Raw genomic sequence first — 72,089 nt, forward strand, 5'->3', positions numbered from 1 at the left:
AGAGTAAGTCTCGAGCTACTCAGAAACTGCACAGAGAAGTCTTTTCGCAATATTGCAAATCTTTAATTCGCAAATTTGATAAGTTAAGATTCACTCCCAGTAGGCGACGGCTTAGCGTGTGCAAAGCTGCTAAAAGCAGCTTGCGAGCGAACAACTCGGAATGACCACCCATGTACGTAGCGAAACTGCTCTGCGAGTGGCTACTGCTGAAGCTGATGCCTGAGAGGCAATAGTACCCATATTCAAGGCAGCTTCTTCCAAGAACATTGCAGCCTGTTTGATATGTGCTACATCAGCCCAGGCAACCACTGCTTTTGCCAGCCAGGCTGAAGCCATGACTGGTCTTATGCAGGGCCATTTCTAGACAATTTGGCTGCCAGTGCGAGATTTCAAAATGCGCCCCCCCCCTCCCCATTGCTATAAAAAAAAAATTGCGTGCCCCCCCACATATAGCCAGGAAAAAAGGTTGTGTGGCCTGATTGAAATGGGCGTGGTCTCATTACAGTGGGCGTGGCCTCGTCTGATATCACACCCCCCACAGGGGGAAAAAATAAAAATAAAAAAGTCCCCTTTTTACACATTACACCAGGCAAGTGTCCCCATATTACACAGCGCGGCAGGCAGGTGTCCCCATTTTACAAAGCGCGGCAGGCAGGTGTCCCCATTTTACAAAGCGCGGCAGGCAGGTGTCCCCATTTTACAAAGCGCGGCAGGCAGGTGTCCCCATTTTACAAAGTGCGGCAGGCAGGTGTCCCCATTTTACAAAGTGCGGCAGGCAGGTGTCCCCATTTTACACAGTACGCAGGCAGATATCCCCATTTTTTACACAGTACGCAGGCAGGTGTCCCCATTTTACACAGTACGCTGGCAGGTGTCCCCATTTTACACAGTACGCAGGCACGTGCCCCCATTTTACACAGTACGCAGGCAAGTGTCCCCATTTTACACAGTGCGGCAGGTATCCCCATTTTACACAGTGAGGCAGGTGCCATTTTACACAGTGCGGCAGGTGCCCCCATTTTACACAGTGCTGCAGGTGCCCCCATTTTACACAGTGCGGCAGGTGCCCCCATTTTACACAGTGCGGCAGGTGCCCCCATTTTACACAGTGCGACAGGTGCCCCCATTATACACAGTGCGGCAGGTGCCCCCATTTTACACAGTGCGGCAGGTGCCCCCATTTTACACAGTGCGGCAGGTGTCCCCATTTTACACAGTTCGGCAGGTGTCCCCATTTTACACAGTGCGGCAGGTGCCCTCATTTTACACAGTGCGGAAGGTGCCCTCATTTTACACAGTGCGGCAGGTGTCCCCATTTTACACAGTGCGGCAGGTGTCCCCATTTTACACAGTGCGGCAGGTATCCCCATTTTACACAGTGCGGCAGGTGCCCCCATTTTACACAGTGCAGCAGGTGTCCCCATTTTACACAGTGCGGAAGGCAGGTGTCCCCATTTTACACAGTGCGGCAGGTGCCCCCATTTTACACAGTGCGGCAGGTGCCCCCATTTTACACAGTGCGGCAGGTTTCCCCATTTTACACAGTGCGGCAGGTGTCCCCATTTTACACAGTTCGGCAGGTGTCCCCATTTTACACAGTGCGGCAGGTGCCCTCATTTTACACAGTGCGGAAGGTGCCCTCATTTTACACAGTGCGGCAGGTGTCCCCATTTTACACAGTGCGGCAGGTGTCCCCATTTTACACAGTGCGGCAGGTATCCCCATTTTACACAGTGCGGCAGGTGCCCCCATTTTACACAGTGCAGCAGGTGTCCCCATTTTACACAGTGCGGCAGGCAGGTGTCCCCATTTTACACAGTGCGGCAGGTGCCCCCATTTTACACAGTGCGGCAGGTGCCCCCATTTTACACAGTGCGGCAGGTGCCCCCATTTTACACAGTGCGGCAGGTGTCCCCATTTTACACAGTGCGGCAGGTGCCCCCATTTTACACAGTGCGGCAGGTATCCCCATTTTACACAGTGCGGCTGGTGCCTCCATTTTACACAGTGCCGCACTGTGTAAAATGTCCCCATTTTACACAGTGCGGCAGGTGCCCCCATTTTACACAGTGCGGCAGGTATCCCCATTTTACACAGTGCGGCAGGTGCCCCCATTTTACACAGTGCGGCAGGTGTCAAGTGGGGGGGGAGAGAGAGAGAGAGAGAGAGAGAAAGAAAATACTTACAACTTGCCGCTCTTCGGGTCCCGCGCGCCGGCCGCCTCCTCTGTAAATGGTTATCTCCAGTCCTCCTCTCCTCCCTCTCTCACCCCCCGAGCGCTCCTGCTCGGGGGGCGGGGCTTCACAAAATGACGCGTTTGTGAAGCCCCGCCCCCCGAGCAGGAGCGCTCGGGGGGAGAGAGAAAGAGGAGAGCAGTGGTCACAAAGTGCCGCGGCGGGCGCCCTGTGCGGTTGCACGGCTTGCCCGCCGCTAGAAACGGCACTGGTCTTATGATTGCCCCAGACAGGGAAAAAATGTTTTTTTTTAGAAAACCATCAACTCTCCTATCCATGACATTTAATGATGTTGAAGGCAGAGGTAATGTAGATATTCCCAGTAACCGAATGACATGCAGATCTACTGTGGGGGCCACCTCCCTGTTTAAACAGTCCTCAGCCAGAAGAGGATAATTGAAATTCCATTTCCTTGGAATTCTACATTTCTTACTGAGAGTAGCCCAAGCCTCTTCCATAATTTCCTTCAGCTGTTCTGACCCAGGAAACTCAATCCTGACTGTTTTGGGACATTTAAACACAGGTGACTTGGATTTTAACACATGCTCTGCTGATTCCTCTAATGATAGCATGGCTTTCATCACATTAATTAACTCTGGTATGTCCACTGAGCTGAGACCTCCTTCCTCATCTTCGTATGCAGAACCAGAGTGTAATGAGTCATCTTTCTCCAACGAATCCTCATCTGAAATATGTGTAGACTGTGAAGATGTTGTTTCATGTCTATGTGATTTACTTACCACTGTCCTTTCGGCCTGTTTTTGTGGAGAGGCTTCTGCTTCCACTGCTGGATGTGATAAACCCCAGGTAGATGCTGCATGTAAGGGTTAATAGTGTAACCTATCCCTGGTACAGAAGTTGGAATTATCCACTCAGTTATACTGGATAATGTCTGTACAAAGGTAGTCCATGGTGGTTCAACTTGCACCTGTGTTCTCCTTGGATTTTTCAAGAGACTTTGGTGAAAGCTAAAACTATTTTTCTGAACCGGAGCCTGATAGGTTAACCCAGCTTTGACAGACATGATATGAGTATTGGTGCTGCTGTGAGTGTATTTTCCTCACCCTTGCTGCTCTTAGACATGATAAATAATCACACACTTGCACAGTGTACTACACAAATTGTGCTGTAATCACTTTAAATGTTGTCAAAGTGACATAAAATCCTACCCTACCCTGCTTTGTACAAGCATTAAAGATCGGAATAGACGGAAAAAACGGACAGAATTATTGTAAATTCAGCAGTCACAGGTTATACACTAGTATAATAATAAATATGAGCATGTAATCAACTACAAATACATTCCAAGTAAGTAGGAGAAACCTATAACTGAGATAGAGCATCGAGCGACTGGAACCGGAAGTGACATTGGGCGCGCACACACGACGGTGCACACAAGGACGGAGCGGCAAGGTGCTAGAGCCGCAAGCTGGGGGAGACAGAAGCCGGCAGCAAGGGGGAAGCCAGCAGCCAGGAAGAGCCAGCAGCCAGGAGGAAGCAGTGGCCGGAGGGAGCCAGCAGCCGGTGGGGAAGGGAGCCTGCAGCCGGGGAGAACAACTTCTGTGCACAGATCAGTGGAGCAGATAAGTAGTAACTTTCCCTATTAGCTTTTCCCACTGTGTTGTATAACCGATTGTCATCCTTTGTCCATTACTGCATTTTATTGTTGAGTCCCTGTCTTTGTACTAAATGTGTCCTTATCCTTTCCATTTATTTTATATATATATATATATATATATATATAATTTATTGTCCCTTATTCCTTTATTTTATTTATTTATTGTTCTGTATATACTCCTTATATTGATTGTCCCACTTGTTTTGATTTTCTGAAGGTAACAGGGAGTTAGCACTAATTAAAAAATGTGTGTGGCCGAGATTGGTAATCTCACGCAATGCATGTCGTGCATGATGTATGAGCACCTGACAACAGTCCGAGTGCGGGTACATCTGTGCGAGATGTGAGCGTACGGCCGCCCTGGAAGCCCAGGTAACTGATCTAGAGCGGACCGTTACGCGACTTAGGAGCATTTACAATCTCGAGCAAAGTTTAGATAGAATGGTGGAGGAGTTGCAGGGGGGGGGGATCACTGGTAGATGAGGAAGATCAGGTAGACAGCTGGGTCATGGTTAGAAGGAAGAAGAGGGGGAGGGGAAGACAGGACATCTACGATCTGCCAAACCCCAATAAATTCACCTGATTGGACGAAGATTCTGAGGATGGCAGTGAGGAAATGACGGAACCGGAGGAGAGTTTCCTCTAGCAACCAGAGGAGCGGTCCCTCTGGTGCAGATAGGAAAAAATATAGTGAGGTACCTAGTCAGATTGTGGTGGTAGGGGATTCTATTATCAGGAAGACAAGGCAATCTACTACCATGACTGTGATCGCCATAGTCTGTTGTCTTCCGGGTGCTCGGGTACGGCACATCGTGGACAGGGTAGATAGATTGTTGGGAAGGGCCGGTAAAGACCCGGCGGACTTGGTGCATGTTGGCACCAATGACAAAGTTAGTGGTAGGTGGGATGTCCTTAAGAAAGACTATAGGGACTTAGGCAAGAAACTTAAGGCAAGGATATCTAGGGTAATATTCTCTGAAATATTACCAGTGCCACGCGCTAGTCTATAGGGAGGCAGAGGGAGATTAGGGAGGTAATTGTGTGGCTTAGAGACTGGTGTAGGAAGGAGGGGTTTGTGTTCCTGGAACCCTGGGCGGTCTTCTCAGTCAGGTGCCATGTTTGTTGCGATGGATAGCAACTGAATGAGGAGGGTGGTGCGGTGCTGCATGGTCAGAAGGTTGGAGCTTTTAAACTAGGAGCCTGGGGGGAGGGTTTAGCTAGAAGCTGCGGGTTAATTAGGGAGAGCAGTAAGGATGGGGGTAGTGAACAATTTGGGGGTGGAGAAGTAGGGAGCATAAGGTCAGATGGCAAGGGTATTTGCATGGGTATTGACACCGGAAATACTGACACAGGTATTGCCCAAGATATTCCCAATTTATTGCCTAATGACGAATATGGCTCAGCAATACAGTATATAGAAACTAATTTGCATAGCATAAGGGAGGATACTAACATCAGGGAGGGGGGTTTAGAAAGTCTTATAGGTCAGATAGAGATAGTAGTGAGGAAAGCTGTATTAAGCATGATGGGGTGGAAAGGGAGGAAGTAGAATAACAGTCAGTAAGGGTAAGTCTAGAAAGACACTTGTAAATATAGATAAGATACCACTAAAACAAGCGGGCAATGGAGAGGCTAAGCTAAGATGTATGCTTGTGAATGCAAGAAGCCTATCGGGTAAAATGGGGGAATTGGAATGGTTTGTTTCAAAGTCTCAGTATGATATTAGAGGTATTACGGAAACATGGTGGGACGATTCTCACGACTGGGTTGCGAATTTGGAGGGATATTCTCTTTTCAGGAGGGACAGGGCTACCAAAAGGGGAGGAGGGGTATGTCTCTTTCCTAAACCATCTCTAAAACCAAACTTAATAGAGGGTATTTTCGGGGAGGCTGGAGATAACGTGGAGTCGCTATGGGGTGAGATCACAAGTGGGGGCATAGAGGCAAAGAAACTAGTCATTGGCACATGCTACAAGTAACCAGATATTAGTGTACACGACGAGGAACAACTCTTACACCAAACTGAAAAAGCTGCGGGAATGGGGGACATCCTAGTGTTAGGGGATTTTAACTATCCTGATACAAATTGGAGTAACGATTCATGTGTAAAAACTAGGAGCAGCAGGTTCTTAAATACATTAAAGGATCAATACTTGACTCAATTAGTCGAGGACCCAACTAGTGGTAAAACTATTCTGGACCTAGTTATTACCAATGATGTGGACATTATATCAAACACTAAAGTTGGGGAGACATTGGGAAACAGTGACCACTATATGATCACATTCGACATCAGTTTCAAGAAACAGCTATAAGGGAACAACTAAAACATTTAACGTTAGAAAAACTAATTTCAATATGCTGAGACAGGCACTAAACGAGAGTGATTGGGAAGTTTTGTTTCATGGTAAATACACAACGGAAATGTGGGATGCTTTGATAGGGTTGCTTGATAGCAATATTCACAAATTCATTCCCATGAGCAGTAAATGCAGGAGTACTAAAAACAAACCAATATGGCTTAATAAGGAGGTCAAAGAAGCAATGGTTAAAAAGAGGCGTGCATTCAAAACATTTAAATCTAATGGAGGGGAGGAGTCATTCCAGCATTACAAGGAATGCAATAAAAATGCAAAAAAGTAATGATCGCAGAAAAAATTGTAAACGAAAAGCAAATCGCTATAGAGAGTAAAAGCAATCCTAAAAAGTTATATAAATACATAACCAGTAAAAGGTTAAAGAAGGAGAACTTAGGTCCATTAAAAGATGAATTGGGAGGTTTGCTAAATGATGATAAAATAAAAGCGGAAATACTGAACAATTTTTTTCCTCAGTATTCACCAGGGAGGATCAGTCGGAGAAAGTAGTGCATAAATATAGTGAAGGTAATGACTCTTGGCTGGATACTTGTTGTCCTGGAGAGACTAAGCAAAATAAAGATTAATAAATCACCAGGCCCAGATGGTTTTCATCCGAGGGTTATTATGGAGTTTAGCTCATAGCTAGCAAAACCCCTATACTTGGTTTTCCACAGTTCAATCAGATCAGTCAAGGTACCTAAGGATTGGCGCATAGCAGAGGTAGTGCCTTTATTTAAAGAGGGAACTAAAAATAATCCTGGTAACTATAGACCAGTTAGCTTAACCTCTACAGTGGGCAAAATATTGGAAGGTATCTTGAGGGATAGCATAGAGGATTATCTGCAGGTTAATAAGATTATTAGCAAATGTCAGCATGGGTTTGTAAGGGACAGATCATGTCAAATTAACTTAATTAGCTTCTACGAGGAAGGGAGCAAGAATCTTGATCAGGGAAAAGCAGTGGATATGGTGTATTTAGATTTTGCAAAAGCCTTCAAAACAGTGCCTCACAGGAGACTGATCATCAAATTAAGGGTACTTGATCTAGGATATACTATTTGTACATGGGCCCTCATTCCGAGTTGATCGGTCGCAAGGCGAATTTAGCAGAGTTACACACGCTAAGCCTACGCCTACTGGGAGTGTATCTTAGCTTCTTAAAATTGCGACCGAAGTATTCGCAATATTGCGATCACAAACTACTTAGCAGTTTTAGAGTAGCTCCACACTTACTCTGCCTGTGCGATCAGTTCAGTGCTTGTCGTTCCTGGTTTGACGTCACAAACACACCCAGCGTTCGCCCAACCACTCCCACCGTTTCTCTGGCCACTCCTGCGTTTTTTCCGGAAACGGTAGCGTTTTCATCCACACGCCCCTAAAACGCCGTGTTTCCGCCCAGTAACACCCATTTCCTGTCAATCACACTACGATCGCCGGAGCGATGAAAAAGCCGTGAGTAAAAATACTATCTTCATAGCAAAGATACTTGGCGCAGTCGCAGTGCGAAAATTGCACATGCGCACTAAGCGGAATTTCACTGCGATGCGATGAAAAATACCCAGCGAACAACTCGGAATGAGGGCCATGGATAGGTAATTGGCTGGATAACAGAGTACAACGAGTAGTGGTCAACGGGGTGTTCTCCAGCTGGGCACCAGTAGTCAGCGGAATACCACAATGGTCCGTACTTGGCCCGCTACTGTTCAATATAGTTATAAACGATCTAGGAATAGGCCTGGAAAGCACAGTGTCAATCTTTGTGGATAATACTAAGCTGTGTAAGGTATTTAATTCAGATAGCGATGTGGAGTCTCCACAAAATGACTTATTTAAACTAGAAGCCTGGGCGTCTAAATGGGGAATGAGGTTCAATATAGAAAAATGCAAAATTGTGCATTTTGGAAAAAAAACACACAAGCATCGTACACTCTAAATGGGGAAATTATAGGGGTAATTGTGGTGGAAAAAGATTTGGGGGTGCTCATGGATAATAGGCTTATCAGTACACAATGTCAAAATGCTGCAAAAAAGGCAAGTAAAGTGCTCGCATGCATAAAACGGGGCATTGAGACAAGGGACGAGGATGTAATCCTGCCACTGTACAAATCATTGGTACGTCTGTATCTGGCATATTGTGTTCAGTTCTGGGCACCATATTATAAAAAAGATATAGGAGAACTAGAAAGAGTTCAAAGGCGGGCTACTAAACTGATTAACGGGCTAGAGACACTGGAGTACGAGGAAAGGCTTGCTAAGTTAAAACAGGATTTTAATATACCTACCGGAAAATCCTTTTTTTCGTAGTCCATAGAGGATGCTGGGGTCCATTTTAGTACCATGGGGTATAGACGGGTCTGTAGGAGCCTTCGGCACTTTAAGACTTTTTAACAGTGTGAACTGGCACCTCCCTCTTTGCCCCTCCTCCAGACCTCAGTATAGGAACTGTGCCAGAGGAGACGGACAACTTCGAGAGAAGGATATATTTAAGTGAGTGGCGAGATTAACACCAGCTCACACCGTTCAGCCATGCCGCACAACATGGCATACAACAGAAAACATGCCAGCGAGCATGAATAACATAACAGCAACTGCTGAAGAACAACTCAACACATGTTAACATAATGCAAGAAAAAGGAGCACTGGGCGGGCGCCCAGCATCCTCTACGGACTACGAGAAAAGGATTTACTGGTAGGTATATTAAAATCCTATTTTCTCTTACGTCCTAGAGGATGCTGGGGTCCATTTTAGTACCATGGGGATGTTCCAAAGCTCCCAGATGGGTGGGAAGGTGCGTTAGTTATTGCAGAACTGACTGACAAATTGAAGGTCGTCAGCAGCCAAGGTGTCAAACTTGTAAAACTTAGCAAACGTGTTTGCCCCTGATCAAGTAGCTGCTCGGCAAATCTGTAAAGCCGAGACCCCCTGGGCACTCGGTAACCACAAACCTGCCGTGGACTGAGCATGCTGAATCGTACTTCTGATCCAGTGTGGAATAGTCTGCTTAGAAGCAGGACACCCAATCTTGTGGGGATCATAGAGGATAAACAATGCTTCTGTTTTCCTTACACGAGCTGTTCTCGTGACATAAGTCCTCAGAGCTTTGACGGCATCCAAGGACTTAGAAACAGATGAGGTGTCAGAAGCCACTGGCACCACAATAGATTGGTTCACATAGAAGGAAGATACAACCTTAGGATGAAATTGCTGACTCGTCCTCAGTTCAGCCCTATCTTCACGAAAGATCAAATAAGGGCTCTTGTGAGACAAAGCCGCTAACGCAGACACCCTTCTGCCTGATGCCAAGGCCAACAGCATGACCATTTTCCAAGTGAGAAACTTTAACTCCACCTCCTGTAGAGGCTCAAACCAATCAGATTTAAGGAACTGCAACACCACGTTAAGATCCCATGGTGCCGCTCTCAGGGATTCCATCTTGAATTTGAATCTTCTTAAATAAAAGGTTCAGAGATTTTAGGTTTAGAATCGGTCTGACCGAGCCGTCCGGCTTTGGTACCACAAACAGGCTTGAATAAAATCCCTGTTCCTGGTGTAGTACAGGAACCAAGGAAATGACTTTGTCATGACATAATTTGTGTAATGCGTCCAGGACCTTTCCTCTGTCTTGAACAGAAACTGGAAAGGCTGATTTGAAAAATCGGCATGGGGAGCTCTTGAAACTCTTACTTGTAACCTTGAGATAATATTTGTATTATCCAAGGATGCAGATCTGAGTGCACCCAGACCTGATTGAAGATCTTTAGACGCGCCCCCACCTGATCATACAGCAGGGGAGTCCCAGCATCATGCTGTGATTTTTGCAGAAGCAGCGGTTGATTTCTGCTCCTGCAAGCCTGATGGTGTGATAGGCTTCCTACCTCTTCCCTGCCCTCTTCCTGCGGAGAAGCGGGCATTTTTGGCCTTTTTGTATCTGTTGGGCCGAAAGGACTGCATCGTATGAGAATGATACGCTTTCTTAGCGGTTGCTGCTGCAGAAGGGAGAAATGCTGATTTGCTGAGGTAGTTGTTGAAATCATGGCATCCAGCTTGTCGCCAAAGAGGACCTCACCATTGTAGGGGAGCGCCTCAATATTTCTCTTTGATTCCGCATCTGCATTCCATTGGAGAATCCACAGTGCTCTACGAGCCAAAATTGCCATAGCTGAGGATTTGGAACCCAGCAAACCAATATCCTTCATAGCTTCTGTGAAGATACGGATTCTCAGATCACTCAGGTAAACAGTTTAGTAAAGTGGCAAATGCCCTTTATTGTAAAAATACACACACAGTACACAAAACAGTAACTATTACATGCCAGGATGGTATCCTACTTACTAAGTCCCCTTCTGTGTAGATCTCCCCCTCAGTGCACGTCCAGTAGCCTCTTGAAACCAGCAGATCCCAACAATGCTTCTAGGCCTCAGCACACTGGCAGCACTATCTTCCCAGTAGCTTTCAGAAGCCAAACACATCACTCCTCTCAGGCCAGGAACTTCCATGCACTCTCTGTTTCAATAGCCTCTGTTATCCTCAAACCTTTGTCTGTCCTACCATAAGGCGACACCTTCTGACTCTGTATTGGGTGGGTTACATTAAAGGGGCTTACTACAGAACACTTTCAGATAGACCTACTTTAACATGTCCAGGCATGTCCTCTAGCACACAATAGATGTTAACTAAATGAACCTTAATTAATCTGATTGTGTAGCCTGGAATCCATTGTGTGGGGAAGAATGAGGGGGGTGTATGGACTGACATCTGAGACTGGCTGTATCTCCAACACCAAACAAACAGGTTATCATAGCAGTCACATGGGATGGGGACGGGGGGACGGGGACATTATTTTACAAACTATAACACAATAACCAATACATTCATATATATACATCTTCATATGCATTCTGTACAAAACATCAGGCTAGACATATTATTCCCTGATAAACACAAACACATATAACAGAGGGATAATGTTTCACAATAATATGTGATGTCCAGTTCTATTGGGAATCCAGGCAGCATGCTGTATAGGTGATAACCAAGTTCTGTCCTGTCTCTTTACACTAACGCACTGAATCCAGAAACAGGCCGGCAAAAAGTACTCCTCATGAGCCAGCTGGGGCTGCGTCCGTTACAGCTTCCACCAAGTAACCTGCAGAATCTTTTATGTGACCTAGAGTTAAGACCATTTCATCTTTATCAACTGTGTCTATATTTGCAAGCACGTTGTCTGACCATTTTTCCACAGTGTTACCGACCCATGCACAAGTAATCGTGGGTCTAAGTAACGTTCTGGTAGTCATATAAAGGGACTTTAAGGCTGTTTCTAATTTACAGTCAGCAGGTTCTTTTAACGAAGCTGACCCTGGGGCAGGTAAAATTATTTTCTTAAACAGCCTAGAAATTGAAGTGTCTACCATGGGGGGGTGATTCCCATCTGTTCCTGTCCTCTTCAGGGAAGGGATACGCTAAACGTATCCTTCTAGGAATAATAAGATTTTAAACGTACCAGAAAATCTTTTCACGTAGTCCATAGAGGATGCTGGGGACTCCGTAAGGACCAAGGGGATAGACGGGCTCCGCAGGAAACATGGGCACTAAGAAAGACTTTAGACTATGGGTGTGCACTGGCTCCTCCCTCTATGCCCCTTCTCCAGACCTCAGTTAGAGAAACTGTGCCCAGAGGAGATGGACAGTACGAGGAAAGGATTTTAGCAATCCAAGGGCAAGATTCATACCAGCACACACCAAACACACCATATAACTAGGAACACAAGAACCAGTCAACAGTATGAAACAACATAGCATCGGCACAAAACCGAGTAAACCATAACATTACCCTTATGTAAGCAAAACTATATACAAGTCTCGCAGAAGTAGTCCGCACTTTGGACGGGCGCCCAGCATCCTCTACGGACTACGTGAAAAAGATTTACCGGTAGGTTTAAAATCTTATTTTCACTAACATCCTAGAGGATGCTGGGGACTCTGTAAGGACCATGGGGATTATACTAAAGCTCCCAAACGGGCGGGAGAGTGCGGATGACTCTGCAGCACCGATTGAGCAAACAAGAGGTCCTCCTCAGCCAGGGTATCAAACTTGTAGAACTTTGCAAAAAGTGTTTAAACCTGACCAAGTAGCAGCTCGGCACAGCTGTAATGCCGAGACCCCTCGGGCAGCCGCCCAAGAAGAGCCCACCTTCCTAGTGGAATGGGCCTTAACCAATTTAGGCAACGGCAATCCAGCCGTAGAATGAGCCTGCTGAATGGTGTTACAAATCCAGCGGGCAATAGTCTGCTTTGAAACAGGAGCGCCAACCTTGTTGGCATCATACAGGACAAACAGTGATTCTGTTTTTCTGACTCTAGCCGTTCTGGCCACGTAAATCTTCAAAGCCCTGACCACATCAAGGGACTTGAAATCTTCCAAGTCACGCGTAGCCACAGGCACCACAATAGGCTGGTTCATATGAAAGGATGATACCACCTTAGGCAGGAATTGAGGACGGGTCCACAACTCCACTCTATCGACATGGAAAACCAGATAGGGTATTTTATGAGACAAAGCCGCCAATTCCGATACTCGCCTAGCCGAAGCCAAGGCTAACAACATGACCACCTTCCAGGTGAGATATTTTAACTCCACCGATTCCAGCGGTTCAAACCAGCGCGACTTAAGAAAACTTAACACCACGTTAAGGTCCCAAGGTGTCACCGGAGGTACAAAAGGAGGCTGAATATGCAGCACTCCCTTCACAAAAGTCTGTACTTCTGGGAGAGAAGCCAATTCTTTTTGAAAGAAAATGGATAGGGCCGAAATCTGAACCTTAATGGAGCCTAACTTTAGGCCCAAATTCACTCCTGTCTGTAGGAAGTGCAGGAAACGGCCCAGATGGAATTCTTCCGTAGGAGCATTCCTGGCCTCACACCAAGAAACATACTTTTACCATATACGGTGATAATGTTTAGCTGTGACATCCTTCCTAGCCTTAATTAGAAAAGGAATTACATCATCCGGAATGCCTTTTTCAGCTAGGATCTGGCGTTCAACCGCCATGCCGTCAAACGCAGCCGTGGTAAGTCTTGGAACAGACAGGGCCCCTGTAGTAACAGGTCCTGTCTTAGAGGAAGAGGCCACGGATCTTCTGTGAGCATTTCCTGCAGATCTGGATACCAGGCCCTTCGTGGCCAATCTGGAACAATGAGAATTGTCCGCATTCCTCTTCTTATTATTATCCTCAACACCTTGGGAATGAGAAGAAGAGGAGGAAACACATAGACTGACTGGAACACCCACGGTATCACTAGGGCGTCCACAGCCACCGCCTGAGGGTCTCTTGACTTGGCGCAATACCTGTATAGCTTTTTGTTGAGGCAGGACGCCATCATGTCTATCTGTGGCAGTCCCCACTGACTTGCAATCTGTGCGAAGACTTCCTGATGAAGTCCCCACTCTCCTGGATGCAGGTCGTGTCTGCTGAGGAAGTCTGCTTCCCAGTTGTCCACTCCTGGGATGAAGTCTGCTGACAGAGCGCTTACGTGATTTTCCGCCCAGCTAAGAATCCTGGTGGCTTCTGCCATTGCCGCTCTGCTCTTTGTCCCGCCCTGGCGGTTTACATGAGCCACTGCGGTGTTGTTGTCTGACTAGATCAGAACCGGTAGATCGCGAAGCAAGGACTCCGCTTGACGAAGAGCGTTGTATATGGCCCTCAGCTCCAGAATGTTGATGTGAAGACAAGTCTCTTGACTTGACCAAAGACTCTGGAAGTTTTTTCCATGTGTGACTGCTCCCCAACCTCGGAGGCTCGCGTCCGTGGTCACCAGAATCCAGTCCTGGATGCCGAAACTGCGACCTTCTAGAAGATGAGCACTTTGCAGCCACCACAGTAGAGATACCCCGGTCCTGGGTGACAGCGAGATAAACTGACGCATCTGTAGATGCGACCTGGACCACTTGTCTAGTAGGTCCCATTGGAAGGTTCTTGCATGGAACCTGCCGAAGGGAATGGCCTCGTAAGACGCCACCATCTTCCCTAGGACCCGAGTGCAGTGATGAACTGACACCTGTTTCGGCTTTAAGAGATTCCTGACCAGAGTCATAAGTTCCTGGGCCTTTTCTGTCGGAAGATAGACCTTTTTCTGGTCTGTATCCAGAATCATACCCAAGAAGGGTAGACGAGTCGTAGGAACTAACTGCGACTTCGGGAGATTGAGAATCCAGCCGTGTTGCTGTAACATCTTCAGTGAAAGCGAAATGCTGTTCAACAACTGTTCTTGTGATCTTGCTTTTATGAGGAGATCGTCCAAGTACGGGATAATTGTGACACCTTGCTTTCGCAGGAGCACCATCATTTCCGCCATTACCTTGGTGAAAATTCTCAGGGCCGTGGAGAGACCAAACAGCAACGTCTAAAATTGGTAATGAACATCCTGTACCGCAAATTTTAGGTACTCCTGATGAGGTGGATATATGGAAACATGAAGGTATGCATCCTTTATGCCCAGAGATACCATGAGTCTGTTGCCAGCAGAGCTCCCTGAACATAAAAAACCTAACAAAATACTTTCTTAACAGAAACTCAGGGGAGCTCCTGTAATTGCACCCATCTCCTCTGGGCACAGTAATAAACTGAGGTCTGGAGGAGGGGCATAGAGGGAGGAGCCAGTGCACACCCATAGTCTAAAGTCTTTCTTAGTGCCCATGTCTCCTGAGGAGCCCGTCTATCCCCATGGTCCTTACGGAGTCCCCAGCATCCTCTAGGACGTTAGTGAAATTACATTTCTTTTCTGTGTTAGACCAGGAATCTTCAAAGAATGTATTCAATTCCTTTGAAGGAGGAAAAGTCACCACCTATTTTTTTTTCAAATGAAAATAAGTATTTTCCTCAGGTTCAGTTGTTGCATCTGTAATCTCTAACACCTCTTTAATAGCGATTATCATACATTGAATGCTTTTAGCTAATTTGGGGTCTACCCTTCTCAATTCCCCAGTGTCGACTTCAGTGTCAGAATCTGTGTCTGTGTCCCCTTGTATAACCTGCGCCAGAGACCTCCTTGGGAAGGGTCCCAAGTGGATGACGTGGATGGGTCAGGAAAAAGTACGTCCTCCACAGACTCTCCAATACTTTGTTGTTCAGACTCAGAGAATTTTTTAGCAAGCTTTGACATATTACTTTGCAATTTTCTCATCCACATCGGCTCCTTCTGAGAAGGAAGGGCCACTACATTACCCTCCTGTGTATCTAGAATGGGTTCCTCTGGGGAAGAGCTCTCTCCATTGTCTGACATGTTACACACGTGTACACACACACCACTATCACACAGGGGAGCTATCGGAGACAGACTCACACTAAGGTCTGTCAGAGAAACAGAGGGATTTGCCAGTCCACACACTGCGCCTAATAAGTAGAATATGTATAATAACTACACAAAACTACAGCGCTTTTTCCAATATTAGGTACACTGACCTAATGTAATAAAACACTCCCTCCCCCCTCTATAACAACCTGGTACTTGTGTCAGCGTTGTTATGAGAAGACAGCGTTCAGCAGCATCACTGTGGCAGGAGAAAATGGCGCCTAGTGAGTATCCCGGCAAGCTGAGAAGTCCCGCCCCCTGTAATGGCGCGATTTTGCCTCAACAATATGGAATATTTTTATACTGGCCGAGGTAGGCAAACCAGCGGCTAACATGTATTTGCGATGTGGCCAGTGAGAGTAAGGATTTTTCATGTCGCCCAGAGCGCACCCTCTCTGTGCGCTCTGCACTCCGAGACATGGCTGCGCAGCGTCCCGCCACTGCGCTTGTACCTGTGAGCCTCCAACGATGACCGGAGGACTCCTCTCTGGTAGGACTCTGGTAATATACTCACCAGTCTTCTGACTTCTGGCTGTTAGGGGGTGGCGGCAGTGCTGTGGGAGTAAGCGCTGGCCAGGCTTGGGCTGTGTTCAGTACCCTTCAGGAGCTAATGGTGTCCTGTGCGCGGAAGCAGAGCCATTGAACTAAATGAGAAGTTGGTTCCTACTTCCTCCCCTAAGTCCCACGAAGCAGGGAAGCTGTTGCCAGCAGCTTCCATGAAAATAATAAACCTAACAATGTCTTTTTCTAGCAGAACTCTGTAGAGCTCCACTAGTGTGCATCCCGTCTCCCGGGCACATTTTCTAAACTGAGGTCTGGAGGAGGGGCATAGAGGGAGGAGCCAGTTAGGCACTTTAAGACTTTTTAACAGTGTGAAGGCTCCTGCGGACCCGTCTATACCTCATAGTACTAACATGGACCCCAGAATCCTCTAGGACGTAAGAAAAATATGTATACACTAGAAAAGCGGCAACTAAGAGGAGACATTAATATCTACAAATATGTAAAGGGTCAGCACAAGGAGCTAGCAGCGGATTTGTTTATTAAAAGAACTTTGTATAGGACACGTGGGCACTTGCTGAGGCTAGAGGAGAGAAAATTCCATATACAACGTAGGAAAGGGTTCTTCACGGTAAGGGCAATAAAAATTTGGAACTTCCTGCCGGAGAAGATAGTAATGGCAGACTCTGTAAATGTATTTAAAAACCGATTAGACAAATTTCTAACTGGAAAGGGAATCCAGGGTTATAGCATTTACCACAGTGACATTAATCTGGGAGTGGTAAGAATCATTGTTGTCAATTGGTACTAAACCATTACATCAGCAGGTACATTATAATATGATCAGCTGATCACAGAATACAGGTTGAACCCGATGGGCATTTTGCCTCTTTTCAATCTCACTAATTATGTAACTATGTAACTATTACCTTATATAGGAGTTTAACCGTATTCAGACGCATAGCAAAAGAAACAACAGTAATAATTATTAGACTCGTATGCATCCGGCACTTATCCAACTATTCATACTCAAAAGGTAGATAGAGACTTAGTGCTGTGTTACCCGTGCTCAGTAGAATGTGATACAGGGAGACTCACCTCGCTTCCAGGACTGAACAATACATTAGCAAACGCTGAGTGGATCCAGACGCTAATAGTGTACACACTCACCCCGTGAACCTACAGTGAACACAGACGCCTATGTTACGACTGGGTCTTTTTAGATACACAGCGTCTCAGGCGAAAGCGGGAAAATGGTTCATGGCGGGAGACTCGGATGAAACTGGTCATGAACCGGGGGGAGGGGTGAACAGGGGAGCATCTGACTCCCCACTGGTGACATCAATCCCATACTACCTCTGGAGCCTATGATCCTGAAGGCCTAGCGCTGGTGCACCCTAGGTGGCAGCTGCATCAGTGACTGTTTGGTAGTCTCCTCCAAAACAGTGCGGCTGTGTCCGTGTTCCCCCTCTAAGCAGAACCGATGCCTTACCTTCTCCCCATGCTCCGGCTACAGCCAGGTAAATTCTGCTGGACTTGCTAGTATATCCGATGCAGACTCCCGCCAAAACAGCACTGTACTCATGGGTAAGCGTGGTCACGACCCGGCGAGGAATTGTTGGAGCGACTCTTTCTAAGGTAGGTGTAAGATGCTTTTTAGAAAGATCACTCAAGAAAAATAGACTATAGAAATAAAATAAGAAAGCTTATAGCTGCTAAAAACCAGCAGCTCCCTGACCATGGTCTGGCTCCTGCTACACCAAACAAAAAACTGATTTGCCTGAGCCAGGAGGTGGGGACATATGGACGGGCCCACTGCATGCTGGGAGGCCAAAAGCTTTGACCGTTTGGTGCAAATCCACTGTCGCGTCATCATATCCCAATGTTATCCTGTGGATAACCTGTGGACCCTGCAGGAGAAAAAACTTGCAGCAGCTGGGATAGAGTTACATAAAATGAGGAGCTGGTGCAGCTGGTTAATAAGCTGGAGGAAATCACAGGAACTATACAGCAGCTGCAGCAAATAGAGTCAAAAGTTATCATAATGCTGCTTCCATTGACCTGTGTGAGGCTGGCCGGGATGCTGATGCAAAAGGAGATCCAAGCAGGTGGTGAAGGAAACCTGCAGAGTTCCAGCCTAGATGTGGAAAGCTGTGGAGAGGTGGCTCTCTAGGAGAAGGTAGATCTGATGGTAGGTGACAAAGTGCCAGATGTGGCAGCTTCCAGGTACACATTGTGGATCCGGTGGTGGCTGTGGTCTCTCAGGGTCCGGTCTAGGATTGGCCATCAACCATTGATGATCAGGAATCATTGATGGTCTACCTGATGATACCTAGTTTTACCATCAAAGGCAGAGAGAGCCAGGAAGTTACCCGCCATTGATAGTAGCTGTGACGATACAGAGTTCCAAATCACTCAGGCACAGTGGTAGATAAAAAAACAACGGTGGTTTATTGAACAGAATGGGCTATAAACAGCTCAGCACACCTCTGTAATCCAATTCCACATGACAATTCCCACCACAAACTCCTGACAGAACATCACTTCTTAATCAGAGAGCAAAGAATCTCTCCTTTCAACTCTCTGGTTAGCTCTACCAGTAGCTTCATATAGCAGGGGTGTGTGTGACATATTTGTCTAAGGATCTTACAGCATTGGAATACAATACATATTCTAATCAAGGTGATTACATCAGCCAGAGAGCAACCATGTCTGGTCAGCTCACTGTTGGACAATAGGGAGTAAACAAAAAGGGACAATGGTACCTTATATGACTCACCGTTTAAGTGTCCACTGTGGTGGTGGTAGTAAACAATAGAAAACCAGGTCTAACATGAATACATTATCTAAAGTTGTAACAGATAACGTAACACAATTGCATATATTAATATTAAGGTTGATTTAAACACAATATTGGGTGAGCAGTAATGGACATGTTATGGAGAATGAGGAAACAGATGAATTTAATGTATAGGGATATGGGGATAAAAAGTACATATTTGACATGAGAAATGAGACATAGCTATATTGTCACAGACCTCTCATTTCCTCACAGTAGCCATGGGCCAGATGTTATTTCCCATCATTTACAGACTTCTGTCGCTGAACCGAGATGATAGGCTGTCAGCCAGTAGCCCTGCACCGCTCCGGCTCTTACATATAGTGTGCTGTTCCAGCTGGGAATGGGATGCCCCATCCACCTCACTGACGTGACAGGCTCAGCTGTCAGTCATGCAGCCACACTGCGCCCACTCTCTCCGTACTCATACATACATGCCTTTCTGGGAGTGTCTCATCCTGGTTGTCAGTGAGACAGTGTCTCTGGCATGTTACAATCCGGGTATCTGGACGCCATTACTTACCATTCAGATGTCTCCTGAGGCTGGCTCAGCGTTCCAGGGCCGGATCTCGCCTGCGTTGCTGATGTCCATACTGTACATCTCCCTCCTGTCACTCTAAAGCGATGTCACAAGCGGCTTCATGTTAAGTCTTAGAATGGCGTCTCCAGCCCTCCGTGGCCTCTGCCGCCGTTCCTGTGTTTCCAGTATACAGATTCATCAGTGTGGCGTCTCATGCCTGCCGCGGCCTCCGCTGTCATCCATGTGGTTCCAGTATGCAAGTTGTCGGTGTGGCGTCTCCTGCCCTCCTCGGCCTGCGCCGCCATTACTGCTGAATCTCCACATGGTTTCTCAAACTAGCTTTCCCTCCAAGTGCTAACATGGGCGCAGCCATGTTGGTTTCTATCATATGCCTCAGTTTCCACCAATCCGCTGCTCTACTGGAATCTGCATAATTGTTCAGCCAATGCCTGCCTTGCTGCAGGTATAAATATCCTGTGCCTGAACCAGGAGATCGTCAGTGCTTTGGTTGTCAAACCTTGTTTCCAGTCTCTCTCTCCTGTGGTTGTTTTTCCAGGTTTCCAGCTCCTGTCTCCAGCCTCCACTAAGAGACCCGCACCAGCCTACCACCTGCGGTGCAGCCTGACTCTGCAGTCCTCCGTGACTACTCCAGTTTCCAGCTACAGATCCATCTGCTTCCAGCAGAGATCAGCTTCTCTTAAAGTGCCGGTGCTTTTCCTGCAGATTTCCACAAACCACCGGTACCAGTATTTCATCGCTCCCAAGCTTCATACGATCATTTGGCTGGTACCATCCAGCATCCACTCCGTGTTAACACCTGACTGGTTCCAACTAGTACCCACAGCAGCTACTTCATCAACAGCGGACCAGCTTTCCAAGGAACATCAGCTGGTGTGTTCCTGGGCTATTCTCACTACTACAGTCGGGCCTGGTAAGGACTTTCCATCTCAAGGACAATAAGAACTGTACCTAATTCTACCAGAGCCCTGTGGCCATTGCCAACCCGTAGTACCCAGGAACTGTGATATACTTACTGTTGATTATAGTATTTATTTTACCACTGCTGTGACACATGGAGCTTGTTTAATAAATGATTATTGACTTTTACTTTGGTTGTCGTGGTCACGCCTTCGGGCAATCTTCCTGCGTGTAACTTACATGTCCAGGGGTCTGATTCAACCTCCCAGGTTCCACTACATCTCAGCCCCTACAACTGAGGCTTCCTCCCGTCAGCTCAGGCCCTCAGTTGTGACATGGCACAGCTGTGTAATCATGATGTGAGTGTGTATGCTTAGTGAGTACTGCAGTGTAGCAGTGTGGTGGGGAGAAGGGGGTTGCTACACCAATGAGTCAAGAAATGGAGTAGTTGGATGGGACTCACACAGCAGGTGGTGAAAAGCTTAAAAAGGAGTGGTTGGAAGGGGAAGGAACTGGTAGGTGTAGAAGGGATTAGTGAGGGTAAGGACTCTCAAGGAAGATTGGAGTGGGATCCCACAGGTACCAAAGTGGGTAAAGAGCAGCTTTTAGGAAGGAAATAGGTAAGACAGACCCTGTGTTTGACCCTTCTTTACCTCATGCAGGGTCGATCTTTGGACTCTCCAGTTCCTCAGGGGGCTGTGGATCCTTTTTGCCCACTACCTGGCAGTTCTGTGGTCATCTCAGGCCATGAACCTCCCAGGTGCCAGGCCTCCAGATAAACATGAAATGGTCATGGAGATGGTCCTGGGCTCTGTGGAGTAGGTGGAAAAAGCAAAGGAAAGTTGTGACCCTTCTGAAGGGGCAATGGTGGACATTGTGAATGGTTAAGGGAAGGTTTTTGTGGGTGAAGAGGGAGTTATGCCATATATACCAGAAGCATTGGGTCCTCAGCCTATATGATGTGCCACCATTAATGTGGATTCTGTCTTGTCCGGCCAAGCTTGATTTACGGGCGTTGTAATTTTTATAAGCAGGATAAAGGCTGAGTTTTTTATTTCTGCAGTAGACTAGAATAAGCCCAGACAGTCCCACTTCCATGATACCACCTGAATGTGACGGTCAGTGACCACCGTGCCATCACTTACCTGTATGCTTACACGAAACAGAATGATGGAACACTTACACGGTTTCTTTACATCTTCTGGGGTCCACTCCGAGATTAGACATTATGGCGTAATTACTCAGACGGGAATATAAAACAGAATAAAAAATAAAAGCTTTAATGTAATAATTAGATGCAAACAAAAGCTTTTATTATGAAATACAGGGGAGTATCCGCACCATATAGATGTAACATACAACAAACCACCGCAGATGGAACCCGGGTGACTCTAATGCACATGATAATGTACAGGGTATATATGGACAGGATCTTGTATAAGAAAACACTCGACACTCCTGATCAAGATGAGTGTCTGCAACAAGTTAGGCAAACTAGAAGAAGTGAAAACACGTTCCAATGGCCGCCATATTGTCGTGCAGCAATACAGATTGTGGAAACTGGTATTAGACATTCACATTTACACAAAGCACAAGATACAAAATAAACAGCAGAAAAAAGACCTAAGCATTTGGGATGTATTATTTAGGAAGTAAATAGAGGTACATTAATGAAAAGCGTGAGTAACAGTCATCAGTCTGCTTGTGAAGGTCTCTAGAGTGGAGGCCTCTTGGACTGTGCAAGGCAGTGAGTTCCATGGTCAAAGCTAAACGTTCAACCCATAAATGAATGACAGGAGATTCTTGGTACTGCTGGTAACAGTCCATCTGTAGAAGCAAGCAAGCAGGGCAGTAAGGAGGCAGAAGCTGCTTCTAGTTCCTTGGACCATGTAATGTTGGGCTGGGAAGGTCAGTTAGCCAATTATGAAATAGATTTGTCATCTTACAGGCAGCCGGTGAAGGGAGTAGAGAATGGGTGTTATGTGGCAGGAATGAGCTGGTTAGGTAACAGCCTGGCTGCTGCATTCTGTACTAGCTGCAAGCTCTGTAATTCTTTTGCTGGGTGACCCAGGTAGATGGCATTGCAGTAGTCTATGAACTTCTGAGGGAATCAAGTGCTTGATTCTGGCTATGGTCCACAGATGAAAGAACGAGGATTTGTATGTGGCGGATACCTGATGTCTGTGTCAGCCACATACCAGGACAACACAAAGATTCAGCACATGTTCAGTATTTTGCAATTCTGAACACCAAAGCATAAATCCAGATGGTTGGTAAAGCTGTAGTCTTGTCCTTTGTTCGGGAGCTTCTATTATGTTTCACAAAGACTGAGTCACAGCCAACTGGTATCATCCACCCCTGGCGCTCAGCTAGACAACCATTTAGGATTGGTATTAGGTTCTCAGTACATGGAGCAAAAAGCAGGTCATCTGCATAGCAGTGGTAGACCAGGCCATGATGTCTGATTATATCACCCAGTGGTAGCATGTATATTTTATAAAGCATAAGAGATCGGATTCACCCTTGAGGAACATTGGACGGCAGTGATAATTATACTCCAGAAGATGTAAATGGTTCCGTACTTGGGTAATGTCTAATATGTTCAACAAGAGCAGATTTATTTCTCTCACAGCATGAAAATGGCTTCTCATCTGTGAAATCGCTGATGTTTAACAAGAACTGATGTCGATGAAAAACATTTCCCACACTCAGAACAGGAAAATGGCTTCTCACCTGTGTGACTTCTCTGATGTATAACAAAATGTGATTTGTGTGCAAAACATTTCCCACACTCAGAACAGGAATACGGCTTCTCACCTGTGTGACTTCTCTGATGTGTAACAAGAGCTGATTTCCATGCAAAACATTTCCCACACTCAGAACAGGAATATGGCTTCTCACCTGTGTGACTTCTCTGATGTATAACAAGATCTGGTTTCGATGAATAACATTTCCCACACTCAGAACAGGAATACGGCATCTCACTGTGACTTCTCTGATGTATAACAAAATGTGATTTGTGTGCAAAACATTTCCCACACTCAGAACAGGAATACGGCTTCTCACCTGTGTGACTTCTCTGATGTATAACAAGAGCTGGTTTCCGTGCAAAACATTTCCTACACTCAGAACAGGAATATGGCTTCTCCCCTGTGTGACTTCTCTGATGACTAACAAGATGTGATTTCAATGAAAAACATTTCCCACACTCAGAACAGGAATATGGCTTCTCACCTGTGTGACTTCTCTGATGTGTAACAAGAGCTGATGTCTGTGCAAAACATTTCCCACACTCAGAACAGGAATACGGCTTCTCACCTGTGTGACTTCTCTGATGTGTAACAAGATCTGATTTATATGCGAAACATTTCCCACACTCAGAACATGAAAATGGCTTCTCACCTGTGTGACTTCTCTGATGTGTAACAAGATCTGATTTCCATGCAAAACATTTCCCACACTCAGAACAGGAATACGGCGTCTCACCTGTGTGACTTCTCTGATGTGTAACAAGAGATGATTTCTGTGTAAAACATTTCCCACACTCAGAACAGGAATACGGCTTCTCACCTGTGTGACTTCTCTGATGTGTAACAAGAGCTGATGTCTGTGCAAAACATTTCCCACACTCAGAACAGGAATACGGCTTCTCACCTGTGTGACTTCTCTGATGTGTAACAAGAGCTGATGTCTGTGCAAAACATTTCCCACACTCAGAACAGGAATACGGCTTCTCACCTGTGTGACTTCTCTCATGTCTAACAAGATATGATTTATATGTAAAACATTTCCCACACTCAGAACATGGAAATGGCCTCTCACCTGCCTTAGCTGGCTGATGAGTAATACGGTTTGTGTTCTGTGTAAAACATGGTGCATCTATAGAACAAGGAAACACTGAATCTACTCTCAGAGCTGTAACAGATGCACCAATATCAGAGTGATCAGGAGAACATTTCCCAGGATCAGAGGGATCAGCTGATAGAGCTGGATGTATAATTGGGGTAATGGGGTTATCTCCTGGAGAATCCTGTCTACTGTCATTATCTTTTATGTCACAATCCGGGGATAACATTAGATGTCCTTCTGAGATATTCCTGCTTGTGTGTCCATCTCCTGGAAATAAAATACATTAATATATAAAATGAGTAGACAAGACTCAGGGTGTTACAGGATACAATATATAATTCTATAACTGACATTTTTACCTGTAATCATTGCTTTTATGTTTATTAAAAAACAAAAAAAGCTAGGATGCTTAGACTGGAGCTTGATCAACACTGAATGCTCATGTGGGATTACTAGAGGGGACGTGGACGCTCCTGTGGGATCACTAGAGGTGACGTGGACGCTCACGTGGAATTACTAGAGGTTACACGGACGCTCACGTGGGATTACTAGAGGTGACACGGACGCTCACGTGGGATTACTAGAGGAGACAGGGACGCTCACGTGGGATTACTAGAGGAGACAGGGACGCTCACGTGGGATTACTAGAGGAGACAGGGACGCTCACGTGGGATTACTAGAGGTGACAGGGACGCTCACGTGGGATTACTAGAGGTGACAAGGACGCTCACGTGGGATTACTAGAGGTGACACGGACGCTCCCGTGGGATCACTAGAGGTGACACGGACGCTCCCGTGGAATTACTAGAGGTGACGTGGACGCTCCCGTGGAATTACTAGAGGTGACACGGGCGCTCCCGTGGAATTACTAGAGGTGACACGGGCGCTCCCGTGGAATTACTAGAGGTGACACGGGCGCTCCCGTGGAATTACTAGAGGTGACACGGGCGCTCCCGTGGAATTACTAGAGGTGACGTGGATGCTGACGTGGGATTACTAGAGGAGACATGGACGCTCACGTAGGATTACTAGAGGTGACACGGACGCTCACGTGGGATCACTAGAGGTGACACGGACGCTCATGTGGGATCACTAGAGGTGACACGGACGCTCATGTGGGATCACTAGAGGTGACATGGACGCTCATGTGGGGTTACTAGAGGTGACATGGACGCTCATGTGGGGTTACTAGAGTTGACATGGACGCTAACGTGGGATTACTAGAGGTGACATGGGCATTCATGTGGGATTACTAGAGGTGACATGGCCACTCATGTGGGATTAGTAGAGGTGACATGGACGCTCATGTGGGATTACTAGGGGTGACATGGACGCTCATGTGGGATTAGTAGAGGTGACATGGACGCTCATGTGGATTACTAGAGGTGACACGGACGCACATGTGGGATTACTAGAGGTGACACGGACACTCATGTGGGATTACAAAAGGTGACATGGACGCTCACGTGGGATTACTGGAGGTGACATGGACGCTCATGTGGGATTACTAGAGGTGACATGGGCACTCATGTGGGATTACTAGAGGTGACATGGGCTTTGCAATAATAAAACAGCAAAGAAGAGAAAGTGCTGTCCTGTTTGCGCACTAATAAATAATATATAACCTTTATTAAGTAAAGTATGTAAGATAAATCAGTGATATATAAAACACAAAGGTAAATGTATAAAGGTGCATAAAGTAATCAAAAGACAATTGTATTTGTTGTTAAACATCGGCATGTATATTATATTGGGCGATAATTGATTCAGTGCTGGTAATCCTGTTCAGTAAGAATATATTAATATATTACACCCATACGAGGATGGGATAAATTACACATTTAATAATATTGTGGCAGAGTTTCCTCCAGCGGTAATCTCAATGTAACATCATACTGTATGTATAAACATTTTATGGGGGGGGATTCAGTTCATCGCAAAAACTCCCTAACCAATTAGCCGCAAAAAGTTATTGGTGCAGCCGCCCAAGAAGAGCCCACCTTCCTTGTGGAGTGGGCTTTCACTGATTTTGGATGCGGCAATCCAGTCGCAGAATAAGCCTGCTGAATCATGTTACAGATCCAGCGAGCAATAGTTTGCTTTGAAGCAGGAGCACCCAGCTTGTTGGATGCATACAGGATAAACAGCGAGTCAGTCTTCCTGACTCCAGCCGTTCTGGTTACATAAATCTTCAAAGCCCGGACTATGTCAAGTAACTTGGAATCCTCCAAGTCACGAGTAGCCGCAGGCACCACAATAGGTTGGTTCAAATGAAAAGATGACACCACCTTTGGCTGAAATTGCGGACGAGTCCGCAATTCTGCCCTGTCCATATGGAAAACCAGATAGGGGCTTTTACATGACAAAGCCGCCAATTCTGACACACGCCTAGCCGAAGCTAAGGCCAACAGCATGACCACTTTCCACATGAGATACCTTAGCTCCACGGTTTTAAGTGGCTCAAACCAGTGGGATTTCAGGAAACCCAACACCACGTTAAGATCCCAAGGTGCCACTGGTGGCACAAAAGGAGGCTGAATATGTAGCACTCCCTTAACAAACGTCTGAACCTCAGGCAGTGAAGCCAGTTCTTTTTGAAAGATAATGGATAGGGCCAAAATCTGGACCTTTATGGACCCAAATTTTTGGCCCATAGACACTCCTGACTGTAGGAAGTGCAGGAACCGGCCGAGCTGGAATTCCTCTGTAGGGGCCTTCCTGGCCTCACACCAAGTAACATATTTTCGCCATATACGGTGATAATGCTTTGCTGTCACGTCCTTCCTAGCCTTTATCAGCGTAGGAATAACTTCTCCAGAATGCCTTTTTCCGCTAGGATCCGGTGTTCAACCGCCATGCCGTCAAACGCAGCTGCGGTAAGTCTTGGAACAGACAGGGCCCCTGTTGCAACAGGTCCTGTCTGAGAGGCAGAGGCCATGGGTCCTCTGTGAGCATTTCTTGCAGTTCCGGGTACCAAGTCCTTCTTGGTCAATCCGGAACAATGAGTATTGTTCTCACTCCTCTTTCTTACAATTCTCAGCACCTTTGGTATGAGAGGAAGAGGAGGAAACGCATAGACCGACTGGAACACCCATGGTGTTACTAGTGCGTCCACAGCTATCGCCTGAGGGTCCCTTGACCTGGCGCAATACCCTTTTAGCTTTTTGTTGAGGCGGGACGCCATCATGTCCACCTGTGGCAGTTCCCATCGATTTACAATCTGCGTGAAGACTTCTTGATGAAGTCCCCACTCTCCCGGGTGGAGGTCGTGTCTGCTGAGGAAGTCTGCTTCCCAGTTGTCCACTCCCGGAATGAACACTGCTGACAGTGCTTGCACGTGATTCTCCGCCTAACGAAGAATCCTGGTGGCTTCCGCCATTGCACCCTGCTTCTTGTGCTGCCCTGGCGGTTAACATGGGCCACTGCGGTGATGTTGTCTGACTGAATCAGCACTGGTTGGTTTCAAAGCAGAGGCTCCGCTTGACTCAGGGCGTTGTATATGGCCCTTAGTTCCAGGATATTGATGTGCAGACAAGACTCCCGACTTGACCACAGCCCTTGGAAGTTTCTTCCCTGAGTGACTGCCCCCCATCCTCGGAGGCTTGCATCCGTGGTCACCAGGCCCCAGTCCTGTATGCCGAACCTGCGGCCTTCGAGGAGGTGAGCACTTTGCAGCCACCACAGAAGAGACACCCTGGCCCTGGGGGACAGGGTGATCAGCCGATGCATCTGAAGATGCGATCCAGACCACTTTTCCAACAGATCCCACTGAAAGATCCTCGCATGGAACCTGCCGAAGGGAATGGCTTCGTATGACGCCACCATCTTTCCCAGGACTCGCGTGCAGTTATGCACCGATACCTGTTTCGGTTTTAGGAGGTCTCTGACCAGAGTCACGAGCTCCTGAGCCTTCTCCGCCGGGAGAAACACCTTCTTCTGGTCTGTGTCCAGAATCATGCCCATGAAGGGCAGACGCGTCGTAGGGATCAGCTGCGACTTTGGAATATTCAGGATCCACCCGTGTTGTTGCAACACTTCCTGAGAGTGTGCTAGGCCGATCAGCAACTGCTCCCTGGACCTCGCCTTTATGAGGAGATTGTCCAAGTATGGGATAATTGTAACTCCTTGCTTTCGAAGGAGTACCATCATCTCCGCCATTACCTTGGTAAATATTCTCGGTGCTGTGGACAGGCCAAACGACAACGTCTGGAATTGGTAATGACAGTCCTGTACCACAAACTGAGGTACTCCTGATGAGGTGGATAAATGGGGACATGCAAGTAAGCATCCTTGATGTCCAGCGACACCATAAAATCCCCCTCTTCCAGGCTTGCAATGACCGCTCTGTGCGATTCCATTTTGAACTTGAATTTCTTCAGATAAATGGTCAGGGATTTTAAATTCAAAATGGGTCTGACCGGACCGTCCGGTTTCGACACCACAAACATTGTGGAATAGTAGCCCCATCCCTTTTGAAGAAGGGGAACCTTCACCACCACCTGCTGGAGATATAACTTGTGAATTGCCGCCAACACTACCTCCCTTTCCATGGGAGAAGCCGGCAGGGACGATTTTAGGTAACGGTGAGGGGGCGTCACTTCGAATTCCAGCTTGTATCCCTGAGACACAATTTGTATAGCCCAAGGATCCACCCGTGAGCGAACCCACTGGTGGCTGAAATTTAGGAGACGTGCCCCCACCGCTCCTGACAGCGTCACGCGGTGGATTTAGTGGAGGCTTTTTTTGAATGAAAGAACTGCATTTGGTAATACGGTGCTTTGGCTGTGAGGGAACATATGGCAAAAAATTCGACTTCCCAGCCGTTGCTGTGGAAACCAGGTCCGAGAGACCGTTCCCAAACAATTCCTCACCCCTGTAAGGTAAAACCTCCATGTGTTTTTTAGAGTCGGCATCACCAGTCCACTGCCGAGTCCACAGGACCCTTCTGGCAGAAATCGACATTGCGTTTACTCTAGAGCCCAGTAGGCAAATTTCCCTCTGGGCATCCCTCATATATAAGACAGTGTCTTTGATATGTCCCAGGGTCAGTAAAATAGTCTCCCTGTCCAGGGTATCTATCCCCTCAGACAGAGTATCTGTCCATGCTGCTACAGCACTACACATCCAGGCCGAAGCAGTTGCTGGCCTCAGTAGAGTACCAGAATGTGTATAAACAGACTTCAGGATACCTTCCTGCTTTCTATCCGCAGGATCCTTTAGGGCGGCCTGTGACGGCAGGGCCACCTTCTTAGATAAGCGTGTCAACGCCTTATCTACCCTAGGGGAGGATTCCCAGCGTAACCTGTCGGTTGGCGGGAAAGGGTACGCCATAAGCAATCTTTTGGAAATTACTACTTTCCTATCAGGGGAATACCACGCTTTTTCACATAATTCATTTAATTCATGTGAAGGGGGAAAAGTCACTTCTTGCTTTTTCTCCCCATACATATAAACCCTCTTGTCAGGGACAGGGTTTTCCTCTGATATGTGCAACACATCCTTCATTGCTATAATCATGTAGCGGATGGCTTTAGTCAATTTAGGCTGCAACTTAGCATCATCGTCATCGACACTGGAGTCAGAATCCGTGTCGATATCTGTGTCAACAATCTGGGATAGTGGGCGTTTTTGAGACCCTGACGGTCTCTGCGCTGTAGGATCAGGCATGGGCTGAGACCCTGACTGTCCCAAGGCTTCAGCTTTATACAACCTCTTATGCAAGGAGCTTACGTTATCATTTAACACCTTCCACATATCCATCCAATCAGGTGTCGGCGGCGACCCCACATATCATCACTTGTTCAGCCTCCACGTATCCTTCCTCGTCAAACATGTCGACACAAACGTACCGACACACTGCACACAACCAGGGAATGCTCACTTTAGGACAGGACCCCCACAAAGGCCTTTTGGGGACACAGAGAGTATGCCAGCACACACCCCAGCGCTATATAACCCCAGGGATTACACAGTAATTTAGTGTTTACCCAGTAGCTGCTGTTTATGACAATTTGCGCCTAAATTTATGTGCCCCCCCCTCTCTTTTTACGCTTTTTCTACCTGGATACTGCAGGGGAGAGCCTGGGGAGCTTCCTCTCAGCGGAGCTGTGGAGAGAAAATGGCGCTGGTGAGTGCTGAGGAAGAAGGCCCCGCCCCCTCAGCAACGGGCTTCTGTCCCGGGTCTGTGTAAATAAAATGGCGGGGGCTCGTACATATATACAGTGCCCGGCTGTATATATGTGTCTTTTTGCCAAGAGGTATCCTAATTGCTGCCCAGGGCCCCCCCCCCCTGCGCCCTGCACCCTACAGTGACCAGAGTGTGTGGGTAGTGTGGGCGCTACCTCATGTGAAGACAGGAGTCTTCTGCCACCGATTTCGATGTCTTCTTGCGTCTGCCGGCTTCTGACTTTGCGAGGGGGACGGCGGCGCGGCTCCGGGAACGTACGACCAACGTACCTGTGTTCGATCCCTCTGGAGCTAATGGTGTCCAGTAGCCTAAGAAGCGCAACCTAGCTTCAGTGAGTAGGTTTGCTTCTCTTCCCTCAGTCCCTCGTAGCAGAGAGTCTGTTGTCAGCAGAAGCTCTCTGAAAATAAAAAACCTAACTAAAATACTTTCTTATTAGCAAGCTCAGGAGAGTTCACTAAAATGCACCCATCTCTGGCCGGGCACAGATTCTAAATGAGGTCTGGAGGAGGGGCATAGAGGGAGGAGCCAGTGCACACCAGTAGTACTAATTCTTTCTTAGAGTGCCCAGTCTCCTGCGGAGCCCATCTCTTCCCCATGGTCTTTACGGAGTCCCCAGCATCCACTAGGACGTTAGAGAAAATTTGATTTACCTGCGGTAGCTGTGGAAACCAGGTCCGTCAGCCCATCCCCAAACAATACGTCTCCCTTATAGGGTAGGACTTCCATATGTTTTTTGGAATCCGCATCACCCGTCCATTGGCGAGTCCATAAGAATCGTCTCGCCGAGATAGACATGGCATTGGCCCTAGAAGCCAGCAATCCAATATCCCTTTGAGCAGCTCTCATAAATAAGACTGCACCTTTAATATGGGCTAGAATTAACAATACAGTATCTCTATCCATGGTATCAAATTCAGCCGTCAGATCATCTGTCCATGCTGAAATTGCGCTACATACCCATGCCGACGCAATAGTCGGTCTTAGCACAGCTCCAGTATGCGAATAAATAGACTTTAAAGTAGTCTCCTGCCTGCGATCCGCAGGATCCTTGAGGGCCGCTGTGTCTGGAGACGGTAGCGCCACTTTCTTGGACAGGCGCGTTAAGGCCTTGTCCACAGTGGGAGGTGATTCCCAACGTACCCTGTCCTGTTTAGGGAAGGGGTATGCCATATAAATAATTTTTGGGATCTGCGGTCTCTTCTCCGGAACTCCCAAGCTTTTCCAAAGAACTTATTTAGTTAATGAGATGTGGGAAAATAAATAATCTGTTTCTTACCCTTAAACATGTGTACCCTTGTGTCGGGGACCGAGGGTTCATCCTCAATATGCAACACATCCCTTATTGCCACAATCATACACTGAATGCTTTTTGTCACCTTAGGTTGCAATTTCACTTCATCATAGTCGACACTGGAATCAAAGTCCGTGTCGGTAGTAATGTCCACAATTTGTGCTAAGGGACGTTTTTGAGACCCCGACGGGCCCTGTGAGTCGGTCCAATCCGAGGATTGACCTCTTGATGCCTCCCTGGATTCAGCCTTATCAAGCCTCTTATGTAAAGATGCCACACTTGCATTCAACATATGCCACATGTCCATCCATTCCTGAGTCGGCACTACCGACGGGGACACACCACTCATTTGCTCCACCTCCTCCTTGGAGAATCATTCCGCCTCAGACATGTCGACACGCACGTACCGACACCCCACACACACAGGGATAAACCTATAAGGGGACAAAACCCCAACCAGGTCCTTAGGAGAGACAGAGAGAGAGTATGCCAGCACACACCCAGCGCCTAAATAACACCGGAAAAAATAAATGACCAGATAGCGCTTTGGTATATATATATATATATATATATATATATATATATATATATATACCAAACAAAAAACCCAGCACTCTCCTAAGCAGCTTCATTCACCTTAGGAGAGTGCTGGGTTTTTTGTTTGGTATATTTGAGTTTGGTGGTCACAGCCCACCGCACCCCAACCCCTGGGAATGGCGAGTGCAGTGGTTCCTCGTGTTTGTTTGTATATATATATATATATATATATACACATACATACATACATACATACAATTCCCACTCACTGCGTTACCAATGTGCCCCCCTCCTCTTTTTCCAGCCTGTGAAAGTGTTCAGCAGGGAGAGAGACCGGGGAGCCAGCGTCCTCATGCAGCTTCTGTGGAGAAAATGGCGCTGGTTAGTGGTGAGGATCAAGCTCAGCCCACCCGACGGCGGGCTTCGGTCCCAGTGCAATTGTAATAAAATGGCGGGGGATCTGTGATTTACTGCCTCCGCAGCCTAATCATACTCTTTGTGCATCAAACTTTGAGGATTATTGCTGCCCAGGGCGCCCCCCCGCCCCCCCTCCCCCCTGCACCCATCAGTGCTGCCTCTGTGTGTTGTGTCTGGGAGCAATGGCGCGCAGCGGTACCTCAAGAAGATCTGAAGTCTTCTGCCACCTGAGATGTCTTCTATCTTCTCATACTCGCCCGGCTTCCATCTTCCAGCATCTGTGAGGAGGACGGCTGCGCGGCTTCGGGACGAACCCCAGGGCAAGACCTGTGTTCCGACTCCCTCTGGACCTAATGGTGTCCAGTAGCCTAAGAAGCAGAGCCTATCAGTTAAGTAGGTCTGCTTCTCTCCCCTCAGTCCCACGATGCAGGGAGCCTGTTGCCAGCAGTGCTCCCTGAAAATAAAAAACCTAACAAAATTCTTTTTCTACAGAAAACTCAGGAGAGCTCTCTGCAGTGCACCCATTCTCCTCTGGGCACAGAATCTAACTGGAGGAGGGGCATAGAGGGAGGAGCCAGTGCACACCCATAGGAAAAGTTCTTTTTAGGTGCCCATGTCTCCTGCAGAGCCCGTCTATACCCCATGGTCCTTACGGAGTCCCCAGCATCTTCTAGGACATAAGAGAAAAAGGCTTTGTAGATGTTTACTACTGTATTGTCTTACTGACCTATAGTTTCCTACTGTATTGTCTTACTGACCTATAGTTTCTTACTGTATTGTTTTACTGACCTAGTTTCCCACTGTATTGTCTTACTGACCTAGTTTCCTTTTGTATTGTCTTACTAACCTATAGTTTCCTACTGTATTGTCTTCCTGACCTATAGTTTCCTACTGTATTGTCTTACTGACCTACAGTTTCCTACTGTATTGTCTTACTGACCTATAGTTTCTTACTGTATTGTTTTACTGACCTATAGTTGCTTCTGTATTGTCTTACTGACCTATAGTTTCCTACTGTATTGTCTTACTAACCTATAGTTTCCTACTGTATTGTCTTCCTGACCTATAGTTTCCTACTGTATTGTCTTACTGACCTATAGTTTCCTACTGTATTGTCTTACTGACCTATAGTTTCTTACTGTATTGTTTTACTGACCTAGTTTCCCACTGTATTGTCTTACTGACCTACAGTTTCCTTTTGTATTGTCTTACTAACCTATAGTTTCCTACTGTATTGTCTTCCTGACCTATAGTTTCCTACTGTATTGTCTTACTGACCTACAGTTTCCTACTGTATTGTCTTACTGACCTATAGTTTCCTTCTGTATTGTCTTACTGACCTATAGTTGCTTCTGTATTGTCTTACTGACCTATAGTTTCCTACTGTATTGTCTTACTGACCTATAGTTTCCTTCTGTATTGTCTTACTGACCTATAGTTGCTTCTGTATTGTCTTACTGACCTATAGTTTCCTACTGTATTGTCTTACTGACCTATAGCTTCCTTCTGTATTGTCTTACTTACCTATAGTTTCCTACTGTATTGTCTTACTGACCTATAGTTTCCTTCTGCATTGTTTTACTGACCTATAGTTTCCTTCTCTATTCTTACTGACCTATAGTTTCTTCTGTATTGTCTTACTCATCTAGTTGCCTTCTACATTGTCTTACTGACCTATAGTTTCCTGTCTTACTGACCTATAGTTTCCTACTGTATTGTCTTACTGACCTAAAGTTTCTTCTGTATTGTCTTACTGACCTATAGTTTCCTACTGTATTGTCTTACTGACCTATTGTTTCTTCTGTATTGTCTTACTGACCTATAGTTTCTTACTGTATTGTCTTAGGGCCCTACACACTAAAAGATTATCTGTCCAATCTGGCAATGTCTGGGAGCAAATGGCAATTTACTATTTGCTCTCAAAGATTGGAAAACAGACAAAAATGGACTTTCAGACAAATTGGTTACATTTGTTTCATTAAACCAATTTATCTGAACTGTGTTTGTCCATTTTCTTGATTTTGGGAGCAAATGGTTGATTGTCATTTGCTCCCAGACATCGCCAGATTTTCTTTCCAATCAGCCAGATTGGACAGATAATCTTTAAGTGTGTAGGGCCCTTTACTGACCTATAGTTTCTGACTGTATTGTCTTACTGACCTATAGTTTCTGACTGTATTGTCTTACTGACCTATAGTTTCCTACTGTATTGTCTTACTGACCTATAGTTTTTTACTGTATGGTCTTACTGACGTATCATGGCTTACTGTAGTCTTACTGGTCTATAGTTTCCTTATTTATTGTCTTGCTGACCTATAGTTTCTTCTGTAATGTCTTACTGACCTATAGTTTCTTCTGTATTGTCTTACTGACCTATAGTTTCCTTCTGTATTGTCTTACAGACCTATAGTTTCCTATATACATAGTTTTCCTGTCTATGTATGGTAGGTATGGAAGGGAGACCTACCATACATAGACAGTATATATAAGCCTCAGCCTCTCCCTTCTGAAAATGATAATGAATAAGGTGTATGTGTGGATACCATGCACATGTAACTGATTCTATTTACAGGAAACAATAGGGAGAGCCCACGGCTGTCTGGCAGTGTTCTAGATGGTTAAGTATTACACATATGAATATATTTCTTCTAAATAAAATATTTTTCACCCTGATTGATATAATACTGATAGTAAGACAATTCAGTCAATAGTAATCTTTCTTTTAAGTAAGTAAGATCCATATATATGAATTTTTAGTGAATAGTTATTAAAGGTTATATTTTAATTGCAATTAAGTTAACAAGAGTGCTCCCAAAAAGGAAGTTTACTTCTTTCTTTCCGGACCGCTCTTCTATGCAGAAGGGAAATATCTGCTGTTTATTGAGAGATGCTCCCTGTAAGGAATTTACCACTTGCAGCTGAAATTGCAAAAGACCCCACCCCTTGCATCAGGTAAATTAATGTCTCCTATGATTATGACTTCTCCCTTTAAAGCCATTTTAGTGATGTCCAACAATAGATTCCTGTCCAAATCCTGCCCCAGGCCACGTGGTCTAGAGATCACCCCAATATGAATAATGTCCTTTTTCCCGGTTTCTGTGGTGACCAAAGGGGCCTCAGATTTGTCTTCAATATTTTGTATTAATTGAAGTAGCATTTATGCTTTTTTCCCACATACATTGCTACGCTTCCTCCTACACTGACCATTCTATCCTTCCTAAATAAATTGTATCCTGGTATAGCTATGTCCCAGTCATGATTCTCATTGCACTATGACTCTGTAATTGCCACAATATCCAGGTTATCCCTGGTCATTATCACAATTAGCTCTGGAATTTTGTCTCCTAATCTCCTAGCATTTGCACACATAGCTTTAAGAATTATGTCTGTGCATCTGTTATTAGTAGCCATGTCCAGACAGTACAAAATAAATGACAAGTTTAAAGTTGAAATTACCTGTTTGGTGATGTTGTTCAGTATTTGGTATTTGTTTTTTTAACTAATCAGGAATCACAAACTGTCCTTTACACCACGACTACACCTCACTAAATGAAAAGATATAGTAAACATGACCACAAATGGCCAAATAGGTCTACTATATACAAGGAGTTATTTAATACCTGCATCATCTAACAAAATGAAGGTTATTTACTAAATGGTTGCTAAACTGAGAAATTTAGATCCCATACAAATTACACACTACTACTTATATATGATCCCTAAAAACTTCTGCTTGTTACTTTTAATAACATTATAGTGTTGTGTGTAATAACTCTCTTCATCTGATGTTTGTCATGGATAACCTTGTGTTATAAACACCCAACTGAGAACTGGGATGATGGCAGAGGATGGTGTAGAATAAGAGATTGCTGTAGTGACTGAGCAATGAGAATATGTTACTTCTGTAATAAGTGTTTATTACTCACCTGTGCTGATATCTGTAGGGATCTCCTCCTCCTTACACTGCTGATCACCCCTCACATACGTTTCTTCTTCTCCCTCTGTATCTTCTGTCATCATATCAGTCGCATACGTCTCTTCTTCTCCCTCTGTATCTTCTGCCTTTATATCAGTCACATACGTCTCTTCTTCTTCCTCTGTATCTTTTGCCTTTATATCAGTCACATACTTCTCTTCTTCTCCCTCTATATCTTCTTCCTTTATATCAGTCACATACGTGTCTTCTTCTTCCTCTATATCTTCTGCCTTCATATCAGTCACATACGTCTCTTCTTCTCCCTCTATATCTTCTGCCTTTATATCAGTCACATACGTCTCTTCTTCTCCCTCTATATCTTCTGCCTTCATATCAGTCGCATATGTCTCCTCTTCTTCCTCTATATCTTCTGCCTTTATATCAGTCACATACGTCTCTTCTTCTCCCTCTATATCTCCTGCCTTTATATCAGTCACATACATCTCTTCTTCTCCCTCTATATCTTTTGCCTTTATATCAGTCACATATGTCTCTTCTTCTTCCTCTATATCTTCTGCCTTTATATCAGTCACATATGTCTCTTCTTCTCTCCTTATATCTTCTGCCTTTATACAAGAAAGACGTTCTACCTAAATAACCCAAAAAAAGATGATTTTGGTACTTACCGATAAATCCATTTCTCTGAATCCTCTAGGGGACACTGGAGTCTTATACAGTAGGTGTGTGAAGCTTGCAACCGGAGGTGTGGCACAATCTAAAATTAGCATTGTCTGCACAGCCGGCTCCTCCCCCTTCACATCCCTCCTCCCTCAGTTTGGAAAACGTGACTGAGAGAATAGGACATGATACTATAGCACTTGGCGAGGAACCGAACCGTACAACAAAGCAACAGCATCCAAGAAACTCTTAACAGAAAAACCAACGCTGTTTGCACGAACTGTTTGAACAAGAACTTTGAACACAGCAGGTTGACAGCACTGAGGCGGGCATCCAGTGTCCCCTAGAGGATTCAGAGAAATGGATTTATCGGTAAGTACCAAAATCATCTTTTATCTTTCATCCACTAGGGGACACTGGAGTCTTATACAGTAGGGGACGTCCCAAAGTTATCCCCAAGGGAGGGAGTGCTGTCGATGGCCTGCAAAACTAAACGTCCGAACTTAGAATTTCCGGACGCCAAGGTATCAAACCTGTAAAAGTTTGCGAATGTGTGGGCTAAGACCACGTTCTCGCTCTGCAAAATTGAGTAGTGGAAGCACCTCGAATAGCCGCCCATGAGGCACCCACTGATCTGGTATTATGAGCACCAGTCTGAACCGGAAACTGCTTACCACAGGAAATATTAGCTTGCCGATTGGCAAAGCTATTCCATCTAAACAAAGACTGCCTAGATGCTGGCCAACCATTCTTTGGACCAAACAAAATGGTCCGACCTTCTAAAGGACGACGTAACTTGTAGTATATTCGTAAGCTCGGACAACATCCAAAGACACGTCCCCTTCTGCGAATCCCTGAAAGGATGGGACCACAATCGGTTGGTTTACCTGAAACCCCGAAACAACCTTAGGAAGGAAATCCGCTCATGTACGGAGTTTGGCCTTATCCTTCTGGAAAATTAACAAAGGACTCTAACCTGATAGGGCTCCTTACACCGAAACCCTTCCAGCCGAAGCCAAGGCAAGTAATAACGTGACCTTCCAAGAGAGATATTGCAGGTCTGTTCTTTCCAACGGCTCAAAAGATGGTGATCTCAAAAATTCCAACTACAAATCTAAGTCCCACTGCGCAGTGGGAGGACGGAAAGGAGGTTGTATCCTCAGAACCCCCTGTAAAAAGGTTTGAACCTCTTGTAAGGACGCTAACCGCTGTTGAAATAGGATGGAGAGAGCCGAAACTTGAACCTTCAAGGAACCTAGTCTTAGTCCTTCATCTAGACCAGCTGGAGTGAAAAGTAGAAGTCTGGGTAAGTGGACGTTCGTCTAATTCTACCCATGTTCCTAACACCAGTCCATGTACTTCTTCTAATGTCTGCAGTCGTACATGGGTGTCACCGGCTTTTGAGCAGCGATCATCTTTAGGAATAGCCATTCTTGGTATACCTCTCACTCTTAAGATCCGGGTCTCAACAGCCACGCCATTAAACGTAGCCTGTTCAGGTCTGAGTGGAGGAACGGCCCCTGATATAGCCGGTCCTCCCTTCGAGGTAACTGCCAAGGGTCCTCCGCTAGTATCCCCCGTAAGTCCGAGTACCAACCTCTACGGGGCCAACTTGGTGCTATGAGAATTGCCCATACTCGCTCTCGTATTACCCCTTTTTGGAGAATTCGGGGTATGAGTGTGAAAGGCGGAAAAATGTAAACCCTTCTGTAACACCAAGGAAGTGTCAGCGTGTCCACTTCCTCTGCTGCTGGATCTCTTCTTCTGGACACATACCTGGGCAGCTAATGATTTTGTCGAGATGCCATCAGGTCCACCTGAGGTAGACACCATCTACTCACCATCATGTCGAAGATCTGTGTAAGCACCGCTCGCCTGGATGCAGTCCTGGCGACTGTGATAATCTGCTTTCCGGTTCACTGTTGACCATTGACTATATCTTCGGCTAAGAGAAGCGAATTGTAAACTGCTTCTCAGTTCGAGAATGGTTATTGGTAACCCTCTCTCCAGTAAAGTCCATTTGCCCTGAAAGTGGTGGGACTCTAGGACAGCTTCCCCAACCTCTGAGACTGACATTTGTTATGAGAATCCTATAATCCAAATTATTATAAATTCCAAATTCTTGCCTGCTGCAAGGGTCTCTATAACCGCTTCTATAAGGGAATCTAAACTCCTGATCTAAGGCAGACTTCAGTATCTTGCCTCTTTATCTATAATAAGACCTTCTTCCTCCTTCGTGTAAGATGAGGATGGTTCTCTTAATCGACTTGTTCGCATTTCTTTATGCTTGCGCAGGAGGGATTAATTTAAATCAGAAATTCCTCCATAGTCTTTGAGAATCCCTCAGTCCTTTCCGACTGCTGTTTGCGGGATTCTGACATTTCCTTTGAAATACCTGTTAGGGCTTGCTCCCATGACCTTGGCGGAGCCTTCCTCCCGTGCTGGACGCCCTTAACTAGACAGGCAACGCATACCCAGGAGCCGCTCACCCTTGCTCATCTTACTACATTTTGTGGAAACATAATAAGTCTTAGTGTTGGCGACATTTGAAGCCGTACCCCATAGAGCGCTCCTCAGTGCTTCCCCCCTTTATAATAGGAACAGAAAGACGGTAACGGGTGATGGGAGTAAAGGTACACTGGATCCCCCTAGCTGGATCTTTCTAAACACTACACACAAAACAAAAAATAACAATTTATAATAATAATATCACCAGCCTCGTTGCAACCCTCACACACCCAACTGTATTTCAGTTCTGAGGTCGGGGTTGTGATCCAGTCGTTCCCATCATTTCATCGGGATCTTTTGTTTAGAAGTCCCTTGAAAATCTAAAGCATAAAAATGCCTGTCAGAATCCATTGAAAATCCATTGCAGCAGAGTCCTAAATACAAATGTCCAGTAGAGGGAGCAGTTGCTCTATTATAATAACCCGTCCCTCTGCTCTGACCGGCCAGGAAGCCTGTCTATTCTAATGGTAATAACGCCTGAGAGAGTCCTAAATACAAATGTCCAGTAGAGGGAGCAGTTGCTCTATTATAATAACCCGTCCCTCTGCTCTGACCGGCCAGGAAGCCCGTCTATTCTAAAGGTAATAACGCCTGAGAGAGTCCTAAATACAAATGTCCAGTAGAGGGAGCAGTTGCTCTATTATAATAACCCGTCCCTCTGCTCTGACCGGCCAGGAAGCCCGTCTATTCTAAAGGTAATAACGCCTGAGAGAGTCCTTTTGGCGCCTCTATTCATTTAAAAATGGCCGCCATTTATTTAATAAATATTTATTACTAAGGCTCTCTGGGTCCTTCCTAGGGTCACTCTACCTCCTTAACGGCTGCCCCAGGCCGGACTTACTAGCAAGAGGATCAGTTTCTATTAATTTCCCCCTTTGTCGTCACACTCAGCCCTCCGCTGGCGGCGGGAAGGGACGAGAGATCATCTAACCGGGCGGTGGACGCACTTCCCAAGCGCCCGTAGTGTGTGTGATGCTGCTACTGACAGGCGCGCTGTGTCTCCCTCCGCTGGCGGTGGGAGAGAGCTAGAGACCATTTCAGCGTGCGGCGGGAGGTCAGTGCGCGTCCCCGCTGTATGTGAGGATGCCGCCGCTGACAGCCGCGATGCGTCTCCCTCCGATGTAGAGGGGGGGCGGCGTGGGAGCTGACATGCAGCGGGAGTAGAAGCCGGCCAGGGAGTGTTTGAGCATTCGCTGTGTGTATAAAAGAAGTCGGGCGGCGGGGGAGCTGCGCTGCTAGTCTGCCAGGACTTAAGTTACAGGAAGCCTGGAGGCAGCAGCGTGCACACTGGCCAGATAATAATAATAATAATCATTTTTTAAACCTTAAGTTGTGGGAATTGGAAGGAGTCTGCTAATAGCCTCTGCCTTTCTATCTAAGGCCCATATTACCCACCAGTACTCACTGCCCATGGAAATGCTGACTCTGTGCTCCGGACTTTCCATAGAGAGATGCAGATCCCTTTATATGGGATCATTGTCTCTCTAATTCAAAGGCTTTTGTCCCCCTTTTCATTAGGTTGACGCAGCCTGAGTTTTCTGTAATGTTACCGCCTAGGCACAATTTTTCAAACTGAGGGAGGAGGGATGTGAAGGGGGAGGAGCCGGCTGTGCAGACAATGCTAATTATATATTGTGCCACACCTCCGGTTGCAAGCTTTAGACCCCTACTGTATAAGACTCCAGTGTCCCCTAGTGGATGAAAGAGAAATACAATGACATTTGCATACAGTCAGATTAGACTGGTGAATCAGTATAATGTCAGTGTATAAGACACACAGCTCCTCTACAGATCATATAGTGACAGTCACTTTGGTATATTGGGGAGACCCTAAATCCCACCTACCTGATCCTCCTGTGGGGTCCTGTGATACTCCTCTGTACAATCCTGGGAATACAGAGGACGGGGACATCTCTCTGGGGTATCTCTGTTACTGGGCCCATCTGTAGGAGACACACAGTGACTGAGTACAGTGTATATATGTGATTATCAGATGATGTGTGTATATAGGGGCCCCCATACCTGCTCTCCCCTGTACAATAGATGACAGTCTCCTCTTACCCAGTGATGTGAGGGGCCGGTGATTCTCCATCATCACGTCCTTGTACAGACCCCTGTGTTCCTCTATATACTCCCCCTCCTGCATGGAGACATAGACAGTGACACCCTGACACCTTATAGGAACCTGACACACACAGTGATACAGTCATCACCCAGACACGTCCCCCGGTGTTACTGTATAATGTCCCATTCCCAGCAGTCACCTCTCCAGTCATCACCCAGACACGTCCCCTGGTGTTACTGTATAATGTCCCATTCCCAGCAGTCACCTCTCCAGTCATCACCCAGACACATCCCCTGGTGTTACTGTATAATGTCCCATTCCCAGCAGTCACCTCTCCAGTCATTACCCAGACACATTCCCTGGTGTTACTGTATAATGTCCCATTCCCAGCAGTCACCTCTCCAGTCATCACCCAGACACATCCCCTGGTGTTATTGTATAATGCCCCATTCCCAGCAGTCACCTCTCCAGTCATCACCCAGACACATCCCCCGGTGTTACTGTATAATGTCCCATTCCCAGCAGTCACCTCTCCAGTCATCACCCAGACACGTCCCCTTGTGTTACTGTATAAAGTCCCATTCCAAGCAGTCACCTCTCCAGTCATCACCCAGACACATCCCCTGGTGTTACTGTATAATACCCCATTCCCACCAGTCACCTCTCCAATCACCACCCAGACACATCCCCTGGTGTTACTGTATAATGTCCCATTCCCAGCAGTCATCTCTCCAGTCATTACCCAGACACATTCCCTGGTGTTACTGTATAATGTCCCATTCCCAGCAGTCACCTCTCCAGTCATCACCCAGACACATCCCCTGGTGTTATTGTATAATGCCCCATTCCCAGCAGTCACCTCTCCAGTCATCACCCAGACACATCCCCCGGTGTTACTGTATAATGTCCCATTCCCAGCAGTCACCTCTCCAGTCATCACCCAGACACGTCCCCTTGTGTTACTGTATAAAGTCCCATTCCAAGCAGTCACCTCTCCAGTCATCACCCAGACACATCCCCTGGTGTTACTGTATAATACCCCATTCCCACCAGTCACCTCTCCAGTCACCACCCAGACACATCCCCTGGTGTTACTGTATAATGTCCCATTCCCAGCAGGCACCTCTCCAGTCATCACCCAGACACATACCAGGGTGTTACTGTATAATGCCCCATTCCCAGCAGTCACCTCTCCAGTCATCACCCAGACACGTCCCCTGGTGTTACTGTATAATGTCCCATTCCCAGCAGTCACCTCTCCAGTCATCACCCATACACATCCACTGGTGTTACTGTATAATGCCCCATTCCAAGCAGTTACCTCTCCAGGCATCACCCAGACACATCCCCCGATGTTACTGTATAATGTTAAATTCCCAGCAGTCACCTCTCCAGTCATCACCCAGACACGTCCCCTGGTGTTACTGTATAATGCCCCTTTCCCAGCAGTCACCTCTCCAGTCATCACCCAGACACGTCCCCCGTTGTTACTGTATAATGCCCCATTCCCAGCAGTCACCTCTCCAGTCAGCAGCTGAATGATCTTGTTGGTGAGTTCCAGGATCTTCTTGTCATTGTGTCTCTCATGTGTCAGTGAGTGAGGTGGAGGCACCGTGATTGGGCTCTGGGTTCTTCTCAGTCCTCCTGATACATGGGGATGGCTGCTGGGTGTCTCACACCCATTGGATGTCTTCTTCACGATTGTGTAATCCTGTGTAAAGGTGGAGACATCAAATATCAATATATACACTCCCAGATCCCCTCACCTCCCCAGTCATGTCCCTGTATTATTACTATAGATATAAGTGACGTCACTATGAAGCTCCAAGATCCCTTAACCTCCTCAGTCGTGTCCCTGTATTATTACTATAGATATAAGTTATGTCACTGTGAGGCTCCAAGACCCCCTCACCTGCCCAGTCACATTACTGTATCATTAATATAGATATAAGTGACCTCACTATGACGCTCCGATTCCCTCACCTCCCCAGTCATGTCCTTGTATAATTACTTTAGATATAAGTGATGTCACTGTGAGGCTCCAAGACCCCCTCACCTCCCCAGTCACATCACTGTATTATTACTATAGATGTAAGTGATGTCACTGTGATGATCCCAGATCAATTCACCTCCCCAGTCATGTCACTGAATTATTACTAAAGATATAAGTGATGTCACTGTGACACTCCCAGATTCACTCACTTCCCCAGTCATGTCCCTGTTTTATTACTATAGACAAAAGTAACATCACTGTGACGCTCCCAAACCCCTCACCTCCGCAGTTATGTCCCTGTATTAATACTATAGATATATGTGACGTCAAAGTGATGCTCCCAGATCCCTTCACCTCCCCAGTCATGTCCTTGTATTATTACTATAGATATAAGTGATGTCACTGTGACACTCCCAGATCACCTCCCCTGTCATGTCCATGTGTTATTACTATAGATATGTGACATCACTGCGTCGCTACCAGATCCCCTTCCCTCCCCAGTCATGTCTCTGTATTTACTATAGATATGTGATGCCACTGTGACGATCCCAGATCCCCTTACCTCCCCAGTCATGCCCCTGTGTTATTGCTATAGATATGTGACATCACTGCGCCACTCCCAGATCCCCCCACCTCCGTTGTCAAGTCCCTGTATTTACTATAGATATAAGTTACTTATCAGTAACGCTTCAAAATCCTCTCACCTCCCCAGTCATGTCCCTGTATTATTACTATAGATGAGTGACGTCACTATGAAGCTCCAAGATTCCATCGCCTCCCAAGTCAAGTCCCTGTATTATTACTATAGATATACGTGATGTCACTGTGATGCTCCCAGATCCCCTCACCTCCCCAGTGACATCCCTGTATTATTACTATAGACATGTGACCTCACTGTGATGCTCTGATTCCCTCACCTCCCCAGTCATATCCCTGTATTATGACTATAGATATTAGAGATGTCACAGTGACGCACTCAGATCCCCTCACCTCCCCAGTCATGTCCCTGTATTACTATAGATATAAGGTCACATTGATGCTTCCAGATCCTATCACCTCCCCAGTCATGTCCCTGTATAATTACTATAGATATAAGTGATGTCACGGTGACACTCCTAGATCCCCTCACCTCCCCAGTCATGTTCCTGTATTATTACTATAGATATAAGGTCACAGTGATGCTCCCAGATCTCCTCACCTCCCCAGTCATGTCCCTGTATTATTACTATAGATATAAGGCCACAGTGATGCTCCCAGATCCCCTCACCTTCCCAGTCATGTCCCTGTATTATCACTATAGATATAAGGTCACTGTGACGCTCCCATATCCCTTCACCTCCCCAGTCATGTCCTTGTATTATTACTATAGATATAAGTAGTCACAGTGATCCTCCCAGATCCCCTCACCTCCCCAGTCATATCCCTGTATTATTACTATAGATATAAGGTCAATGTGATGCTCCCAGATCCACTCACCTCCCCAGTCAGCAGGTAGATGATCTCCAGGGTGATATTTATTATCCTCTCAGTCCTGTGACTCCTGTCCTTGTCCATCCTCGGTGAATCAGAGAGAATACAGAACGTGTGATGTGTAATAAAGTGTCCGTTCCCCACAGCTGGAGTTCCTTGGAATAAATATAATACATAAAACATATTGCACATGTAACATAGTAAATATGGAATAGAGTGGTCATTAAGTCTCCTATTTCCCCACAGCCATAGAGTCCTGGTCAGTGTCTGCGAGGTTCCTGTGACCCAGCCCCATAAGGCTGTACTGCATAGTGGGCCTGATCTAGAGTGTAGCGCTATTGTGGGTGGAGTCACAATGAGCTGATGTTCGGTACACCGCTCATGTGCACGACCCATACGGAGCATGTGCTCTATGTGTCCTGAGTTGTCAGACGAGTATGGCTGCAGCCATGAAGTGGTGTAAGGGTGAGAATTGGTTGTGAAGGGACAGGGTCTCCTGAGGAAAATTTCATGGCCTCATTCATGGAGCTGCAGCGTACAGTCTCCGTAACCTCAGAATTCACAGATCCAGCCGATGGTGTAGCAGAGGTGGCAGGAGACAGGCAAGGGGGTGGCAGAAGACCGGCAGGGGAAAAGTGGCAGGAGACAGGCATGGGAAAGGCTGCAGGAGACAGGCAAGGGAAAGGTTGCAGGCGACAGGCAGGGAAAAAGTTGCAGGTGACAGGCAGGGGAAAGGTTGCAGGAGACAGGCAGGTGGGCTGCAGGGTGGAGGTGGCAGGAGACAGGCAGGGAAAAGGCGGCAAGAGACAGGCAGGGCAAAGGCGGCAAGAGACAGGCAGGGGAAAGGCGGCAGGAGACAGCCAGGGGGAAGGTGGCAGACATTATTTGTTCTCAGGAGATTGCATAATTTCTTAATCATTTGTAATAAAAGTTACGTTTTATTTTTTGAGAATATCTCATTATTTCTTCACAAGAGTGCGCCCACAATGAAGTCTACTTTCTTTCTCTTGTCACTGTGGCACTCCCAGGTCCCCCTCACCTCCCCAATGATGTCCCTCTATTATTACTATAGATATTAATGATGTCACTGTGACATTCCCAGATCCCCTTACCTTCCCAGTCATGTCCCTTTATTACTATAGATATAAGTGATGCCACAGTGATGCTCCCAGATTCCCTCACCTGCCCAGTCATATCCCTGTATTATTACTATATATATATATAAGTGATGTTAAAGTGACACTCCCAGACCCCCTCACCTCCCCAGTCATGTCCCAGTATTACTACAGATATAAGTGATGTCAAAGTGACGCTCCCAGATCCCCTCACCTCCGCAGTCATGTCCCTGTCTTATTTCTATATATATAAGTGACGTCAGAGTGACTATCCCAGACCTCATAACCTCCGCAGTCATGTCCCTGTCTTATTTCTATATATATAAGTGACGTCAGAGTGACTATCCCAGACCTCATAACCTCCGCAGTCATGTCCCTGTATTATTTATATATATATATATATATGTGACATCAGAGTGACTATCCCAGACCTTCTCACCTCCCTGTATTATTACTATAGATAAGTGATGTCACAGTGACACTTCCAGGAGTGTGATATACATTTGCTTCATACTGCTCTAATTATCATCAGTTACACATGCCAGGGATATTATGGTCCTTGCTTTAATATATCCTAGAATTTGAGCAATATTTTCAATCCCCACAATTACATATAATAAAATTAATAATAATAATAATAATAATAATAATAATAATAACAACAACGACACTAAAGGCTGCACCCCAGTATAAAAATAATAACATGTCTTTATTAACAGGACACCACAGGTTGCTCCTCCTGTATAATAATAATAATAATAATAATAATAGTAAAAGGACACCACAGGCTACTCCCCCTGTATTATAATATAGTGTTCACTCTAGGATATTTTTAGGGCAGGGTGCTGAGCAGTGAAGAGGGCACATTTTTGTTTTGAAGGGCACATTATTGATGTGACACTTTGCACACAAAGCATAGCGCATATGTTTATAGTTTTTGTACATACATTTTGCCTTTAGTAAATCATATACCCATACATACATACATACATACATACATACATATAAGACCCCTAACATCTATACTGAGAAACATACTGTATATGTCCAGTCTTCTATGTGTTATAAAACAGAAAAATTAAACAATGGGTTAAAATATATAGGAAAAAAATAAGTCTGTTCTACTCGGGAAATACTGTAAGCAGAACATGCTCACTGCTTTCCCTGTTCTTTTCCTCTTTATCAGTGTGCTGTGTTATTACAGTGCCTCCTCTGCCATCCAGTTCACTAAGGATAGAAATTGTGTTCCAATTTCAGAGGTGGGCAAGGAGTAGACGACAACATTGTAACCTGCACTCTGACTGCTGCATTCTGTATACAAGGGGGCGATTTATGGTCCTGCAGGGTGCACCGAGACAGGGCAGGGGGCCGCACCCTGCTGAGACAGCCTAGAAGGAACACTATAATAACAGGACACCACAGGCTGCTCCATCTGTATAATAATAACAGGACACTGCAGGCTGCTCACCCTGTATAATAATAACAGGACACCACAGGCCGCTCACCCTGTATAATAATAACAGGACACCACAGGCTGCTCACCCTGTATAATAATAACAGGACACCACAGGCTGCTCACCCTGTATAATAATAATAATTACAGGACACCACAGGCTGCTCACCCTGTATAATAATAATAATAATAATAATAACAACAACAATAACAGGACACCACAGGCTGCTACTCCTGTATAATAATAATAATAATAATAATAATAATAATAATAATTACAGGATACCACAGGCTGCTCATCCTGTATAATAATAATAATAATAATAATTACAGGACACCACAGGCTGCTCATCCTGTATAATAATAATAATAATAATAATAATTACAGGACACCACAGGCTGCTCACCCTGTATAATAATAATAATAATAATAATAATAATAATAATAACAACAACAACAGGACACCACAGGCTGCTACTCCTGTATTATAATAATAACAGGACACCACAGGCTGCTCACCCTGTATAATAATAACAGGACACCACAGGCTGCTCACCCTGTATAATAATAACAGGACACCACAGGCTGCTCTCCCTGTATAATAATAACAGGACACCACAGGCTGCTACTCCTGTATAATAATAACAGGACACCACAGGCTGCTCACCCTGTATAATAATAATAATAATTACAGGACACCACAGGCTGCTCATCCTGTATAATAATAACAGGACACCACAGGCTGCTCACCCTGAATAATAATAATAACAACAACAACAACAACAGGACACCACAGGCTGCTACTCCTGTATAATAATAATATTATTATTATTATTATTATTATTATACAGGAGTAGCAGCCTGTGGTGTCCTGTTGTTATTATTATTATTATTATTATTATTATTATTAAAAATAATATCAGGACACCACAGGCTGCTCACCCTGTATAATAATAATAATAATTACAGGACACCACAGGCTGCTACTCCTGTATTATAATAATAATATAGAACACCAGAGACTGCTCCCCTGTATAATAATAATAACAACAACAACAACAACAACAACAGGACACTATAGGCTGCTCCCCTGTATTATTATTATTACTACTACTACTACTACTACTACAACAACAGGACACCACAGGCTGCTCCCTCTGTATAGTAATAACAACAACAGGACACTACAGGCTGCTCCCCTTGTATAATATTATTATTATTATTATTATTATTATTATTATTATACAAGGGGAGCAGTCTGTAGTGTCCTGTTGTTGTTATTACTATACAGAGGGAGCAGTCCCGTTATTATTATTATTATTATACAAGGGGAGCAGTCTGTAGTGTCCTGTTGTTGTTATTACTATACAGAGGGAGCAGTCCCGTTATTATTATTATTATTAACAGGACACCACAGGCTGCACCCTCTGTATAATATTAATAACAGGACACCACAGTCCGCTCCCTCTGTATTATAATAATAATAATAGGATTTTAATACCTACCGGTAAATCCTTTTCTCTTAGTCCGTAAAGGATGCTGGGGACTCCGTAAGGACCATGGGGTATAGACGGGATCCGCAGGAGACATGGGTACACTATAAGACTTTGAATGGGTGTGAACTGGCTCCTCCCTTTATGCCCCTCCTCCAGACCTCAGTTAGAAACTATGCCCAGGGAGACGGACATTTCGAGGAAAGAATTTATTGTGTAAACACGGTGAGTGTCATACCAGCTCACACCATGAACATACCGCAGAACGTGGCATTCGATAGAACACCAGCCAACGGCATGAAAAATACACAGCCACATGCTGAGAGAATATGTAACACAACCAGTGTGTCAACACAACCAATAATAAGACACCGCATGCCATGGCATGCACAACGTCAGCAACGGCCTGTCAGAAAAGAAACACCACAAGAGTGTAACCATAACCAATAACTGCAGACACAGTACGCACTGGGACGGGCGCCCAGCATCCTCTATGGACTAAGAGAAAAGGATTTACCGGTAGGTATTAAAATCCTATTTTCTCATACATCCTAGAGGATGCTGGGGACTCCGTAAGGGCCATGGGGTTTATACTAAAGCTCCAGACCGGGCGGGATAGTGCGGACGACTCTGCAGCACCGATTGAGCACACATGAGGTCCCCATCAGCCAGGGTATCAAACTTATAGAGCTTAGCAAAAGTGTTTGAACCCGACCAAGTATCCGCTCGGCAAAGTTGAACCGCCGAGACTCCTCGGGCATCCGCCCAAGAAGAGCCCACCTTCCTAGTAGAATGGGTCACCACCGAATTCGGTAACGGCAATCCAGCCATAGAACGAGCACGCCGAATCGGATCACAGATCTAGTGTGTAACCGACTGCAGAGACGCAGGCGCCCCAATCATGCTGGGAGCATACCGGACAAACAGAGCCTCTGTTTCCCCAATCTGAGCCAAATTGGTGACATAAATATTCAAAGCCCTGACTACATCGAGAGACCTTGAATCAGCCAATGCTTAAGTAACCACAGGCATCAAATAGGCTGGTTTCTGCGAAACACTGAAACCACTTTTGGCAGAACTATTATCAGAGTTCTCAATTCTGCTCTATCCACCTGGAAGATCAAACAGGGGCTCTTGTGAGACCCAGCCGCTACTTCCGACACCCGCCTTGCGGACGCCAAAGCCAAAAGCATGACCACTCTCCAAGAAATAAATTTTAACACAACCTTTCATAAACGTTCCAATCATTGTGACACAAGAAAATGCAACACCACGTCAAGGTCCCACGGTGCCAATGGGGGCACAAATGGAGGTTGGATGTGCAGTACTCCTTCCACGAACGTCCGAACTTCCAGAAAGGTCGCCAGTTCTTTCTTGAAAGAAAATGCATAAGGTCAAAGCCGCACTTGAATGGAGCCTAACTCTAGGCCTGCACCCACACCTGCTTGCAAAGAATGGAGAAGAACGACCCAGCTGAAGCTTCCGTAGTAGCTTTCTTGGATTCACACCAAGACACATATTTTCTCCAAACACGGTGGTAAGGCTTTGCTTCTTTTCTAGCCTGAAGAAGATTGGCAATGACGTCACTGGGAATCCCCTTTCTGGCAAGGATATGGCATTGAATCGCCACACCGTCAAACGCAGCCACTGTAAGTCTTGATACACGCCCGGATCTTGCTGTAACAGTTCCTCACGTAGAGGAAGAGGCCAGGGATCTTCTATGAGTAAATCTTGAAGAACTGGATACCAAGCCCTCCTTGTTTAGACTGTAACGATGAGGATCGCCTGAACCTTTGTTCTTATTACGTTTATCACCTTCAGAAGAGTGATAACGGACGGGACACATAGACCGACTGAAAAAACCCAAGGTGTCCCGAGGACGTCCACTGCTATAGCTTGATTGTCCTCTGACCTGGAACAATATACCTGAGGTCTCTCGATGAGGTGAGATGCCAACATGTCCAAGTGAGGCACTCCTCAAAGACTTGTCGCTTCAGCGAAACTTCTCGATGACGACAGTATTTCTCCCGGATGGAGATCGCGTCTGCAGAGGAAACTATTTCTCCATCGTTCACATCCGGAACTAAGACTGCTAATATAGCGTTTACCAGTCTTTCCACCCAGCAGAAAACTTTTACGGTATCTGCCATTGCTGCTTTGCTCCTTGTTCCGCCCTAGCGGCTTACTAACACCACTGCTGTCAAGTCGCCCAACAGAATTAACACGTGCAGATCACTAAGCATATGTTCACTGAAAATAGCTCTTAATTCAAGAAAGCTTATTGCAGACAAGCTTCCCAGCATGTGCAGGTGAGATCCGGACCACATTTCCAACTGGCCCCGTGAAAACCACTCTGGCATTTGACCTGCTCACCGAAAAGGCCTCTTAGGCCGCACCATCTTCTTCATCAACGGAACATATTGATGGATTGTCACTGCAAATCTGACCCGACTCCGGATCCTCAGACCTCTTTCCACAGGAAAACACAGAACTTCAACCGTTCAGTATCTACTCTGATACCGACGTCTGCGTCGTTGGGAAAACAGCCATTCCCTGTGTTGAAGAACAGTCAGAGAGAAACAACGATTTGCACTTGTGTCTTGACCTCGTCTTAATCAGGAGAGTGTCCCAGTACAGAATAACAATGGCTCTCACTAGTGAAAGAATACCATCCTACTGCCATCACTCCGGTGAAATGGCAAAGACAGTCCTGGATATCAACCCAGGTAAGCTGAATGTGGAGAACAACGCATTTAACCCCTTTCTACCTCTACGTACTGGAGCTCCCTGGCCTGAGAGATTCCATCCTGTAGCTCAACTTCGTAAGGAGAAATCTCTGTTTTCCCCCCTTTTTTTTTACCAGGGATTGCAGGACAATGCCCTGACCTTGAAGCAACTCTGGTATGGCGTCGCATACTACCTCCCCTTCCAGAGGGGAAACGGCAAGATCTATTTGAAAAATCAGTGAGGGGAATCATCTGTAAACGCCAGTATGTCCCCCTTTGGATTCCATTATTAACTCACAGGTCCAAGTCCGTTCCCGGAGTGACTGAAGAGTGTAGAGTAGTAGATGAGTTCCCACCAGAGTGGGCTCCAGCCAGATAGACCCAGCGACATGCGGTGGATGTGGTAGAAACAGAAAACGACATCCACTTCTGCGATCCTAACAAGGCTGCAGAACTCTTACTTTTCACCTTCCACAATCTGCACCGAAAGGGAAAAAAGAACGGTATCGAACCAGTTGAAATGACTGCATCCCACAGCAGAATGCGTCACCAACCGTTGTGAGGGAATCTAACTCACGAAGTTACACTTACCAGTGGTATCCACCGAGATTGACTGAGGCCTCCCCAAACAGCGGCACACCGTCCCAGGGAAACACTGCAGTATCTCTCGGAGTCAGCCTCAGCATTCCCCCGGCCACACCTCCTGCAGTCGCACGGCAGCCTGCCGCCATGTTATAGAGCAGAATCAACATAAGACACACCCCCTCTCTCTATAGGGTAATTCTATTGGATGCCTTTCCGAATACAAACACTCCCCCATGTGCATGTAATGCAAATAACTCCAAAGTATAGAATAAAATATCACTTAGCTTCCTGTATACGATCCTTTGTGACAGGGCCCCGTGCAGACCAGGAGTTGACTTTCACAGTATTCTATCCGCAGCGGGAAAATAATAAACATTCGGACTCCTTGTGAGGATCTGAGACCAACTTGTCACGGCCGACCTAGAGCTTTATCAACAGAGCGACCAGCACATGAGAAGGATTACTTTTACTTCAGCACTCATTAGAAATCATAATATGAATATACATAATGTAATATATATATATAATGTAATATATATATATATATTATATATATATATATATATATATATATACACACACACACACACACACACCATACATATAAGTGGATTGTCCGGAACCATTGGGTCCCTAGTGACATCAATGTGTTCTGAATGTGTATGACCATGTACTGAATGCCCCAGTTGTGGATCTGACAGGAAACCTTATGGTCGACAGAAAACCTAGCAATCGTCGACAGCAGGGAGAAGAAACCAGGCAAAATAACATTCTTGCGACCCCTGAGGGGTCCGAGGGAAGTATACGTATATAATTTTAACAACACTCTCCCACAAATAATACCATGTCTGTGCTCGAGGTACAGGCCCATGGAACAGTACCACACATATACATATAAATATATATACAGGTTAGTTACAGCATGTTAATTTCTCTGACGTCCTAGTGGATGCTGGGAACTCCGTAAGGACCATGGGGAATAGCGGGCTCCGAAGGAGGCTGGGCACTCTAGAAAGATCTTAGACTACCTGGTGTGCACTGGCTCCTCCCACTATGACCCTCCTCCAAGCCTCAATTAGATTTCGTGCCCGGCCGAGGTTGGATGCACACTAGGGGCTCTCCTGAGCTCTTAGAAAGTTATAGTCTTAGAAAAGCGTGGGCTTCCCCTGATAAGAAATTGGTAATTCCTAAGAAGCTACTAATGGCGTTCCCTTTCCCGCCAGAGGATAGGTTACGTTGGGAAACACCCCCGAGGGTGGATAAAGCGCTCACACGTTTGTCTAAAAAGGTGGCACTACCGTCCCAGGATACGGCCGCCCTTAAGGAACCTGCTGATAGAAAGCAGGAGGCGATCCTGAAGTCTGTATATACACACTCAGGCATTATACTTAGACCAGCTATTGCGTCAGCATGGATGTGCAGTGCTGCCGCTGCGTGGTCAGATAAACTGTCAGAAAATATTGACACATTAGACAGAGACACGATTCTGCTAACCATAGACCATATCAAAGACTCAGTCTTATACATGAGAGATGCACAGAGGGAAATCTGCCGGCTGGCATCTAAAGTAAGTGCAATATCCATTTCTGCTAGGAGATGCTTATGGACTCGCCAGTGGACTGGAGATGCAGATTCCAAAAGGCACATGGAAGTTTTGCCTTATAAGGGGGAGGAATTATTTGGGGATGGTCTCTCCGACCTAGTTTCCACAGCAACGTCTGGGAAGTCAGCATTTTTACCCCATGTCCCCTCACAGCCTAAGAAGGCGCCATTTTATCAGGTTCAGTCCTTTCGGTCCCAGAAAAACAAGCGGGGAAAAGGAGGGTCTTTTCTGTCAAGAGGCAGAGGCAGGGGAAAAAGGCTGCAGCAAACAGCAGGTTCCCAGGAACAAAAGTCCTCCCCCGCTTCCTCTTCCAAGTCCGCCGCATGACGGTGGGGCTCCACAGGCGGAGCCAGGTACAGTGGGGGCCCGCCTCAGGAATTTCAGCGATCAGTGGGCTCGCTCACAGGTGGATCCCTGGATCCTTCAAATAGTATCTCAGGGATACAGGCTGGAATTCGAGGCGACTCCACCCCGCCGTTTCCTAAAATCCGCCTTGCCGATTGCTCCCTCAGACAGGGAGGCGGTGCTAGCAGCGATTCACAAGCTGTATTCCCAGCAGGTGATAATCAAGGTACCCCTACTTCAACAAGGCCGGGGTTACTATTCCACACTATTTGTGGTGCCGAAACCGGACGGTTCGGTGAGACCCATTTTAAATTTGAAATCCTTGAACACATACATAAAAAAATTCAAGTTCAAGATGGAATCGCTCAGGGCGGTTATTGCAACCCTGGACGAGGGGGATTACATGGTATCCCTGGACATCAAGGATGCTTACCTGCATGTCCCCATTTACAATTCTCACCAGGAGTACCTCAGATTTGTGGTACAGGATTGCCATTACCAATTCCAGACGATGCCGTTTGGACTCTCCACGGCACCGAGGGTATTTACCAAGGTTATGGCGGAAATGATGATACTCCTTCGAAAAAAGGGAGTTTTAATTATCCCATACTTGGACGATCTCCTAATAAAGGCACGATCCAAGGAACAGTTGTTAGTGGGAGTAGCACTATCTCAGGAAGTGCTGAGCCAGCACGGCTGGATTCTGAATATCCCAAAGTCACAGCTGGTCCCCACGACACGTCTAATGTTCCTGGGAATGATTCTGGACACGGCCCAGAAAAGAGAGTGTTTCTCCCGGAGGAGAAAGCCAAGGAGTTGTCTTCTCTAGTCAGAGACCTCCTAAAACCAAAACAGGTATCGGTGCATCACTGCACGCGGGTCCTGGGAAAGATGGTAGCTTCTTACGAAGCAATTCCATTCGGCAGGTTCCATGCCAGAATTTTTCAGTGGGACCTGTTGGACAAGTGGTCCGGATCGCATCTTCAGATGCATCGTTTAATAACCCTGTCTCCGCGAACCAGGGTGTCTCTTCTGTGGTGGCTGCACAGTGCTCATCTTCTGGAGGGCCGCAGATTCGGCATACAGGACTGGGTCCTGGTCACCACGGATGCCAGCCTACGAGGCTGGGGGGCAGTCACAAAGGGAAGAAACTTCCAGGGACTATGGTCAAGTCAGGAGACTGCCCTTCACATAAATATTCTGGAACTAAGGGCCATTTACAATGCCCTAAGTCAAGCAAAATCCCTGCTCCTACACCAGCCGGTGCTGATCCAGTCAGACAACATCACGGCAGTCGCCCATGTGAATCGACAGGGCGGCACAAGAAGCAGGATAGCGATGGCAGAAGCCACAAAAATTCTCCGATGGGCGGAGAATCATGTACTAGCACTGTCAGCAGTGTTCATCCCGGGAGTAGACAACTGGGAAGCAGACTTTCTCAGCAGGCACGACCTCCACCCGGGAGAGTGGGGACTTCATCCAGAAGTCTTCCAAATGATTGTAAATCAATGGGGTCGTCCACAGGTGGACATGATGGCGTCCCGCCTAAACAAAAAACTAGAGAGGTATTGCGCCAGGTCAAGAGACCCTCAGGCGATAGCTGTGGACGCTCTAGTGACACCGTGGGTGTACCGGTCAGTTTATGTGTTCCCTCCTCTACCTCTCATACCAAAGGTATTGAGAATAATAAGAAAGCGAGGAGTAAACACAATTCTCGTGGTTCCGGATTGGCCAAGAAGAGCGTGGTATCCGGAACTTCAAGAGATGATCTCAGAGGACCCGTGGCCTCTGCCGCTCAGACAAGACCTGCTACAGCAGGGGCCCTGTCTGTTCCAAGACTTACCGCGGCTGCGTTTGACGGCATGGCGGTTGAACATTGGATCCTGAAGGAAAAGGGCATTCCGGAGGAAGTCATTCCTACGCTTATTAAAGCTAGGAAGGAGGTTACAGCAAACCATTATCACCGCATATGGCAGAAATATGTTGCATGGTGTGAGGCCAAAAAGGCCCCAACAGAGGAATTTCAACTAGGTCGATTTCTGCATTTCCTGCAAGCAGGAGTGAATATGGGCCTAAAACTGGGCTCCATTAAGGTACAGATCTCGGCTCTGTCGATTTTCTTTCAGAAAGAACTAGCTTCAGTACCTGAAGTTCAGACATTTGTAAAGGGAGTGCTGCATATTCAGCCCCCGTTTGTGCCTCCTGTGGCAACTTGGGATCTCAACGTGGTGTTGAGTTTCTCAAAATCACATTGGTTTGAACCACTAAAAACCGTGGATCTGAAATATCTCACGTGGAAGGTGGTTATGTTATTGGTCTTGGCTTCTGCCAGGCGAGTATCAGAATTGGCGGCTTTGTCTTGTAAAAGCCCTTATTTGATTTTCCATATGGATAGGGCAGAATTGAGGACTCGTCCCCAGTTTCTCCCAAAGGTGGTGTCAGCGTTTCACCTGAACCAGTCTATTGTGGTGCCTGCGGCTACTAGGGACTTGGAGGACTCCAAGTTGCTAGACGTTGTCAGGGCCCTGAAAAAATAAGAATTTACTTACCGATAATTCTATTTCTCGTAGTCCGTAGTGGATGCTGGGAACTCCGTAAGGACCATGGGGAATAGCGGCTCCGCAGGAGTCTGGGCACATCTAAAGAAAGCTTTAGGATCACCTGGTGTGCACTGGCTCCTCCCCCTATGACCCTCCTCCAAGCCTCAGTTAGGATACTGTGCCCGGACGAGCGTACACAATAAGGAAGGATTTTGAATCCCGGGTAAGACTCATACCAGCCACACCAATCACACTGTACAACTTGTGATCTGAACCCAGTTAACAGCATGATAATAGAGGAGCCTCTAGAAAAGATGGCTCACTACAGCAATAACCCAAATTTTTTTGGTAACAATAATTATGTACCAGTATTGCATACAATCCGCACTTGGGATGGGCGCCCAGCATCCACTACGGACTACGAGAAATAGAATTATCGGTAAGTAAATTCTTATTTTCTCTGACGTCCTAGTGGATGCTGGGAACTCCGTAAGGACCATGGGGATTATACCAAAGCTCCCAAACGGGCGGGAGAGTGCGGATGACTCTGCAGCACCCCATGAGAGAACTCCCGGTCCTCCTCAGCCAGGGTATCAAATTTGTAGAATTTTACAAACGTATTTGTTCCTGACCAAGTAACTGCTCGGCAAAGTTGTAAAGCCGAGACCCCTCGGGCAGCTGCCCAAGATGAGCCCACCTTCCTTGTGGAGTGGGCATTTACAGATTTTGGCTGTGGCAGGCCTGCCACAGAATGTGCAAGCTGAATTGTACTACAAATCCAACGAGCAATAGTCTGCTTAGAAGCAGGAGCACCCAGCTAGTTGGGTGCATACAGGATAAACAGCGAGTCAGATTTCCTGACTCCAGCAGTCCTGGAAACATATATTTTCCGGGTCCTGACAACGTCTAGCAACTTGGAGTCCTCCAAGTCCCTAGTAGCCGCAGGCACCACAATAGGTTTGGTTCAGGTGAACGCTGAAACCACCTTAGGGAGAAACTGAGGACGAGTCCTCAATTCCGCCCTGTCCGAATGGAAAATCAGATAAGGGCTTTTACAGGATAAAGCCGCCAATTCTGACACGCGCCTGGCCCAGGCCAGAGCCAACAGCATGACCACTTTTTCTGTGAGATATTTTAACTCCACAGATTTAAGTGGGTCAAACCAATGTGACTTTTGGAACCCAAAAACCCCCTTGAGATCCCAAAGTGCCACTGAAGGCACAAAAGGAGGCTGTATATGCAGTACCCCTTTAACAAACGTCTGAACCTCAGGGACTGAAGCTAGTTCTTTTTTGGAAGAAAATTGACAGAGCCGAAATTTGAACCTTAATGGACCCCAATTTCAGGCCCATAGATACTCCTGTTTGCAGGAAATGTAGGAATCGACCCAGTTGAATTTCCTCCGTCGAGCCTTACTGGCCTCGCACCACGCAACATATTTTCGCCAAATGCGGTGATAAGGTTTTGCGGTTACATCCTTCCTGGCTTTGATCAGGATAGGGATGACTTCATCCGGAATGCCTTTTCCCTTCAGGATCCGGCGTTCAACCGCCATGCCGTCAACGCAGCCGCGGTAAGTCTTGGAACAGACAAGGTCCTTGCTGGAGCAGCTCCCTTCTTAGAGAGGTAGAGGCCACGGATCCTCCGTGAGCATCTCTTGAAGTTCCGGTTACCAAGTCCTTCTTGGCCAATCCGGAGCCACGAATATAGTGCTTACTCCTCTCCATCTTATCAATCTCAGTACCTTGGGTATGAGAGGCAGAGGAGGGAACCCATACACTGATTGGTACACCCACGGTGTTACCAGAGCATCTACAGCTATTGCCTGAGGGTCCCTTGACCTGGCGCAATACCTGTCGAGTTTTTACCAACGGTTTATAATCATGTGGAAGACTTCTGGGTGAAGTCCCTACTCTCCCGGGTGGAGGTCGTGCTGAGGAAATCTGCTTCCCAGTTGTCCACTCCCGGAATGAAAACTGCTGACAGTGCTATCACATGGTTTTTCGCCCAGCGAAGAATCCTTGCAGCTTCTGCCATTGCCCTCCTGCTTCTTGTGGCACCCTGTCTGTTTACGTGGGTGACTGCCGTAATGTTGTCCGACTGGATCAACACCGGCTGACCTTGAAGCAGAGGTCTTGCTAAGCTTAGAGCATTGTAAATGGCCCTTAGCTTTAGGATATTTATGTGAAGTGATGTCTCCAGGCTTGACCATAAGCCCTGGATATTCCTTCCCTGTGTGACTGCTCCCCAGCCTCGCAGGCTGGCATCCGTGGTCACCAGGACCCAGTCCTGAATGCCGAATCTGCGGCCCTCTAGAAGATGAGCACTCTGCAACCACCACAGGAGGGATACCCTTGTCCCTGGTGACAGGGTTATCCGCTGATGCATCTGAAGATGCGACCCGGACCATTTGTCCAGTAGATCCCATTGGAAAGTCTTGCGTGGAATCTGCCGAATGGGATTGCTTCGTAGGAAGCCACCATTTTTTACCCAGAACCCTTGTGCATTGATGCACTGAGACTTGGTTCGGTTTTAGGAGGTTCCTGACTAGCTCGGATAACTCCCTGGCTTTCTCCTCCGGGAGAAACACCTTCTTTCTGGACTGTGTCCAGGATCATTCCTAGGAACAGAAGACAAGTCGTCGGAACCAGCTGCAATTTTGGAATATTGAGAATCCAATCGTGCTGCCGCAACACTACCTGAGATAGTGCTACACCGACCTCCAACTGTTCCCTGGATCTTACCCTTATCAGGGAATCGTCCAAGTAAAGGATAACTAAAATTCCCTTCCTTCGAAGGAATATCATCATTTCGGTCATTACTTTAGTAAAGACCCGGGGTGCCGTGGACCAGCCCTACGGCAGCGTCTGAACTGATAGTGACAGTTCTGTACCATAACCTGAGGTACCCTTGGTGAGAAGGGTAAATTTTGACATGAAGGTAAGCATCCTTGATGTCCCGAGACATCATGTAGTCCCCTTCTTCCAGGTTCGCAATCACTGCTCTGAGTGACTCCATCTTGAATTTGAACCTCTGTATGTAAGTGTTCAAAGATTTTAGATTTAGAATCGGTCTCACCGAGCCGTCTGGCTTCGGTACCACAATAATGTGGAATAATACCCCGTTCCCTGTTGCAGGAGGGGTACCTTGATTATCACCTGCTGGGAATACAGCTTGTGAATGGCTTCCAAAACTGCCTCCCTGTCAGAGGGAGACGTCGGTAAAACCGACTTTTGGAAACGGCGAGGGGGATACGTCTCGAATTCCAATTTGTACCCCTGAAATATTACCTGAAGGATCCAGGGGTCTACTTGCGAGTGAGCCCACTGCGCACGGAAATTCATTGAGAACGGGCCCCCACCGTGCCTGAGCTTGTAAAGCCCTAGCGTCATACTGAGGGCTTGGCAGAGGCGGGAAAGGGTTTCTGTTCCTGGGAACTGGCTGATCTCTGCAGCCTTTTTCCTCTCCCTCTGTCACGAGCAGAAAAGAGGAACCTTTTGTCCGCTTGCCAACAAGGACTGCGCCTGATAATACATTGTCTTATTTTGAGAGGCGACCTGGGGTACAAACGTGGATATCCCAGCTGTTGCCGTGGCCCCCAGGTCTGAAAGACCGACCCCAAATGTCCCCTTTTTTAAGGCAATACTTCCAAATGCCGTTTGGAATCCGCATCACCTGACCACTTTACTGGCAGAAATGGACAACGCACTTATACTTGATGCCAGTCGGCAAATATTCCGCTGTGCATCACGCATATATAGAAATGCATCTTTTAAATGCTCTATAGGCAATAATATACTGTCCTTATCTAGGATATCAATATTTCCAGTCAGGGAATCCGACCACGCCAACCCAGCACTGCACCTCCAGGCTGAGGCGATTGCTGGTCGCAGTATAACACCAGTATGTGTGTAAATACATTTTAGGATACCCTCCTGCTTTCTATCAGCAGGATCCTTAAGGGCGGCCATCTCAGGAGAGGGTAGAGCCCTTGTTCTTACAAGCGTGTGAGCGCCTTATCCACCATAGGGGGTGTCTCCCAACGCACCCTAACCTCTGGCGGGAAAAGGTATACTGCCAATAACTTTTTAGAAATGATCAATTGTTATCGGGGGGAAACCCACGCATCATCACACACCTCATTTTATTTCTCAGATTCAGGAAAACTACAGGTAGTTTTTCCTCACCAAACATAATACCCCTTTTTGGTGGTACTCGTATTATCAGAAATGTGTAAACATTTTCCATTGCCTCAATCATGCAACGTGTGGCCCTATTGGAAAACACGGTTATCTACAGGAGTCAGTATCCGTGTCAGCGTCTGTATCTGCCATCTGAGGTAACGGACGCTTTAGAGCCCCTGACGGCCTACGAGACGTCTGGACAGGCACAAGCTGAGTAGCCGGCTGTCTCATGTCAACCACTGTCTTTTATACAGAGCTGACACTGTCACGTAATTTTCAACAGTACATCCACTCAGGTGTCGACCCCCTAGGGGGTGACATCACTATTACAGACAATCTGCTCCGTCTCCACATCATTTTTCTCCTCATACATGTCGACACAAACGTACCGACACACAGCACACACACAGGGAATGCTCTGATAGAGGACAGGACCCCACGAGCCCTTTGGGGAGACAGAGGGAGAGTTTGCCAGCACACACCAGAGCGCTATATATATATATATATATATATATATATATATATACAGGGATAACCTTATATAAGTGTTTTTCCCTTTAGAGCTGCTGTATGTTTTAATACTGCGCCTAATTAGTGCCCCCCTCTCTTTTTTTAACCCTTTCTGTAGTGTAGTGACTGCAGGGGAGAGCCAGGGAGCTTCCCTCCAACTGAGCTGTGAGGGAAAATGGCGCCAGTGTGCTGAGGAGATAGGCTCCGCCCCCTTTTCGGCGGCCTTATCTTCCGTTTTTCTGTATGTTCTAGCAGGGGTTAAATGCATCCATATAGCCCAGGAGCTATATGTGATGTATTTTTTGCCATGTAAGGTATTTGTTTTATTGCGTCTCAGGGCGCCCCCCCCAGCGCCCTGCACCCTCAGTGACCGGAGTGTGAAGTGTGCTGAGAGCAATGGCGCACAGCTGCGGTGCTGTGCGCTACCTTATTGAAGACAGGAACGTCTTCTGCCGCCGATTTTTCCGGACCTCTTCGCTCTTCTGGCTCTGTAAGGGGGCCGGCGGCGCGGCTCCGGGACCCATCCAGGCTGGACCTGTGATCGTCCCTCTGGAGCTAATGTCGAGTAGCCAAGAAGCCCAATCCACTCTGCAAGCAGGTGAGTTCGCTTCTTCTCCCCTTAGTCCCTCGATGCAGTGAGCCTGTTGCCAGCAGGACTCACTGAAAATAAAAAACCTAAACTAAAACTTTCACCAAGAAGCTCAGGAGAGCCCCTAGTGTGCACCCTTCTCGTTCGGGCACAGAGATCTAACTGAGGCTTGGAGGAGGGTCATAGGGGGAGGAGCCAGTGCACACCAGGTAGTCCTAAAGCTTTCTTTAGATGTGCCCAGACTCCTGCGGAGCCGCTATCCCCCCCATGGTCCTTACGGAGTTCCCAGCATCCACTAGGACGTCAGAGAAGCTACGGGTAGTTTTTTCTCACCAAACATAATACCCTTTTTAGTGGTACCTGGGGTAATGTCAGTAATGTGTAAAACATTTTTCATTGCCTCAATCATGTAACCGGTGGCCCTATTGGAAGTTACATTAGTCTCCTCGTCGTCGACACTGGAGTCGGTATAAGTGTCGACGTCTGTATCTGCCATCTGAGGTAGCGGGCGTTTTAGGGTCCCTGATGGCCTTTGAGACGCCTGGACAGGCACAAGCTGAGTAGCCGGCTGTCCCATGTCGTCAAACCTTTTGTGTAAGGAGTTGACACTTTCACGTAATTCCTTCCATAAGTCCATCCACTCAGGTGTCGACCCCGCAGGGGGTGACATCACATTTACAGGCATTTGCTCCGCCTCCACATAATTCTCCTCATCATACATGTCGACACAGCCATACCGACACACAGCACACACACCGGGAATGCTCTGATAGAGGACAGGACCCCACTAGCCCTTTGGAGAGACAGAGGGAGAGTATGCCAGCACACACCAGAGCGCTATATATACTGGGATATCACTATACAGAGTGTTTTCCCTTATAGCTGCTTTTATATCATACACTGCGCCTAAATTGAGTGCCCCCCCCTCTCTTTTTTACCCTTTCTGTAGTGCAGGACTGCAGGGGAGAGCCAGGGAGCGATCCTTCCAGCGGAGCTGTGAGGGAAAATGGCGCCGGTGTGCTGAGGGAGATAGCTCCGCCCCTTTCTCGGCTGACTTTCCCCCGCTTTTTCTGGAAATCTGGCAGGGGTTAATTTACACCTATATAGCCCTTTGGACTATATATGGTGTATATTTGCCAGCCAAGGTGTGTTATTGCTGCTCAGGGCGCCCCCCCCCAGCGCCCTGCACACGTCAGTGACCGCAGTGTGAGGTGTGCATGAGGAGCAATGGCGCACAGCTGCAGTGCTGTGCGCTACCTTGTTGAAGACAGAGTCTTCTGCCGCCGATTTTCTGGACCACTTCTTGCTTCTGGCTCTGTAAGGGGGACGGCGGCGCGGCTCCGGGACCGGACGACAGAGTTTAGGCCTGTGTTCGATCCCTCTGGAGCTAATGGTGTCCAGTAGCCTAAGAAGCCCAAGCTAGCTGCAAGCAGGTAGGTTCGCTTCTTCTCCCCTCAGTCCCTCGTAGCAGTGAGCCTGTTGCCAGCAGGTCTCACTGAAAATAAAAAAACCTAAATCTAACTTTCTTTCTAGGAGCTCAGGAGAGCCCCTAGTGTGCATCCAGCTCAGCCGGGCACAAAGATCTAACTGAGGTCTGGAGGAGGGTCATAGGGGAGGAGCCAGTGCACACCAGGTAGTCCTAAAGCTTTCTTATTTGTGCCCAGTCTCCTGCGGAGCCGCTATTCCCCATGGTCCTTACGGAGTTCCCAGCATCCACTAGGACGTCAGAGAAATATGTACTAGTGGCCCCACATGGGCAGCACCAGAGGTGTAAGGTGTAGCCATGGGCCAGGGCAGCAGCACCCTCCCCCCAAGACTTTCCAGATAGTGGGCATGTCCAGCATCAAGGGGGAAGTTAAAAATAAATAAAATTACATATTATGAGCACATTATATGGTACACCTTCAGAATTTAGGAAACTATATAATTCTTTAGGTAGATATATTTTCTTGCTTATTACACCAACCGTATCCCAATCACTATTCACTCAATCTTATATGTCAGCCAAGCAGACAGACAGAGCACACACTAGATCATCTGCAATCACAGGCTAAGTGGCAAAGTCATTTTCATATATGCAAATTATTCTGTATCTTATTCGTTATGTCTATAAAAAGGACCACATGTCCTCAAACAAAACAGGCCCCACAGGTGCGTCGGCCTACCGGGAATCTTCCTTGCAAGCCCTATGGCCAATCCGCCTCTGCCCACAGGTGCACCATGCTCCAAGCAGGGGCCAGGGAAGATTTCTTCCAGTTGATGAGCCACCCGTGGGCTTGCAGAAACTGGATAGTCAGATGCAGATGGCGTAGGAGAGTTTCTGGGGAATTTGCCAGGATCAACAAGTCGTCCAGGTACGGTACGATCCTGACCCCTTGACGGCGGAGCACAGCCGTCATGACCACCAGAACCTTGGTGAAGACTTGTGGAGCCGTGGTCAAACCAAAGGGTAACGCCCAAAATTGGTAATGGAGGTTGCCAACCGCAAACCTCAGGTATTGCTGATGCGACATTGCAATGGGAATATGCAGGTAAGCATCCTGTATGTCCAGGGAGACCATATAGTCCCCAGGTTCCAATGCCAGAACAATAGAGCGAAGAGTTTCCATACGAAACTTGGAGACCTTCACAAATTTGTTCAAGGACTTGAGGTTGAGAATGGGCCGGGAAGACCCATTCGGTTTCGGGACTAGGAACAGCGGTGAATAGTACCCCTTGCCTCTCTGAGCCAGAGGCACCTGTACTACCACTCCTGTGTCCAGTAGGGACTGTACCACCGAATGAAGAGTTTTTGCCTTTACCTGATCCGAAGGGATGTCTATCAGGCAAAATCTATGAGAGGGGCGATTTTTGAAAGATACGGTGTAACCTCAAGTGACGACTTCCCGTACCCAGGCATCGGAAGTGGTCTTCAACCATTCCTGGGTATACCCTAGAAGTCGCCCCCCCACCCTAGGATCCCCCATGCGGCAGGCAATTTAGTTTTGGAAGCAGGCTGACGGGTAGCCCAGGCCAGTTTGTGCTTATTTGGTTTGGAAGTGCGTACCTGTTTCGAGTACGCCTGACCCTTTGCTTACCCTGAAGGACAAGGGAGTACTCTTAGCCTTCGGCAACGAAGGGGCAATACTAGGTAAACACATTGTTTTAGCAGAAGCTAAGTCAGCCACTATCTTATTGAGGTCTTCTCCGAAAAGAATATCTCCCTTAAATGGGAGTACCTCCAGGGTTTTCTTAGAAGACAGATCCACAGACAAGGACTGCAACCATAGAATCCGGCGAGCCAGTATGGACGTAGTAGAAACCTTGGCCGCCAGAATACCTGTATCCGAAGCCGCCTCCTTAATGTAATGACACGCTGTGACAATATATGACAAGCATTGTCTAGCATGATCAGAAGCGTTGGACGGCAACTCCGCCTCCAGCTCCTGAGCCCACGCTTCCACAGCTTCTGCAGCCCATGTCGCGGCAATGGTGGGCCTATGTGCAGCACCGGTTAGGGTGTAAATTGCCTTTAAACAACCCTCCACACGCTTATCCGTCGGCTCTCTCAGGGACGTGACAATAGTTACGGGCAGAGCTGAGGATACCACCAGCTGCGCCACCTGCGAATCCACTGGCGGGTGTGATTCCCAATTTTTACTTAGCTCCGCAGCGAGGGGGTAGCGAGCCAGCATCTTCTTGTGAGGCATGAATTTCTTTAAAAAGCTATTTCCTGGGGCTGCAGCACCCGTGTTGTATGCCTGCTTACTGCATGGCACCAACTACAAAACTGAGCTCCTGTGCACAAAGGTGGGGTTATAGAGGAATGGCGCTATGCATTCTGGGAAGAAGGTCAAAGCTTTGAGCCTGTTGGTGCATCGGATCAAGAGCCTACTCTACATCCCAATGTCATTCCCTGTGGAGCCCAGTGTACCCCGCAGCAGAAATACATATTCCACATTAGTCTGTACTGACAGAGGAGGGTGTAGGATAAGAGATTGCTGTAGTGACTGAGGAAGGAGAATATGTGACTTCTGTAATAAGTGTTTATTACTCACCTGTGCTGATATCTGTAGGGATCTCCTCCTCCTTACACTGCTGATCACCCCTCACATACGTCTCTTCTTCTCCCTCTGTATCTTCTGCCTTTATATCAGTCACATACGTCTCTTCTTCTCCCTCTATATCTTCTGCCTTTATATCAGTCACATACGTCTCTTCTTCTCCCTCTATATCTTCTGCCTTTATATCAGTCACATACGTCTCTTCTTCTCCCTCTGTATCTTCTGTTTTAATATTAGACAGACGTTCTACCTACAAATAAAATAACAAAACCTATAATGACATTTGCATACAGTCAGGTTAAACTGAGGTGAAACAATATAATATCAGTGTATAAGATGCACAGCTCCTCTACAGATCATATAGTGACAGTCACTTTGGTATATTGGGGAGACCCTAAATACCGCCTACCTGATCCTCCTGTGGGATCCTGTGATTCTCCTCTGTACAATCCTCGGAATACAGAGGACGGGGACATCTCTCTGGGGTATCTCTGTTACTGGGCCCATCTGTAGGAGACACACAGTGACTGAGTACAGTGTATATATGCGATTATCAGATGATGTGTGTATATAGGGGGCCCCCATACCTGCTCTCCCCTGTACAATACATGACAGTCTCCTCTTACCCAGTGATGTGAGGGGCCGGTGATTCTCCATCATCACGTCCATGTAAAGACCCTTGTGTTCCTCTATATACTCCACCTCCTGCATGGAGACATAGACAGTGACATCCTGACACCTTATAGGAACCTGACACACACAGTGATACAGTCATCACCCAGACACATCCCCTGGTGTTACTGTATAATGCCCCATTCCCAGCAGTCACCTCTCCAGTCATCACCCAGACACGTCCCCTGGTGTTACTGTATAATGCCCCATTCCCAGCAGTCACCTCTCCAGTCATCACCCAGACACATCCCCTGGTGTTACTGTATAATGCTCCATTCCCAGCAGTCACCTCTCCAGTCATCACCCAGACACATCCCCTGGTGTTACTGTATAATGTCCCATTCCCAGCAGTCACCTCTCTAGTCATCACCCAGACACATCCCCTGGTGTTACTGTATAATGCCCCATTGCCAGCAGTCACCTCTCCAGTCATCACCCAGACACATCCCTCGTGTTACTGTATAATGCCCCATTCCCTGCAGTCACCTCTCCAGTCATCACCCAGACACATCCCCTGGTGTTACTGTATAATGTCCCATTCCCAGCAGTCACCTCTCCAGTCATCACCCGGACACATCCCCCGGTGTTACTGTATAATGCCCCATTGCCAGCAGTCACCTCTCCAGTCATCACCCAGACACGTCCCCTGGTGTTACTGTATAATGCCCCATTCCCAGCAGTCACCTCTCCAGTCATCACCCAGAAACATCCCCCCGGTGTTACTGTATAATGTCCCATTCCCAGCAGTCACCACCCAGACACATCCCCTGGTGTTACTGTACAATGCCCCATTCCCAGCAGTCACCTCTCCTGTCATAACCTGGACACATCCCCTGGTGTTTCTGTATAATGCCCCATTCCCAGCAGTCACCTCTCCAGTCCTCACCCAGACACATTCCCTGGTGTTACTGTATAATGTCCCATTCCCAGCAGTCACCTCTCCAGTCATCACCCAGACACATCCCCTGGTGTTACTATATAATGTCCCATTCCCAGCAGTCACCTCTCCAGTCATCACCCAGACACGTCCCCTGGTGTTACTGTATAATGTCCCATTCCCAGCAGTCACCTCTCCAGTCAGCAGCTGAATGATCTTGTTGGTGAGTTCCAGGATCTTCTGGTCACTGTGTCTCTCATGTATCAGTGAGTGAGGTGGAGGCACTGTGATGGGGCTGTGGGTCGTGCTTAGTCCGCCTGACACACGAGGATGGCTGCTGGGTGTCTCACACTCACCAGATATCTTCTTCACTACTGTGTAACCCTGCAAAATGGGGAGACATCAATATAGCTGCAAATACTCCCAGATCCCCTCACTTCCCCAGTCACGTCCCTGTATTATTACTAGAGATATAAGTTATGTCACGGTGATGCTCACAGATCCCCTCTCCTCCCCAGTGATATTTCTGTATTATAGCTATAGATATAAGTGATGTCATAGTGACACTCCCAGATCCCTTCACCTCCCCAGTCATGTACCTGTACTACAACTATAGATATAAGTGACATCACTGTGATGGTCCCAGATCCCATCACCTACCCAGTCATATTCCTGTATTATTACTATAGATATAAGTAATGTAAATGTGACGCTCCCAGATCCCCTCACCTCCCCAGTCATGTCCCTGTATTATTACTATAGATATAAGTGATGTCACTATGATGCTCCCAGATTCCCTCACCTCCCCAGTCATGTCCCTGTATTATTACTATAGATATAAGTGATGTCACTGTGATATTCCCAGATGCCCTCACCTCCCCAGTCATGTCCCTGTATTATTACTATAGATATAAGTGATGTCACTGTGATACTCCCAGATCCCCTCAGCTCCCCAGTCATGTTCCTGTATTATTATTATTAGTATTATAGATATAAGTGATGTCACTGTGATATTCCCAGATTCCCTCACCTCCCCAGTCATGTTCCTGTATTATTATTAGTATTATAGATATAAGTGATGTCACTGTGCTATTCCCAGATGCCCTCACCTCCCCAGTCATGTTCCTGTATTATTATTATAGATATGTTATGTCACTGTGACACTCCCAGGAGTCTGATATACATTTACTTCATACTGCTCCAATTATCAGCTGATACACATGCCAGGGATATTACGGTCTCTGCTTTAATACATCCTAGATTTTGAGCAATATTTCCAATCCCCACAGTATCCCTTATCCAAAATGCTTGGGACCAGAGGTATTTTGGATATTGGATTATTCCGTATTTTGGAATAAATTGCATACCATAATGAGATATCATGGTGATGGGACCCAAGTCTAAGCACAGAATGCATTTCTGTTACATATAGACCTTATACACACAGCCGGAAGGTAATTTTAGCCAATATTTTTTTATAACTTTGTGCATTGAACAAAGTTTGTGTACATTGAGCCATCAAAAAACAAAGGTTTCACTATCTCACTCTCACTCAAAAAAGTCTGTATTTCGGAATATTTGGATATGGGATAATCAACCTGTAGTAATAATAATAACGACACTAAAGGCTGCACCCCAGTATAACAATAATAACAGATGTATTTAAAAGCAGGACACCACAGACCATTCCTCCTGTATTGTAGGAAATCACCATCACTCCCAATGTATAATAATAATACCAGGACACCACAAGCTGCTGTCCCTGTATAATAATAACCGTACACAAAAACCTGCTCCCCCTGTATAACACTAATAACAACACACCCCATTCTGCTCTCCCTTTATATTAATAATAAAATCACACAATAGGCTGTTCCCCCAGAAAAAATATAATAGGACACTACAAGTCGCTCCCCCTGTATAATAATAACAGGACACCACATGCTGCTCCTCTGTATAATAATAATAACAGGACACCACAAGCTGCTCCCCCTGTATAATAATAATAATAATAATAATAACAGGACACCACAGGCTGCTCCCCCTGTATAATAATAATAACAGAGTTCTAAAAAGTTTGTTGGAGTGCGCTCCCTGGGTCACTAAGGCAAAGTACTTCGTCCAAACAGGAAATTCAAGGGCTCCTTATTCAGCACCACTTCCCCACTCCGGGGATAAAAAAGAAGGTTATAAGCTATATATGGTAGCAGAAGTCCACTTACGGAACTCCTTTTAGTAGGACCCTATAAACAATGGGTCAGTTATATTTGTCAGACGTTTATATCTAGTTAAATATTCCTTTGCTCAGCCTGTTAATGGTTCCACCAATAGGATCACAGGGTGGGATATAAAAAGTCCCCACCATCAATCCACCACACACCTTGACAAAGGCCTTTCTAAAGGCAGAAACGCGTTGGTGATCTATTGGAGGGACCCACAGGAGCAGAAGGAAGCATTCATTGGAGGCTGTATGATCCTGGGAAGCAACCTTTATAGCGCTTTTGGGTGGACATTCATTTGAACACCCCAACAGTTCTGGTACGTGGGCCCACCAGATTGTGGTGGATTTTACAAAATATGGATTTTATTCAGTGATTTTAGGACGTTGTGTATTGCACTTTAATAAATTTATTTTATACCTTGAAAAAACAATACTTCACTATATTTGGTTATTTCCTCCAAATTTTGGGTATCATACTTCAAAGTGGAGTGGTGAAGTGGTGAAACATTTGGAAGGTGAAGAGCCGGCGAGCATCATTGATGCAAAGTGTTCAAACAAACGTGTATGGGTGGGCGCTACAGACACCCCACTAAATTTGGTACGTAGGCTCATACTTATTTGGTGGATTTCAGTTCTTGACCTCCCTCTTTTCACTTATCAACCCGGTGTGCGTGGATCCATCACAGGATATTAAGGGAAAAGTGATTAAACAAACGTGTAAGGGTGGGCGCTACAGACACCCCACCAATTCTGGTACGTAGGCTTACACCCATTGGGTTGATTTTAGTTCTTGAACTCCCTTCTATTCACCTACCAATTTTGTATGAGTGGATCAATCACAGTGTGTGAAGGGACCCCGACTCTACTGTACTTCACTATATTGCTCTCTTTTATTTTTTGGGAACATCGATGAAATTGGAGTGGGGAAGTGGTGCTGAATAAGGAGCCCTTGAATTTCCTGTTTGGACGAAGTACTTTGCCTTAGTGACCCAGGGAGCGCACTCCAACAAACTTTTTAGAACTTTGAACTCTTTTGGGATAGTGGTGACCTTCCCGGTTGGAAGATTGCAGCACCTTTGTTGAAGCGCCTTCTATACATTTTTTGTCTGTAAAATTACTTTTGTGTCACACGTATAAGAAGGCGGCATCATGCTGGGTTATAGAGGGCAGAGAAGTCTACTTTTGAATTCAGTATTCACTTTAGACACAAGAGATACGGATTTAAAGAGGACAGAGAAGGAACAACTAGATTTCAAGGATATAGAGAGCAATATGAGAAAATTAGAATACATTCTCCTAAAAGAGAGCAGAGTATGGTGGGAAACCACGACCTTAGAAAGGTACATTGCAGAGAAACTTATACCAAGAGGTTTAAGAATAGAAAAAAGACCTTCCTCAGACCAAGAAAGTAGGGAGTTTTACGAGAAATGGGATACAATTTTAGAAGAGTGTTCTTTTGCACTCATTAATCTGATAATTACCGAAAGGAAAAAAAATTTAGGCCAGTTGGAGACCCAGATAGAGCAATTCACAGAACTATTAACATCTTACAGGGATCTGGATGATTATATTAGAATTGAGGGAGAAATGGAGCGGAGAGTTGTCAGAAAAGAAAAAGAGACCATATTGAGAAAAAAGAAGAAATTCATTAGGGATAAACAGTACAAGGAAAGTAAGAACAACACATTTGAGGAAGAAGAACGGGAATCAGTAGAAATAGTGAGAGAATATAGAGAAGAAACTCCATGTGACTGTGAGAGGGACCCCACCCCTAGGAAACTTATCACACCACGGCACAGGAGAAAGGCACACTATCATGGTAGAAATAGAAGTTATACCCCGAAAAGATCCCTGACTCCCCAATATAGAAGAGAAAGGT

At 46.4% G+C, this 72,089-nt stretch overlaps 1 protein-coding gene and 1 long non-coding RNA gene across 2 annotated transcripts; both read right to left on the bottom strand.

Moving 5' to 3' along the window:
• Positions 1–21,633: 21,633 nt before the first annotated feature.
• LOC134983520 (oocyte zinc finger protein XlCOF22-like) lies at positions 21,634–41,665 on the bottom strand. The gene is made up of 3 exons (XM_063949176.1): positions 41,567–41,665; positions 36,550–37,185; positions 21,634–24,458 (listed from the first exon to the last, which is right to left on the bottom strand). Exons 2-3 carry the CDS (start codon positions 37,040–37,042, stop codon positions 22,990–22,992), a joined length of 1,962 nt encoding a protein of 653 aa, XP_063805246.1. The 5' UTR covers positions 37,043–37,185; positions 41,567–41,665; the 3' UTR covers positions 21,634–22,989.
• An 88-nt stretch (positions 41,666–41,753) lies between these two features.
• On the bottom strand, positions 41,754–45,708 carry LOC134983521 (uncharacterized). Its single transcript, XR_010191660.1, has 3 exons — positions 45,260–45,708; positions 43,310–43,501; positions 41,754–41,865 (listed from the first exon to the last, which is right to left on the bottom strand). It is a non-coding gene; the product is annotated as an uncharacterized LOC134983521 (long non-coding RNA).
• Positions 45,709–72,089: the final 26,381 nt, after the last annotated feature.

This window comes from Pseudophryne corroboree (genome assembly GCF_028390025.1).
Source record: "Pseudophryne corroboree isolate aPseCor3 chromosome 3 unlocalized genomic scaffold, aPseCor3.hap2 SUPER_3_unloc_17, whole genome shotgun sequence".
NCBI lineage: Eukaryota > Metazoa > Chordata > Amphibia > Anura > Myobatrachidae > Pseudophryne > Pseudophryne corroboree.

Bases quoted from the DNA above. Each gene is read 5' to 3' on its own strand.
- LOC134983520 (XM_063949176.1), bottom strand. From the start codon at position 37,042: ATGTATGTGACTGATATAAAGGCAGGAGATATAGAGGGAGAAGAAGAG. The intron at 24,459-36,549 runs GTGAGTAATAAA...TTTTATTTCCAG, and splicing joins CCCTACAGATATCAGCACAG to GAGATGGACACACAAGCAGG.